This window comes from Canis lupus, chromosome 13 (genome assembly GCF_011100685.1).
Source record: "Canis lupus familiaris isolate Mischka breed German Shepherd chromosome 13, alternate assembly UU_Cfam_GSD_1.0, whole genome shotgun sequence".
NCBI classification, from domain to species: Eukaryota; Metazoa; Chordata; class Mammalia; order Carnivora; family Canidae; genus Canis; species Canis lupus.
This window is the reverse complement of record NC_049234.1, coordinates 14168300-14240388: the sequence shown is the minus strand read 5'-3', so window position 1 is coordinate 14240388 and position 72089 is coordinate 14168300. Positions and strand designations below refer to the sequence as shown.

At 34.3% G+C, this 72089-nt stretch overlaps 1 non-coding gene and 2 pseudogenes across 1 annotated transcript; all 3 read right to left on the bottom strand.

Annotated features, from left to right (window-relative positions):
- Nucleotides 1-32615: 32615 nt before the first annotated feature.
- On the bottom strand, nt 32616-32722 carry LOC119865517. Its single transcript, XR_005369119.1, has one exon. It is a non-coding gene; the product is annotated as a U6 spliceosomal RNA (small nuclear RNA).
- Nucleotides 32723-36959: 4237 nt separating this feature from the next.
- LOC119876952 lies at nt 36960-39927 on the bottom strand (annotated as a pseudogene).
- Nucleotides 39928-40215: 288 nt separating this feature from the next.
- LOC119864702 lies at nt 40216-40791 on the bottom strand (annotated as a pseudogene).
- Nucleotides 40792-72089: the final 31298 nt, after the last annotated feature.

Sequence of the window (72089 nt, the reverse complement as noted above, 5' to 3'; positions counted from 1 at the left end):
TGTATTATCCTTCAGTGTTATGGAATCCTCACCATTCACTTCCACCTATTATAATTCATATGACTGAAAACAGAAAACTAAAGGATAATTTATCTGCAAAGAGGAGGTTTTTTTTTATTTTCTAAGAGTTTATTTCATAAATATAAAATTCTTAATTGGTCATTAAGCTAAAGGATTTTAAGTTAGCATTTATAAAGAAAAATGAAAGAAAAATAGGTATTTCTCAGCATTAAATAATTGATTTTCTGGGTAGGATTTAGTGGGGATAAGGGTTCCAAAATCCTTATTTCACAGTAGAAGCCTTCAAGTCCTAAAGAAGGAAGAGAATTTGCTTTGCTGTCACAATCAGTAAGATTCTCAAATCCACATCTGTTGATTTGCAATCCAACATTCCTGTTATCATACAACTGTGGTATATTCACCCATTTTGGCAGTCCTTTTTCCCTTTCTGCCTTTGATTATATATATATTTTAAAATTTTATTTATTTATTCATGAGAGACATGGAGAGAAGCAGAGACACAGGCAGAGGGAGAAGCAGGCTCTATGCAGGGAGCCTGACATGGGATTTGATCCCACGTCTCCAGGATCAGGCCCTGGGCTGAAGGCGGCACTAAACCGCTGAGCCACTGGTCTGCCCTGATTATCTGTTCTTCAACTGAAGGACAGGACATTGAACAGTATATTGATCGCTATTTTATTTTATTATTTTATTTTATTTTATTTTATTATTATTATTTTATTTTAATCTGCTTATTTTACACTGGTGTATCTACATTAGTTCACTTGAAAATTATGAATTGTAATGTTTTGTTCACATTATAAAATGGAACTTGATAAAGGTTTTCAATGTCTTCCCCCAAATCCTACATTTCCCAATACAAGAACACAATTGAGGACATGAAGCAGCAACTTTTCAGATTAAGTTATACCTCTATTCTCTGCACTCTGCTGAGATTTCTCAGTGTTCCCTAAATTTGTGTATCAGAACACTCTCTTTGGAGTAGAGTATACTTATGTGGGGTAGCTGGGATGGAGACCTTGGGAGGCAATGAATTGTCCTGAAATTAAATTAGCCAATCTCTTTGAAATATAGTCCATGATACATTAAAGAAAAATGCATTTGAAATATCACTGCTTTCCACTACATATTGACTATGCCAAATTCTAGCTAGGTGCTAATTTTTACAGCCAAGTCATAAACCTTTTGAAAATAGGGTTTGCATTTAAAATGCTAACATTTAATTATTAAAAAAAAAACTATCAGGTAACTGAATATTTAAGAGGATACATATTTTCATAAATTATTCTTATGGGTTTTTTTCAGGAATAAGGAACTTTAGCTATTGTTTTCATCATTTTCTTAAAAGATGTTATTATATACAAAACTAAATATATTAGCACAGTTATATTAGCACAGTTATGTGTATTACATTTTAACAAGGACAATTGTTGGAAATTGATATCTTCTGCTAGTTTTTGGGCTGCTTGTCACCCACATATGAAAATTCCAAGTGGCTTTTCATGCCTTTCTTCTTCTCATGCCTTTTTTTTTTTCCTTCTTATGCCTCTTAAAAAGAAATGAGACTCACTAGAATTTGTATACCTTCCAAAAAGCTTCCTGTATCTAATTGGTTTGCACATACAAAGTGGCAGAACTTTTAAACAGCAGAATTGCCACATAGATACCAACACAATACCATGGATTATTTTTAGCTCTCCTCCTCTATAATAGCATATTCTCTCCACAATAGTCTCACAAAGTGAAATGTCCATTACTGTGAATTTCAAATTGCACACTGCTGGAGTCTCTGTATCATCACAAACTGTGTAACCTATCCCAGGCAATCATTTTTATTTTCCCTAGTCCTTTTGCTTTTCAATCCTGCCTGTTACCAAGCAAGCGAGCAAAACACAAGTGAGGGATGAATACCTATTTTACTGATCAAGAGAGTAGAAGTCGGAATTTCATTGCAGTGTCTTGCTATAAATTAGTGGCTTAATAAATCTGGCTTGTAAACAACAGACCACTCACTGTCCAATGGAATGGAGACTGTTACTGCAGAGGAGTAAAGAAGTCCAGAGGATGGGAAAAACCATTTGGTTTGGGAAAAGAATTAAACATGAAAAGAGCAAAGGGATTCTAGTGGCTTGCTGATTCTTTAATACTATAGGAAGTATACTGGAGGAACAAATGCAATGGGCAAGAAATATAATCTTTTCTTCTTTATCATTAATTGGTGGAAATTCGGTTTGAGTTGACAAGGCTAATAAAATAGACACAAGAAATCTAACAGTGTTGAGATATGACATCAAAAGCATAGGGACTTGTAAGAAATAGCTAATATATGAAAAATTTTAGCTATAAACACATTATTGGCCATTATACTTTTTATAATTTTTGTCATTTTGGAGAATTTAGGGTAATATTCATTAAAAGCTTGCAATCCTGGTATGATTTTTTCTCATGACTAGGAGAACTAGAATATAGTAGTTTGAATAGCTCAGAAGATCATATAGCACACGAGAAACAAAGGCTTAGAAATAAAAACTGAATTTCACTATTCCCATTTATGTTCCTACTTAATTTTAAAGAAATCTGACTTCTTCTTTAATTTCTTTTTGCTTGCCAATTTGCACAGAACTCCATGTGTATGTGTGTGTGTCATTTTTGCATGCATGCTTGCTGAAGCCCTGCAGATATGCACAAGGATGGAACAGGATTGACTGACAGGAGAATGAAGAACTAAACATAAGGAGATAAAAGACTGCAGAACTACAGGCTGAAGAGCTAATGCTAAAGGTAAGAAGATCAAAGATTGGGAGAATTATAGGATAATTTATAATTGGTGAGTTTTAGGCAGGAAAGGAAAACAAAAGAATTCATGGAAGACAAGTTTTATACTAACATTTAACAGTTTAACAAGCACTGATTTACAAATCTCAGAAGCATTAGTAGACTACATGTGTGTCATTGAGGATTAGGGTAAGATCCAAACTTGCTGAATGTTTTCCAATGCACTTAACAGTTTTGTTCAATAAAGTACTGCTTTATCAAAAATTATTGTATCCAATCCTGAAACAGTGATGGTTTAGAGATCACATAGCTCCTATTGCACACTCAAGACCTTTGCGAGTAATCAGCTTTAGTCCCTATCATTGTAGTAAAATGTTCCATTCTCAACCAAATCAGTCTAGTAGCTATCATTGTTTCTATGGCTTGGCACAAATTGTCTATAAATTCTAGTAGCAGGTGCTTCCCAACTGGTTCTTGTGCTTTTTTCTAATTGCCAAAAGGTATAATCTCCAAGGAATTCTGTGTTGGCATAAGGAGCACATGGTTCCCTTTTTCTCTTTCCAGTAAATACTGAAATTTGAAGAAAAAAAACCTATGTGTTTTAATTTAAGTATAAACTTCTGATTCTTTCCTCACCACTCAATTTTTGAAGAATTTCTTGGTTATAATCCCTAATAAACTGGTATTGCATATGTACACTTATTTTCTACAGAAAACATCCAATTTGGAAAGGTACATCATACCAGTATTGTAAGACTAAACTCAGAGTAGTTTTTGCAATATGCCCTAATGTTGAAGTTGTAGCCATGTCAGGCAAATCTCTACTCTTGTAATGTTAATTAACATTAATATTATAGGGACACCTGTGTGTCTCAGTGGTTGAGCATCTGCCTTTGGCTCAGGTTGTGATCCCGGGGTCCTGGGATCGAGTCCCACATCAGACTCCCTGTGGGGAGCCTGCTTCTTCCTCTGTTTATGTCTCTGCTTCTCTCTGTGTCTCTCAGGTATAAATAAATAAAATCTTTGAAAAAAATAATATTAACATTATAGACATGCTTTTGAGGAGATTTTCTACTATCACATTTGTCCTAATATAGCTATTCATCAAAATCATCATAGTACTCTTAAACACATACATTCTTAACCTAGGCACTACCTGAACATAACAGTAATATATGATATGCCTTATTGTGCTCTACATATTTAGAGTTAAGGAAAGTTTATTGCTTTGTTATTGATTTTTTTCTAATTATTTTACAATTTTGTTCACTAGATTTTTGCATCTTCTTTCTAATATTTTAAAAACTATAAAATATATGGAATATAAAATTTACCATTTTAGCCTTTTTTAAACACATAGTTCAGTAGCATTGAGTGCGTTCACATTATTATACAACCATCACCCTAGCATCCATCTTCAGAACATTTTCATTTTGCAAAACTGAAACTCTGTACCTGTTAAACAATTCTCCATTCCCTTTCTCCCCTCATACTTACCATTCTCTTTTCTGTCTAAATGCATTTGAGGGATCCCTGGGTGGCGCAGCGGTTTGGCGCCTGCCTTTGACCCAGGGCGCGATCCTGGAGACCCGGGATCGAGTCCCACGTCGGGCTCCCAGTGCATGGAGCCTGCTTCTCTCTCTGCCTGTGTCTCTGCCTCTCTCTCTCTGTGTCTATCATGAATAAATAAATAAAATCTTTAAAAAAAAATAAAATAAATGCATTTGATTATTCTAGGTACCTCATAGATGTAAGTGAAATTATTCAGTATTTGTCCTTTATGATCGGCTTATTTCACTTAGTATAATGTCTTCAACATTCATTCGTGTTGTAGCATGTGTCAGGCATTTCCTTCCTTTTGAGGTTAAATAACCTTTCATAGTATGTACATACCACATTTTGTTTGTTTATTCTATTTGTTCTCTTTGAATGACAAAAATATTGGAGTTATTCCTCTAAATCAATCATGCAAATGTTTCTTTTTTAAACAAAATTTTTTCATCTAGGCATTTATTTGCATTATCCCATTAATGACTGGTAACTGTCCTTTTTGCAAGTTATATTATATCCCTTTGGAAAGAAAACCAGTTGTAAAAATAAGATTTTAAATAAACTAATAGGTATGTGTGTTAGAATATTTTTCTACAGATCTAAAAATAGGAATACATAACAGTTTGATTAAAAAAAAAGAGGAGGCAAAAGTCATACTTATTGGATGTATGTGCGAAGCCCTTTGGCATAGGCTATTCTACCTAATGATGATCTTAACTTTGAGAAACCATTATTTTCGCTTTATTTTTACACAGGAGGATATTGAGACTCAAAAAGTTCAGAGCTAAGAACTGCCTAATAAACTGAGCTTCGTATTATTCAAGATTCCATAAAGTTTTCATTATGTTACACCAAATAAACAAACACAAATTATTTAATAGAAAATGCCTCATTTTTGACAGAATTAACAGCTAAGGTTTATAAAACTTTGAGTGCACACTAACAATTAATAGAATTATAGCTAGTTTGAATAACAAAGGGTCTTAATGACCTGTTTATATTTACCTCCAAAAGTACAAAAGAAGCATCATAAGAACATGGTGAAAAAAAGTTGGTCCTAAAAAGGATATTTTAATATAATAATCCAAACCACCCATTTCATGTTTGACTTGTAAAGACTTTATAATGTCTGTGGAATGACAATCTTTTAATTGAACTCCTTTCTCAAAGCAATCCCTCCTTAAAATTGACTTGAAATCATTCTCCTTGGAATTCAAAATTATTAGTTAGTGTAAGTCTAACATTTAATCATATTCTTTCATTCATTAGGTAGCCAGCAGGCAGTACACAGTTGTAAACAGAAAGAATGCACAGCAGTGAATGAGACAGATATGGTGCCTTGTCTCATGGCACTTTAGATAAATTAGAAAAGGAAATATTTTGGGTAAAAAAATGAACCAAAGAAGTAAAGGGCTACAACAAAGACTAGTATGAGATGGAGCATCATCATAGGAAAATGATAGAGAGATCTTTGAAACTGGGGAGGAGAGACTCTGAAAAGATGGCTTTTAAATGGAGAATCCAAATATAAGAGAAAGGAAGAGCAAGAGGAAAACATTTCAGCACATCTCTCTAGGGTTTGGAGAAGGAGAAAAGCTTGGGATGTGCAAGATATTGAAAAAAAGATGAATAAAGGAAGATGATGATAGAAATGAGGTTCTTGTGTAGCTCTTATGATGTTTGTTTAAAAATTTGATGTTATATGTAATCCAGTACTTCCAGTTCTGAGTATATATTCTAAAGAATTGAAAGTAAGGCCTTGGAGAGATATTCGCACACCCGTATTCACAGCAGCATTATTCACAATACACGAGAGGTAAAAGCAATCTGTCAACTATCCAGATGAATGGATAAACAAAATGTGGCATATATATGGGGGAATAGTATTCAGTCTTAAAAAGGAAGAGTATCCTGATGCTAAAACCTGGATTAACTATAAGGACATTATGCTAGGTGAAGTAACCCTATCACAAAAAGATGATGATTCCACTGCTATTAGGTATCTGGTGTAGTCAAATTCATAGAAACAGAAAGTAAAATGAGGGTTATTAGAGATGGTGGTAGGTGGAAAGAGAAAACCATTGTTTAATGGATAGAGTTTTAGTTTTGCAATATGAAAAATTTTTAGAAATTGTGCAACATTGTAGATATACATAACTTTGCTGAACTATATACTCAGAAGTGGTCAAGATGGCAAGTTGTATGTTATGTGTCTTTATCTCAATTAAAGCATTTTAAAAATACATGTTAGACACAGTACAATGCTTGAGATAAATGCCAAATTCATGAATCATGTTGAAGCATTTGATTCTTCCATAGAAGCTAGTGGTCAAGTTCAATATTGAGCTAAGAAACTTGCTCCAACACACCATTCTTGCAGTATTTGAGCAAGAACAAATTTTTAAATTTTAACATGCAAAATAATAAATTTAACAAATTCTGTGTTTATACTTGAAATGCTATTTGTTACTATAATCACTACTAGAGTGATTAAACATTATTTTTATATCAATTTCTACTCAGTTAATATTTTTCAAAAGAATACAGAGATGATTCCACGCTACACTGTTAATATAATGCTATATGTATTGACTAAATGTATTGTATGCTTTAAAAGGACCAAAGAGGTCTCTACCTTAGGCAGTTAGTCTATAAGGATAGTGTGGATAGAAACTCTTTTATTCTGATCATCTTTGCATCCATTTTTCTTTAGATTTTTTGATAATAGTTAAGAGTTCATAAATGTATTTTGAACAAGCCAATTTCAACTCCTATGCAGACCAGTGGGAAACTGTTCATGTAATTTTATCTTATTATGTAGTCAGCTACTTATTACAGCTAGAAATAGTAATTATGTATGTTTCATGTTGTCAAGAAGAAACTCTGGATTCAATGCTCTGGACAAACTACTTATTTTACATTGAGTCATTTTTTTAATTAGTAAAAGTGTTAAAAAATACAACATGGTTTATTTTGTATATGTTCATTCTTTTAATTTGTAGGACATTTACAACAAGTAGCTTCTTAAAAGTTTTTATTAAAAAATCCATGAATGACAAGTATTTAATATCAAATTACATGGTAATAGCCAAACTACTGAGTTTTATATAAATATGAGAATAATATAATCCATTATTATATAATAATTTATTTAAGCAAATAAGCTATTCAATATTTACAACAAAGTTGTACTTAATGTACATGAAGCTATAGAGAAACAAAAAGGGAAATTCTGTTAGATAATCTATTAATTGTCTATAATCTACAACTTTAAAGTTATTGATCTTTCACATTTCCCTCAAAACTATGACTGGGTTATTGCCAATAAAACTTTTTATTTAGGGACACCTGGGTGGCTCAGCAGTTGAGCTTTAAGCATCTGTTTTCAGCTCAGGGTGTGATCCCAGAGTTCCAGGATTGAGTCCCACACTGGTATCCTTGCATGGAGTCTGCTTCTCCCTCTGCCTATGTTTCTGCCTCTCTCTGTGTGTCTTCCATATGAATTTAAAAAAAAATCTTTTAAAAAAAGCCTTTTATTTATTTTTAAAATTTTATTTATTTAACAGAGAAGGCGAGAGAAAAAGCACAAGCAGGGGGCAGGGGCACAGAAGAAGGAGAAGCAGGCTCACTGCTGAGCAGGGAGCCAGACATGGGGCTCAATTCTGGGACCCTGGGATGATGACCTGAGCTGAAGGCAAACACTTAACCTACTGAGCTACCCAGGTGCCCCAATAAAATCTTTTAGAACCAGAATTGTAAACCATATTATTTAAAGACTGATTTTTCTATATAAGCATCATTTTCACGTTTGAGATTTTAGTAATAAAAGTTTTTCATCATTTATACAGGGCTTACCTTCATCCCTCTATTTTTCTCTTAGCACAGAAATCTTTGTATATAAATTTGTCATGAAACTAGACAAGTATTTGGTACTTTTAAAAGCTTCATTTTAAATTCCTTGCTATTTGACAGTTATACCACTTAGGTGAATATATAAGCAGAAACATCTTTGATATTCAATTAAAAATTAAAAAGAAAAAAAAAAAAACATATTGTATCCTGGAAAGTTTCCAGACAACAGAACTGAAATTTCTGCCCAGATATCCTTGGAAACACTGCCAAACTGTGGAAAATAAATGGAAGGAGTTATTCAAACCAACAGAAGAAATATTTTCAGGAATAACAGAGAAAAGAAGAGTATTCATGGGAAAAAAGACACCATTTAAATAACTTCAGTAATCACATTACAAAATACTAAGTGTTTTCGGACAACATTTAGGAATTCAAAACCTCTTTTAAAACCTTCACTAGACAAGCAACTATGGAGCTATGAAATTTTATTTTACATTTTAGGCATATTTTAAAATCGAATATACCATTAAAATTCTTTAAGTACTCATACTTTGTGTTTATCCATAATCATAAGTATTTCAACTATCTCCACTTCTTTGCTATGATTTTTTTTTTAATTTATATATCTTCAATGACCAGAATGGAATCCTAGAAGTATGGTCAGTATTAGTCTCTATATGAGAAAGTGAGAAATGTTGATATAATAATATATAAATGGTAATTCCACAATCAGAATTTTCTAAGTTGGGTTATTCTGAATAATTTCAGCATTTACAGCTATCTCTATTTAGAAACTATAGTTTTATCACATTAAAGAATGAGGTTCACAAGGAATATACTTAAAAAAAACACTTTTAAATACACAATGAGGGCAATTATTATTTTGGTAGATAAAATTTTTTCTCACAAAGCAATGTACAGTAAGTTTTAGGTCACAGTTCATCTTATATATCCTGTCATTAAGCAATTAATACTTATTTTATCCTAGAATGAAGATAAAATATGAAAAATATTTCAATAATAGAAAAATCTTGAACTCTGAACATTTGCCATTTTCAAAGTTCTCTTTTAAGTTTGTAAGCTGGGTTTCACATTTCCTTCTGTCATAAAATGAGCTTTTCCTTTTGAAATAAAGCATATTCTTGTCCTTTTCAGTATTAATATAATTATATTAAAAACTATTTTTGATTGTATCTGTCCAGTGGTTCATAAATTAGGTGTTTTTCCTGGAAAATGTGCTCTGATTTTTCTGTTTTGGACTTTTTAGAATAAAAATGACATTTTGGAAGGTCAAGACTGATCGTTTTGATTGTAATAAATGTTGTATATGATTCCATTGCTATAAAACAGGAAAAAATGAAGATTTAAGCCAAGTAATATCCAAATACAGCCTTTACTATTTCTTTGAACATCTCATTTCCAAGCATGTTGAGTATGATTTTGTAGAATATTTTTAAAGTTCTTCCTCAGTGGAAATTTTTTTGAAATATGTTTTAAACACAAGCAAAGAGTTTTTTAAATTAGATTTTATGTTTTCTAATAAAATAATCACCTAAAGATTTTAAAATGAATAAAAGATAATATAAAATAAATATTAATTCGTCATTTTAAAACTGCATATGTCAAGTAAATCAAATTATTTTCTTCCATAAAACCAACATTATTTATATTAAAAAACAGAATCAAACAAAATAGATTTGTGTGTATTCATTGTACACCATTTTTGAAAACCCCAATGTATACACCTTCAGGAACAATACTATAATTTAGGTTGTTATCCCTATTCTCATCATATCTTCATACACTATTTCTAAAGTAACTGTGGCAATTGTCATCTTTCCTGTCACCATTTATTTCAGAATCATGTTTATTCCAGTAAACAGTGACTTTATTAGATAACACAGATTCTCTAGACCAAAGGCATTGAAAATATTTTCTTTAGTTATAAAATTTCTGTTTCAATTTTTTCAAGAGTACCACATGGTGGAAAAACTTGTTTCCAGTATTCCAAAATATCAGCCTAAATATACAACTAGATTTCCTGTATTTGAAAATGTGGCTTTATTTATTTATTTATTTATTTATTTATTTATTTATTATCTATCTATCTATCTATCTATCTATTTATCAGTATTTATAGTATATAAATATATTTATCAATTAGTATCAATATATACACAAACACACATACACACACATACACCCAAAGCATTTATCCAAAATCTAACACTATAAGAAATCACTACTGTTTTTTAAAACAAGCAGAATAATATTCAATAATATTTCTTCACTGTATTAAAATGATAAACTGTAGCCTTCATTGATGAATCTTATAACATTTAAATATCACTCTTTGTATAGAGACATGCATATTGAAGTGACACATGCCTAATATTGGCTCCCAAATGCTTTTCTCTCTTCCTTTCTCCTAAGAAAAAGACTTGAAAGCGAAATATACATTCAAGTAGGAGCCCTTCTGCAGATCGATTTGTCCTTGTCACATGTTTCTCTTATATGAGATATAATCACAAGTCTGGTATGCTTTCCATACAGACCACATACAAGTATGCTTTTCATTGGGAGTTTTCAGAGCTTCTAATTTCTTAATACACTTACCTACCCAGCCTAATGAAAAACTACCAAAAGTTAGAAATATTTAGTACTTCTTTCATTTTAGGCAGTAATATACTGGTGACTTTGTTGAGAAGAAATAGCAAGTGTTATCTCAACTGTCTAGGCTTTGAAAAGTTTATCTTCACCATATCTTGTTCTTTCCATTATATTGCCTTTCAAAAGGAGTTGGTTTATCTCTATGGCAAGAATACCTATAAATATATATTCTTCATTCCCTACTCTGCTGCCATTGGAGTTCCTAATTGGTTATTTATCAGATTTTTCTATTTCATGTTTCTCTTCATAGAGGTGCATTATCCCTCTTTCTCCTAATGTTCTCTTATTCATTAACTTTATTAAACATTTTGTTGTTTATATGCCTATTCTATCTGTAGTTTGTTATTTACTACTAATTTTCTTTAGAAAATGGATATTTCCAGTGGCTCTCACACTTTAATTTATAGGACTCACCTACCGTTCCACAAACTTACTCACTATTAATTACAATTTAGCCTCCCTGGAGAGAAGCCAGGAATCTCTAGTTACTAATCCAAGTGGACTCTAACTGAACTTCAGAAGACACTTTCTCTCCCTAGAATATATCATCCTTTCTTTGATCTCCATGTTGACATTACTTAGTGAATACCAATGGTTCTCTAGTCAGTAAATCAATTTTTGTCCTTGATTTTCTCAAGAATTTGACAGTTTTTTCCTTTACCTCATCTATATATTTTCACAATCATTGTAGGATTCTGTATCAGCTCTTGTTCTCCCAACTTTTTGGTCTCCTTTTTGATTTCTCTTAATACCTCTTCCTCTTGCTTCATCTTTACCTTTACTATTTTTCCATGCTTGTCTCTAATCTTTGTGTGACTTGTTCTTTCTATACTGAGTATCTTACTTAACCTCACATAGTTTCAGCTATAATCTTGAAGTAAGTTCATACCAAATATTCCTTTTCTCTTTATTTTTTTCTTTAAAAAGTTTATCCCCATTCTCTTATGAATACCAGTTATACATTTTAATACTCTACTGTAATTCTGATTAATAAATCCCTCTGGAATATCAAAATTAGAAACTTCTCTAATTATGCCATTTGCCTAAATCAGATTTCCTCATTACTGCACTGGATTCCTAGTCTCTTGCTAGCCAATCCTCCTACCCTTACCCTCTCCTCTCACAAGGATTGTGGACCAAAAGCTTTCTCAGACTGCTCCTATCTTCTCCCACTTGTCAATATCTTATTGTCAAAAGTCATGAGGAACACATCAATAGTTGAAAATATGGGTTATTATGCATTCCAGTAAAAGAAAAACCGTATCACAGGAAACTGGAATATCTTAATTATATGGTATTAGAGAGAATTTATTATAGGATCTATATTTTTGTTAGGTCATATAAGGGAAGACGTAAGTGTGGCTTAACTTTTTAATGGATGTTGTCAAGAAGTAGGGACAAGGGCACCTGGGTGGCTCAGCAGTTGAGCATCTGCCTTCAGCTCCGAGTGTGATCCCTGGGTTCTGGGATTGAGTCTCGCATCAAGCTCCCTGCACAGAGCCTGCTTCTCCGTCTTCCTTTGTCTCTGCCTCTCTCTCTCTCTGTGTCTCTCATGAATAAATAAATAAAATCTTTAAAAAAAAAAGAAGTAGGGGTAATTTTATTATTGTATATTTTAGTAAATATAAATAAAATAAATAATAAATATTATTTTAGTAATAAATATATAAATTTATAATAAATAGTAAACAAAAGATATAAATAAAAATAAATGACATAAATGCAATAAATAGGGAAGGCAAATTAGTGAAAGGATAAACCTATAATTGGTAAAGAAGCAACAGTCACTCAAATTAGCTGAAAGACAGATTAAAAGGAGAAAAACTGTGGAAATAGAAAATCTAAAAAGACTGATTACATTATTGGATTTCTAAAATTGAAGCAGTAATTTAAAAACTCTCAAAACACAAAATCTCAAGACTAGCCAGCTTTACATGTAAATTATACCAAACATTTAAATAAGAGTTAGCACCTTTCTGAAATTATTTTTCAGAAATTTGAAGTGGAAGGAAGGCTTCCAAGCTCATTTTATGAGGACAGTATTACCCTGATACTAAAACCAAACACAACACACACACACACACAATTGTAAGCCGATATCCCTGATGAACATAGATACCGAAGTCTCAACAAAATATTAGCAAACATAATCCAACAATGCATTAAAAGGATCAATCATCAGGATGATGGCATTCATTTCAGCATTAATCCACAAGTCAATCAACATGGTACACAAAATTAAAAAAAAAACAATAAAAATGATTATCTCAATAGATTCAGAAAAACCATTTGACAAAATTCAACATTCACTCATGATTAAAACTCTCAAAAAAATAGGTATAGAGGAATATATCTCAACATAATAAAGTCCATATATCACAAAACCCCAGCTAATATCACACTCAATGGTGAAGACCTGAAAACTCTCTAATATCTGGAACAAGATAGGAATGCCCATTCTTACCACTTTTATTCAACATATTATTGGAATTCCTAGTGATAGCAGTTAAGAAAGGAAAACAAAAGATAAAATTTATCCAAATTGGAAAGAAGTAAAATTGTCACTATTTGCTGATGACATGATACTATATATAGAAAACCCTAAAAACTACATCAAAACACTATAAGAATAAATGAATTCAGTAAACTAACGGAATAAAAAACTAACATACAGAAATTAGTTGTGCTTTGGGGTGTCTGGGTGGCTTAGTCATTGATTAAGTGTCTTTCTGCAGCTCAGGTTATAATCCCAGAGATCCCATGAGATCTTGCTCAGCGAGGAGTCTCCTTTTTCCCCTCTCTCTGTCCCTCCCCATGCTCATGCTCTTTCTCTCTCAAATAAATTAATAAAATATTAATAATATAAATAATAAATATTATTAATATAAATAATAAAATATTAATTAATTAATAAAATATTTTTTTAAAAAGGAAATCAGTTGTGCTTCTATATGTTAGTAAAAAGTTATCAGAAAGAGACATTAAGAAAGCAACCCCATTTACAATAGCATCAAAAAGAATAAATACCTAGGAATAACTTAACCAAGAAGGTGAAAGACCTATACTTTGAAAACTATAAGAAACTGATGAAAAAAATTGAAAATGACATAAACAAATAGAAAGATATTTCATGCACATGGGTTGGAAGAATTAGTGTTAAAATGTCCATACTACCCAAAACAATCTACAGATTAAATGGAATCCATATCAAAATACCAATGGCAGTTTTCAAAGAACTAGAACAAAAAATCTTAAAATACATATGGAGCCACAGAAGACCCTGAATAGCCAAAGCAATTTTGAGAAAGAACAAAGCAGGAGGTACCATACTCTGGTTACAAACTATACTGAAAAGCTATAACAATCAAAACAGTATGATACTGGGATGAAAATAGATACAGAGATCAATGAAATAGCTCAGAAGTAAATTCATGACTATATGGTCAATTAATTTATGGAAAATGAAAGAATATTAATTGTGGAAAAGATAATCTCTTTAAATTGATGGTGTTGGGAAAACTGGACCACTACATGCACAAGAATTAAATTCAAGCACTACATTATATCATATACAATAAATTAAAATAGATTAAATTTTTAAATTCTTGGAAGAAAACATAGAGGAAAGCCCTTTGTCATCAGTCTTAGCAATATTATTTTGGACCAGTCTCCTCAGGCCAGGAAAATAAACAAATGGGATTGCATCAAACTAAAAAGCTTTTGCAAAGCAAAGAAAACCATCAATAAAACAAAAAGCAAGCCATGGAACAGGAGAAGATATTTGCAAATGATACAACCAATAAAGGGTTAATGCAAAATACATAATTTACACAACTTAATGTCAAAAAATCAAATAGCCTGACTTAAAAATGAGCAGAAGACTTGAATAGGCATTTTTCCAAAGACATACAGATAGTCAACAAGCATATAAAAAAATGCTCAACATGACTAATCACGAGGAAAATGCAAATCAAAACCATTTCACCTCACATTTGTCAAATTGGATATTATAAAATGAAGAAGAAGAAGGAGGAGGAAGAGGAGGAGGAGGAGGAGGAGGAGGAGGAGGAGGAGGAGGAGGAGGAGGAGAAGGAGAAGTGTCTCCCCCATGCAGGAAGACACTCAAGGCCTTTTTTCTACAAAGTATCAGGTGACTCTCTCAGGAGCTAATTTCCTAATTACAAGGCCTAAAACAAGGTTTATATAATCTAAGCTGGCTGGGGACATGTTGAACCTGATAAGAGTATAAAGTAATTATATCCCAAAGGAACTGCAAAATCTAGCCAGCATACCCCATTATAAGCCATGGATATCACTGAGATTCTAATTGAGGGTTCAATGGGACTGGAACATAAAATTGAATAAGAATTAGTTGGCATGAGGTGTTTTGTTGGAATAGAAAATGATAGTTTGGCACGGACCTCAAGGAATGGGGCAAACTTTACGCTAGGGTGGCTCTTAGAAACCTGAAGAAAGTAATAGCCAAAGTTAAGCAAAGTATAAATAAGTGTCTGGGGTGTCCTGACAGATAGTAAAGATGCTATCAAAAAGCTCAGGTGGGGTTGGCCTGCTGACTGGATATGTTATGTGAGGCTATAAGATCCTCATAGGATGATATTCCTTGAGGAGATAAAATGAACACATCATTTATCAAGACCATCAGGAATAAACTGGTGAAAGTGACAGAGACATCAACAAAATATTTGATAGCAGCTCTCCATTTACAGCTTCCAAAAAAAATGTAGGACTGCAGTTAAGTTTGAATTTCAGATAATGAAATTTTCTAGTATATACAATTTCTTTTTTTTTAAAGATTTATTTATTTATTCATGATAGAGAGACAGAGAGACGCAGAGACACAGGCAGAGGGAGAAGCAGGCTCCATGCAGGGAGCCCAATGTGGGACTCGATCCCAGAACCCGGGGATCACACCCTGGGTCAAAGGCAGACGCTCAAACGCTGAGCCACCCAGGAGTCCCTGAATTTCACTAGTATAAATATGTCCTTAATATTACATGGCAAATAGTCCATAGAATTTCTGATAACAGGTTTGATGATGGCAGAGGTGATTATAAAGCTGGGCTCATTATTAGTCATGTACTGATGTATCCCAAAGCAATTCATGCATTAACCAACAGTGGCACTTCATTGTCGGAAAGCAGTTCCCAAAAAATACCAAAATATCAAGGCCGATTAGAAGAGCAAACAAGAGGGCCTGACCTGCAGGAAGTTGTAAAGAAGGTTAATAGAATATGGCATCCTAATAGACAAGTTATCAGCAAGAGATCCACTATATAAGAATGTAAATCAGAAGAAGATAAGAGTGGAGAAGAATGGGTTCTTCCTTTCCTTCTGCCCCTCCCCCTACTTATGCATGCACGCTCTCTCTTTCTGTCTCTCTTGCTCACTCTCTTTCAAATAAATAAATAATATATATATATATATATTTTTTTTTTTTTAATGGAAAAGGAGGAAACTAAGAGCAGTCATCCAAAGAAAAAGTCATAATGCCTCACTCAGTACCCAGACTTGAGCCTGTTTTTTTATCTGGAATCCATTAATAGAAGAGGTGACCAGGCATTTAGTGTAAGAAGTATGCAACTATCGAAAGTATATGGCCATAATGTTTTTACCAATCCTCTACAAACAAAACCTACTACCATTCACTCAGGTGACAGTACTCTGAGGAAAGGAGAATATCAAGTCATTTTGAAGGCTATTGGACAACAGAGTTTGGCTTGACATTGATATTTGCTGAATCCTTTGTTAGAATAAAGCCTTACAATGGCCAGGTAATATATGCATACCTAGCCAAAATGTAGCACATAGTGGGCCCATTGAGCCATGGATCTCCACCCAGCAGTCATTTCCCCAGTCCCTGAGGGTGTAATTGAGATTGACACATTTGACAGAGTAATTTCCACATTTGGATCTTAACATATGGAATAAGTGCTGTAATACTGTAGAAAGCCATACTGAAGTTTGCAAAACTCTCCTTCTGCCCTGGTCAAAATAGTAAATCAAAAATAATATTGCCTATGAGTGGGGGAAAGGCTGAAATAGGTGAAGGGGTGTAAGAGTGTACTTACCATGTTGAACACTGAGTAATGTAAATAAATGTTGAATTGTTATATTGTACACCTGAAACTAATATAATTACATATTATGTTAATTATACTTGAATCAAAAAAATGAAAGAAAAAAAAAAAGGACGCCTGGTGGCTCAGCAGTTAAGCATCTGCCTTTGGCTTAGGGCATCATCCCAGAGTCCCGGGATCAAGTCCCACATTGGGCTCCCTGCATGGAACCTGCTTCTCCCTGTGCCTCTGTCTCTGCCTCTCTCTATCTCTCATGAATAAATAAGTAAAATCTTTAAACAAAATGAAAAAATAATATTGTCTAACAGAGAAATATGAGGTATGATCCCCTAAAAAAACCTAAAGGATCAAACGGTGGTAATCCTAATTGTAAATCTTGAAGATTTACTGTGGAATGAGACTATGTCAACTAAACATTACTCATTGTAACTTCTGTGGAAGATACGGTATCAATGTTAAGTGAATAAATTCCAGAAAATAACAAATCCTTCCTAGTAGAGAAGAGACTAACTTGCTCTCAAGTCAATTGACACAAGGAAGGGATGCCTGGGTGGCTCAGTCTGTTAAGTGTCTGCCTTCAACTCGGTCATTATCCCAGTGTCCTGAGATAAGAGCCCTGAGTTGGACTCCCTGCACTTCAGAGGAATCTGCTTCTCTTTCTTCCTTGCCCTCTGTCCCTTCTTGCTCAACGTTCTCTCTCATTCTCACACTTTTTCTCTCTCAAATAAATCTCCTTTTAAAAATTTACACAAGAAGGCATATGGCAAAAAGAATGGGAAGGAATTACCTACCAAATTTCTGAATATTATTTGTTTCAGCTGGCATGGTTTATTAAAGCTCTAAATTTTGAGAATCCTAAGACATATGGAAAATCTTCACCAGTCAAACTGTTTATAAGTCTGTATCAAATTCATGGAGGTAACAATACACAGAAAGATGAAGAGAGACCAAGAGAGCTGAGGAAGATCACTGACAAGGCACACTGAGTTTCCAAGAATGCCTGCATAACAAACCACCTCAAACATAGAGGTTTAAAACAACACATATTTATTATCTCATGGTTCCTGTGGATTCATTTCTAGAATCCAGGAATGGCTTATGTCAGCCCTTTACAGATGGCCACACAAAGCTGCAGTTTAAAGTAAAGCTTCCCCCAGTTCTGGGATCAGACCAGAGGCTTGACTAAGAATCTACTTCCAAGGTCCCTCGACTCATTGGCATATTTCACTACCATATGCCTGGAGGATTAACATCAGATTATTTATTAAAAGCCTTCTTGTGGTGAGTGGAAAGGACAAAGGAAGGAATGGCAAGGAGGGAGAAAGAAAAACTGAGTCCAGAGATAGGTGACATATTTGTATGCAATCATGTGCACATAATCATACCTATCTTGTCACCTTTGCCACATCCATTGGCTAGAAGAAATTACCGGTCCTGTCCATACTGAATCAGAGAAAATTGCACAAAGGCATTAATAGCAGGAAGTGGAGAGCATGGGGACCACCTTAAAACCTGTATACAAAGTAAAGGGTAGAGGCCTATTAAAGTATAGGAGAGCTAAGAAAAAAATAATTCAAGTCATGATAGGTCAAAAGTTTGATGTTGAACAGATTGTCAAGAGAGATAGCCTGACAGCAAAAAAACTAGGATGGGATGTTGGCCTTATGTGCAAAGAAAATTTCCAAAGGCACCAAGAAGTAGGCATCCTACTCTAAAGTAGGAGGAACCATAAGAGCTTTAGTAAGGTGAGTAGTTTTATTATTATATAAAATGCACAAAGATCACCAAAGTTTTCTGGTGCTCAGAACCCAAGCCCTGCAGAGGAGCAAGCCCAGATCCTGACACTAAAACAGTTGAAGCCAATGTTGAAATGCTTCTAAATAAATCTGCAATGAAGCCTAGGCTTTACTTCAGTATCTACTTAGTTTTTAAGACTATTTTGGGAATTTTTTTTTCAATTTTTTTTCAATGTAATTCTAGTATAGTTAAGAATAAAATTTTTAAAACCTGTGAGACACACAAAAAAGAAAGAAAATATAACCCAAGGTCAATAGAAAGGGACCAAGATATGGTCCTTGGAATATAATGATCACATAAGAACATTAAAATAAAATACAATAAATGCATTAAATGACTTAGTAGGAAAGACTGAGAATACACATGAACAAATGGAAAATGTCTATAGGGAGAAATTATTTTAAAAATAGAATAAAGTGGGGCAGCTCTGGTGGCTCAGCGGTTTAGCGCCGCCTTCAGCCCAGGGCATGATCTGGAGACCCTGGATCGAGTCCCGCGTCGGGCTCCTTGCATGGAGCCTGTTTCTCCCTCTGCCTGTGTCTCTGCCTCTCTCTCTCTCTGTGTGTCTCTCATGAATAAATAAAAATCTTAAAAAAAAAACAATAAAGTGGAAATGATAGAAATTTAAAGAAATTATCAGAAATAAAAAAAATTGATGTACCTAGCAACATGTTGGAAACAGCACAGAAAACATAGCTACACTGAAGATAAGTTTGGATAGTTTCTACTGACCTCATTATAGAATTAAAGTGAAAAAATGTGAAAACAAATTAGAAAAGGTCAGAGATATGTGGCACAAAATCAAGTTGATATATATATTTATATATTATATATATATATATATATATATATATATATATATATATATATAGTCTTTAGCCACATCCATCCAGGGATGGAGATCTGTGGTGGTGGGGACCTCCAAGTTGATGCTGTCCTTCCCTACCCCACCCTGGATACATGCTACTTTTGAACCATGAGCCGTGACCATATGGCCTTAGTAAAGCTAAAGGATCAGCCTGGGAATTTGTCTCTTCATTTAGTCCCTAATAAGACAATAAATGTTGTTTTTAGAGGCCTTCAATATATATATATATATTGCCAAATATATATATATATATATATATATATATATATATTTGGCATCTCCAAAGAAGAGAAATAATGGACAAGACGTAATGTTTGAAGATGTGTGAGAATTTTCCAAAAAACGAGTGAAAGACTAATAGATTAAAGAAACCCTAAGGAAGATAAAAAATGTACAGATAGGCATATTGCAGATTAATGTTAAAAACATCACAGTTATGGGAAAATTCTTAAAAGCAGCAGAAGGAAATGTCATATTCCACAAAGGGAAAAAAAGGATACAAATGACAGCTGACTTCTCACGACAAATTAACCCAGGAGAAAGATATCTTTAAAATGCTGTATGAAAATAAAATCAACCTAGAATTATATACTCAGTGAATATCTCCTTCAAAACTAAAGGTGAAATAAAACCATTTTCTGACAAACAGTATCTAAGAGATTGCATTTTTAACAAATATACACTTCAATAAATATTAAATTCTTCAAGCTAATGAAAAGTGATAAAAGCCAGAAACCTACATCTACAAGGAGTATGTCTTAGATTGTTCATATAACTGCTATAACAATATGCCATTGTCTGGATGGCCCATAAACAACAGAAATTCCTTACAGTTCTAGAGATCAGGAAGTCCATGATCAAGGTGCCAGCATGGTCACCCGCTAGTAAGGGCCCCCTTCCTTGTTCATAGTGACTTCTTGCTGTATTTTCACTTGGTAGAAAGTGTTGGGGGCTCTCTTATAAAAGCACTCTTTTATAAAAGCACTAATCCCATTCATGAGGGCTCCACCCTCATGACCTAAACACCGTTCAAAGGCCCCAATCCCCTAATACCAGCACCTTTGGGTTTAGGTTTCAACATTTGAATTTTGAGAAAACACATTAAGTCATAGAGTAAAAGGAGTAAAAACCAATAGAAAAGGATATGTTATTTACCTACCAAATATACATGCACATATATTTAATTATATACAATGTATATAATATATAATTAGTAATATTCATAAGTAATAGACGTATTTATGTGTTTTATACTTAATTAGCTTTCTATCAATATATAATACATTATCAGCCCCTTAATATAAACTTATTATATTAACAGCTGTGAAGGTCAAAAACCTGATATGTAATATATAGATCTTAGTCACACTTAGCTAAAATAAAGTTATCAGCCTGGTTACAGTTATTTTCTATGCTTAGGATCCACTTTTAAGTGCACTGATTGATGCCAGAATTTTTTTTTCCTTCTCACGCTTTCCACAATGCCCCTCTATCTTCAAGCCAGCAATGAAGGTCAAATTTTTCTTGTGGTCTTAATCTCTCTAACTTCCCTTTCTTTAGTCATTTTCTAGTTTTATGGAATCATATTACTACATTGAACCCACTTGGATAATCCAGAATAACCTTATTTTAAAGTCAAGTGATCAATAACCTTAGTAATATCTACAATGTCATTTCTCCCCTTTAATGGAACTTATTCTTGGGCAAAACAGGAGGCAAAGGCCATCATTTCGCTATACATTCAGTGGATATATTATTAAATAATAGACTATTTTATGGTAATTTTATACATTCGGTGAGATTTATAGTACATGCAGAAGTAAAATATATGACATAAAGAGAACAAACTATGAGAGAAGAGTAAATGGAATTACACAATTGTAAGTTCCTTATATTGTTCATGAAATAGTATAATGTTATTTGAAGACAAAATCTAATAAGACATTTTTATTTCTGGAATCACTATAAAGTAAGAGAAATAAATCTAAAAAGTCCTCATGGTGGAGAGTCAGATGAAATAATTTGTTTTTACTTTGGAGAGGATTTCCCAGAATGCTAAAAGCGTTAGTCTTTAGACATTTTACCAATGTAGGAAGTCTCTGAATCTTTAGTTTCTACCTCATGGACCGCATGTTTCACCAAGGCCTCTGTTCTTGCTCATCCAATCTTATTTGTATGATATTATCAATTCATCATACCAGTAATATTCCATGGAATGTCCAAAGAATCTAGATCTCTTTGGATGATATGAAAGGGAGCAAAGGGATTAACATAGTCCTGGGCAAACTGTAACTATATGCCATTACTTCTTCCAAGTGATTGTGAACTCATTCTGATTCTCTCTCCTAACATACATCTAAATAAATTAATGTTATAAATCATACTTTGCCTCATGCCACGTTTCTGAGATCATGTTAATTTTCTGTAGTGCAGATACTGCATCTGGTCAAGTATCTGAAGTTACTACTTTCTTGAAGTAATAGCATATAATTTTCATTCTCCATATTCTGTCTGATTTTTGCAAGGTCTGGCCTTGTGAATTAATCCCCACCACACAGGTGACGGACCAAATGTAGTGTTTACGCCTTATGCCACGTAAGTTAATTCTGATTATACATCTAGTGGTTAGTGGTTAGAGAAATGATCCCTGAGTGGGTCCGTGGACTCACAGTCCACTTAGTCTGAATTCAATTTAATACTTGCTCCCTTTATGTCCTGAATATGTAAGGGGGTAGGGGATAATTGACAAGAACTACAAAGTATCTGAGGTTTTCTATTTGCAAGCTAACAAGTCAACCTGTCACAAGTGCATGGATGCTAGCAAAAGTCATAAAACTCAGGTCAAAGACAAAGTGTTTCATTACTCATAGCACAGAAAGAATCTTGTGCTTCATATTTACATCAGTTGTCCCTACTCTCAAATACTCGTCAGGGTTCATATGGAGTGACCCAGTACACATATTGCACAAAGAGTGAATTTGCATCACAACTGAGGGACTTCAGCTTTCAAAATACAAATCTACAATGAGCAGACTGTTAGAAAACTTGCTCAAATACCTTCCCAGAGGAGGACAATAGTTTCATCATTACAGTAAGAAAAAAAAATATATATATATATATATAACATATATTTGGTCTGTGCCCTGGAAAGGGACAATATCTTTATTTTTATTTATTTATTTTTTTTTTACGATAGTCACAGAGAGAGAAGAGAGAGAGGCAGAGACATAGGCAGAGGGAGAAGCAGGCTCCATGTACCGGGAGCCCTGATGTGGGATTCGATCCCGGGTCTCCAGGATCGCGCCCTGGACCAAAGGCAGGCACCAAACCACTGCGCCACCCAGGGATCCCCTATTTTCTAAGGCCATTTGCTATACAAACATAATTTGGAAACATACTACAGAATAAAAGTTGACTCAAGACAAGCAAAAATTGAGAGGACCATCGAGAATTGTTTGCCAACATCATAATATCACTTCAGATTTCCAGAAATACATGTCAGATTGAACCGTGTGACCAGCAGCCCTTAAAGTATTTAGATAGTCCCCTAATTCTCCTTTCAGCACAGAGTTATTAGAATAATTGTTTTCAGTTCCCTTGGGGAAGCCACCAATTAACTGTCATGATGCTGGTCTCTGTCTTACCCACTCCAACCCTTATTACTGTGGTAAATGGAGTGGCCTCCAAACACTTCCTATGGAACGTGAGCTTTGGAGAATGGATAGTGCATTCACTTTAACATGCTCATTACAGGCATTGTCCATCTCATTATAGATCACTGCTTTCAGTCATCATTAATAGAGCAGGTTTGCACTATCTCAAGGGATAGGAAGTAAATATAGTTAACTTTTTTTTTTTTTAAGATTAGTATAACTAACCAAATTCCCTGCAAGACAAATCAAGAAGAGAGAAAACACTAATAATTTCAACAATGAAAGAATAGACACCAGTACAGATAACACAGTAATTAAAAAGATGCTAAGGACATAAGCAAACATATGTCAATAAATTTGAAAATATCAAAAACAAAATTTTTGTAGAAAAAAAAACAAAAATAAAACAAAACTCAAATTATCTGAACTAGCCCAAACAAAATAAGTGCAAATAGCTCTATATCAATCAACAAGGTTGAAAACAATGAAGAGGGGGGCCTGTGTGGTGGCTTAGTCAGTTAGGCATCTGCCTTCAGCTCAGGTCATGATCCCAAGGTCCTAGGATGGAGCGTCATGTCAAGCCCCTTGCTCAATGGGAAGCTTGCTTCTCCCTCTCCCTCTGCCTGTAGCTCCCCCTGCTTGTGCTGTCTCTTTCTCTGTCAAATAAGTAAATGAAATCTTAAAAACAACAACAACAACAACAAAACTATGAAGAGAACTCTTGGACTAGATTACTTCACTAGTAAATTTTATTAATACTTTAAAGAAAAAAACAGATGTCTTAAACAAACTCTTCCAGAAAATCCATCAGATTGGAACAATTCCCAATTCATATTATGAGGCCAATATAATCTGACATGAAAATATGGCAAAAAAAAATCAAAGAATAATTTCTTATCATCATACATGCAAAACTCTTTAACAAAATATTAGCAAATTGTCCTATTATACAGAAAGCATGATCAAATGAGAGTTATCTCAACAATGAAAAACTCATTTTACATTTAAAAATCAATTTTGTTGTATTAACATTATAAATAAAAGTATATGATCATCTCAATAAATGCACAGATAATGTTTGGTAATATTCTACATGCGTCTATAATAAAAACTCTCCGCACCCTAGGAATTAGTGCATACTTCCTCAGTCTGCCAAAAGGAAATCAAAAGAGAGAAAGAAATTTATAGTATACAGGAGCAGGTCTATGGATTGAAGAAATCCACTGGGTTCCATATGGCAGGCCTTCTTTTAATTATTATAAGTGTGATGTGATAATAAGGCTTTTAAGAAAGATTTTTAACAGAAAATTTGGAATAATTTTGATACAAACTCCAAATCTATTTGCAGCAAATGGTTAGTGAGCTAACCTAGTTTGTAGAAAGCTTGGTTAATTTCTTACATTCTCACCCACATTTGTCAATCACAGAAAGTACTCTTGAACACCAGGCACTAAAAAGTGAGGAAAATTCTATTTATTGGGTGTAGTGGGATGATTATGAGAGAGCAGTGGCACTATTGATTCATTAATTTAATAAGTACTTATTGATCATCTATGATGTGCAGGATGCTGTGACAGGCAAGTGTTATGCACTGAAAGTGAAGTAAGCTTACTTTTTAGAGACAGAGGCATGCAATCAACAAGTACACAGGGAAATAAATTTATAAATAATGCATGCAGTGTTGTTAAGGAAATAAACACAAGACTATGATATTTTAAAAAGTTAATAATGCGCACGGTAAGGGGAAGTCTCTTGATCAGGTAGTCAAAAAATTTCTCTCTGAAGACATGACATTTGAGTTTAGAAGGCTAATTTAAAAAATGAAAGAAATCAAGGAAGAGCATCCTCAGAAGACAAAACATGTGCAAAAACCGGGATAGGAGAGCTCGACGCATTCCACAACTGAGTGAAAACCAGAACAAGGGAATGCTATTTTAAGCCTAATGTGGGTTATAAATTATGTTATTTTATATAAAAATCCTTAAGAAACTGCTGTCCCAGTTATTTTCTTGACTCATTTGCGTAGTAAAGGAAGAGATTATTGAGTGCTGAGTCTCAAATCATTCTCTGCAAAGTGACCTGTGCCAACTGTTGGTCTACCTTGCAAATAATTCTCCCAGGGATGCCAACCCTGCTGTTGTCCAAATACCAACCATCGAAATAAGGCTAGTCTATTGGATTCTCTCATATAAAGCTCTGTATCAAAATTGTACATACAGAGGTATTTTTTTTCACATGCTTCACTTTTGTGTGGCTTCATGCTTATAAAAACAGATGATAGAGTAAGATAGAAGTGGGATCATGTTCAAGGTATACCTATTACACTGTGTTACCACATTCCAGTTTCTTTACTGCTCAGTGTCTTCCATTTCTAATCTAGAAAATGAATGATCATGAAATCAGCTTCACAAGACCTGTGTGAAGATTTAATAACTCACACAAAGCCCTTAGCACAATGCCTGTGTGTAGTAGGTTTTAGCAAATATTAATTATTATTACCTAGATTTAAAAAAAATTGCTCTGCTTACAGCAAAACACTTCTATAGCCATATTATGTTGACAGAATTATCTCTATTCCTTTTCATCACTAAAACAAAATGTTAGTTACTTTTGTTTTTTGAACATTAAACTGTGTTTCATTTTTATAAAGATGAGAATAGAAAATATAAATATTATGCTTTTGAGAAAAATCCCCAAATTCCAGGTTAATACTTGCTTTCCATTTTTGTTTCAACAATAACTTATGTATAAATACAAACATAATTTGAAGTCCTACTTTATTATATATCTACTTAATTGATCTTTAATAGAATTTAAAAGCTTGTAAGAAATTATCTATTTATGAACAAAATGAAATTGTAGCTAATAACATTTTAATATATGTGAGAATGCATGTGGGGGGGTTGTTGGGTATGTATGTGTGTGTGTTGGGGTAGGGGTATGCCGGCGGTGCAAGTTTGGAGTGGTGTTTTTGTGGGGTGTGTATGTTAGGATATATGTGTGCTGGGCTGGGAAAGGGTAAGAGAATAATGAGGGACAGATGTTTCATTCTTTTTATTGGTAGATTATTTAGAAGCAGAAACAAAAGGTAGACATTAATACAGACTTATTTGGGTACACAATTTTAAAGGATGATTATCTCAGATCCAGGCTTGATACCATGTATTTTCTGGTTGTATACATTGCCATTAACAGCTATTGCATTCAAATATTCAAGGTTGTGGAGGACACTAAACTCCAGTGGTAACTAATAAACATAATATGGGCAAGCCGGAGGGAATTCTCACAGTCATGTCCACTTCAATGTCTAACAGGTATCTCAATATGCACAAAGTAAATATTTTGGTTAAATCTACCTTCAATGTGCTTCTGCTGCGATCTGATATTTCTCAGTAAATAGAAATCTATTCTTTCAGTTTCAGGCCCAAATTTTTCAGTCATTTCCACTCATCTCTTTCCTATTTCTCATCCATATTCTGTCCAATCTATCTTGAAAATAAACCCAGAATCCAGCTATTATTTCTCAAAGTCACTAAGACAACTCCCCTGTTTAAGTCACTGTCAGCCCTTATATAGGTCATTGGGATAGCTTCCAAACTGGTGTCCCTGCCTCCACCCTTGCCCCAGGGGCCTGTTCTCCATCCAGGAACCAGAAAGATCAGATAGGTCACATTTATGTTAACGACAATCAAGTAGCTTCCTAGCTCTACACATTAAGCCAAAGTCTTTACTTTTTTACTTTTATTTTAAGATTCTATTTATTTATTCATGAGCAACCAAAGAGAGAGACAGAGGCACAGACAGAGGGAGAAGCAGGCTCCTCACAGGGAGCCTGATGTGGGACTCCATCCCGGATCTGGGGTCATGCCCTGAGCCAAAGGCAGATGCTCAATCACTGAGCCACCCCGGCGTCACATAAGCCAAAGTTTTTAAATGATCTATAAGGTAACCAGATATGTCACTGACTTATTCATTTATTTTTTTAAAATCACTTTCTCCTCCTTAACTCTGCTACTTTCACAATGTTCTCTCATTATCTTGATCATTAAGCTCCTTTCTACTTTAGGGGCTATCAGTTGCTACTCCTTTGACTTGAATATTTTCTTCAGATGTCTATAGTGGTTGTCCTCACTTTATTCTGGTATCTGTTAAAATGTCACTTCCACAGAGTCCTCTACAGATAACTCTATAAAATAGCTACCCTTTACACCACTTGTGATCCAACCAATTTTTACTCTTTAAAATTCCTATTACAACCTGATATGTAGTAATTTATGTCTACAGCCTTTCTTCTGTCCCTACTAGATAGTACTCAAACAGGTAGTTTAATCCAGGAGAAGAATTCATTTATCTGTAATCCTAGCAACTCAAGAACCATATATGGTATTTTGTAAGTACTCAGTATTTTTTAATTAAAAAAAATCAATGTGAATGATTTACACAAAAATGGCGGCTCTATGGACAAACGCAAGTAAACTTAAGAAAAAAGAAGTTATAAATGAAGCATTCTAAGTATAATTTGACATCTAAAAAGGATATGGGAGGTATTTAAGTCATTCTTTAAGAATTCATGTGCTTAATATTTTGTTTACAAAATAAAATTTAACATCAGAAAAGAATAGAAACAATATAAACCTTTTTCTGACCATTGATAAAATTATGTTATTTCCTTACCAAAAAAAAACAGTTCACAATACTGAACTATGTGCTTCATTTCTCACAAGAGATACAAGTGAATTATAGCAACTCCAGAGAAAGGACCAGTCACAGTGGTTTTCAAGTAGGATGGGTGGAAAATCTTCATTTAAAGATTCTAGTTCAAACTTCAGCCAAAAGTTCAAATTTCAGCCCTAATGCAGACCTACTGAAATGAATCTGAAAATGAAATTCATGAACATTCACTTTTAAAAATAATCTCCCAGATGATACTTATGCATATAAAACTTGAGACCTCTGTATTATATAAACAACTAGATGTCAGTGGACTTGTGTTGACAAAAGCCTACTTGATTAAATGAACCATGTGTCTGAGCCAAATCTTATATTGAAGTGCCAGATGTAAATTAAGAGAAATGGTTACATTACTTTTAAACCCTTTTTTTTTTAAGATTTTATTTATTTATTCATGAGAGACACAGAGAAGGGGCGGGGCAGAGACATAGGCAGAGAGAGAAGCAGGCTCCATGCAGGGAGCCTGATGTGGGACTCCATCCTGGGTTTCCAAGATCCCGCCCTGAGCCAAAGGCAGGCGCTAAACCGCTGAACCACCCAGAAGTCCCAGCCACCCAGGCGACCCTAGTTTTAGACCTTTTGGTAACACTTATTAAATTTGGTATTGTGAACAATATTAAATTTCTTTTTAATTTAGTAAAAGTGCATTTTTTACATTTAGGTTTGCATTATTCTCTTCCCACTGAGACCATTAACTAAAGCCACCAAAAGAAATTTTGGTTGCCTATCTAATTCAATAAGGAAGAAATGTAGATTTAGGAGAACCTTATCAATTGTTCTTAGAATGAATTTTATTTATTTATAATAAATATATCATCTCTAAAACTAGATTAGAAATCAGTTTACCTTGCTGCATTTAGCAGCATATAGCCAAAAAAAAGTCAAGCTATAAAATGCTTTCTTGGGTAGAAATTCTCTGTAAATAAGCATAGCAAATGTTAATTTTAAATAAAATTTCTAAATTACATGCATACATGACCTTCCCTTAATGAAACCAACAAATAAAAAAAAAGAACATTTTTAAAGCAAAAATGGAAAAAATAAACACTATTTTCTCTATCTATGCTTATACATATAACAACACAGGTATGATTGGTGAAATAATGAGTAAAATAAGCAAAATTGAAATGTACATTATGGCATAACTTTTTTAAGTTACAAATGACTAGCACAAATTATATAATTTGATGAAAATATAAAAAGAAGCAATATAATAAAAATAATGGGGGCAGCCTGGGTGGCTCGCGGTTTAGCGCCTGCCTTCAGCCCAGTGCATGATTCTGGAGTCCCAGGACTGATCCCACATCAGGCTCCCTGCATGGAGCCTGCTTCTTCCTCTGCCTGTGTTTCTGCCTGTCTCTCTCTCTCTCTCTGTCTGTCTCTCATGAATAAATAAATACAACTTAAAAAAAAAAAAAAGAAAATATTTGGGGATTATTTGCTTTTTATCAAGAGGTATTTATTTGCCTTATGCTTGTTCTGGAAGATTCCAAACTATAAATTTCTTTACAATGAATCTTCATTAATAGATTAAAGATATATGGCAATATTTTCTAATAAAAAGTTCATGTTTTCCTTTTTTCTTTTTTTTAAGATTTTATTTATTTATTCATGAGAAACACAAAGAGAGAGAAGCAGAGACAAAGGCAGAGGGAGAAGCAGGCTCCATGCAGGGAGCCCTGTCTCCAGGATCACGCCCTGGGCCAAAGGTGGTGCTAAACCACTGAGCCACCTAGGCTGCTCATCCCTTTTTATTTTTTTATTTATTTATTTATTTTTTTTTTAAAGGATAGCTTTTTTTTTTTTTTAATTTTTATTTATTTATGATAGTCACAGAGAGAGAGAGAGAGAAAGGCAGAGACACAGGCAGAGGGAGAAGCAGGCTCCATGCACCGGGAGCCTGACGTGGGATTCGATCCCGGGTCTCCAGGATCGCGCCCTGGGCCAAAGGCAGGCGCTAAACCACTGCGCCACCCAGGGATCCCTGCTCATCCCTTTTTAATTCTATTTTGATACCTTATTATTTCTATCCACTTTTGTGACCACTATATTCTAAGTATAGTGATCATGATACAAGATAATTTAGAGTTTTATATATAACCTTCTCATTAACATGCTTCCACAACCAAGGAGATGGCAACATTCAACCAAAGGGAATTTATTCACATCAAAAGAAGACAGATCAGTCTTCTAACTTAAAATATTTGAAGGTAAAAGAAACTCAATATAAACAAAAGCATGCTTATGGATGGATATGAGTATGTCTTTTTAAAAGGATTTGGAATAAAATTCCACAGTGCCTTTAACTGCTTTCTGCTGGTAGGAATTTACCTTCAGATCTCATTTTCAATGTAGGTTACTTGTATGATGTAAAAATATTCCTAATGCATCAAATAATTTGCCTGAAATCTTCTCTAATGGCTCCTAATTATTTTCCCCCATATTATACTTGCTGGGTGGGATGAAATAGATAACTAAAATAAGCATGTTTATGACTATATTTTATCAACTTATTTAAATATATGCAAAAAGTTCACATGTATTGTCCTTAAAATTTACCAGAAACAGTTGTGAACAACTTATACATATTAACTCTTCTAAATGTTAATGTTCTCTGAGCTAACAATTGTTGCCTCTATGCAAAGAAGAGGAATCCAAGTCACATATAAGTAAATTGTACAAGATCCTATGGCAAAAAAAAAAAAAAAAAAAAAACGATAAAAAAACAATCCTATGGCTAGTAAGAGGTAGATCTGAGATCTATAATTTTGCTTAATTGCAGACCTGGTGCTCTTAACCATTATGCTTTAATATATCAAGGTCTGTTAAAGTATTATCACCTGTATAATTAAATATATAGAAATGTTAGCACAACTAAACACATAATTCAGGGAAACAAATGTTTCAATGTTTAGTACACTATTTAAGCAGCCAAAATAAAATCAATACAATTATCTGTATTTTTTATATATGTTTTTATTAAGTAATGACAGATATAAGCTAATTGTGCTTTATAGCCATAAAAAAAAACAAAACAAAACAAAAAAAAACAACTCTCCGGTCTTTAAACACCTAAGCTTTGTAAGCACAGAACAAATAAGGTGCTTTATTTATTTTGACCCTGTGATAAACTTTGTGAACAATTAAAATGCATATGAAATTTTAAACTGATTATGCATCCACACTGTGGGTTAAGTCAATATCAGTAAAGAAACTGGGCTTCTTATAATATTGCTACATTAAAGATGTTCGGAGAAAAGAAATCTGAATCATTTGATTTTGGATAATGTCTAGTACCCAGCCAGAACAAAAATGTCATCGATATTTTTATTTAGTCATGTATGTACACAGTCATTTCGAAAACTACGTTTTTGAGCCTATGAAGCACAATAAGAAAAAAAACAAAATCATTTATTTCACGTCAAATAAGAGGAATAGGATGATGCCGGGTGGGGGGTGGGGTGGGGAGAAGCAAACTGTTCCAACCTCGGAGTGTTCAGAATCCAGAAAACTCAATCCTAGCCTGTGTATATGCTACTTGCATATATTCAGTTTGAAGAAAAAAAGAAAAGAAAAACGGAGATTTTAGGTGCTAGATCAGAAGTCAACAAGCTATATTCCAAATACCCAATGTGACCTTCTGCTTGTTTTGCATGGTGAATTGAGGGTATTTTATACCCTCGATATTGAAAAAAATCAAAAGTATCCTACTGTGTGACACATGAAAATTACAGGAAACCAAAATTTAGTGGCTATATATAAGGCTTATTTTTTAAGACACTAGACACACTCATCTTTACAATCTTTATTTAAGTACAAGTAACATATTTCTGTTTCAAATATATAGTATTTTGTGGCATACATTGCAATATTACAAGATGTAATCATGATGCTAGTTTAAAAAAATCTAAAGTGTAGTTCTTGTCCACAAAAACCTGAACGTTTAAATAGAAAGAAATTTATTATTTATTAGTCAAAGCTTGGGCTATGTCTTTCGATGTAATTTTTTAATCTGTAATGTTAGGATCCATTAAAATTGGGAATAAGGCTAATCCTGGGAGATTTAACCCTACCTCACATTTTCCAAGAGCCGTTTTCCTCTCAATTATATTTCGGGACTCTCTTGGCTTATTTTCTTAGAAGAGTTTAATTTTCTTGCAGCTCACAATATTAAAAATTAAATTCATACTGATGACCTAGATTTAAAAAAAAAAAAAAGAACAAAACAATGGTTGTCCCAGGTAAACTGTTCTATCATATAAATGAGAACTATAGTTCTATAATATTGGAACAAAACTCCCTTCAGACTTAATCTCCCATCAGAAAATTTTCTAGATTGCTTATATGAAAACTTTACTAGTTCTAAAGTTTAGAAAGAATGGTGTAATCACTTCATACATTAGTGTTAATAATTTATTCATTGACCTTATTTTATTGTATGATGCAATTTGGCTAGGAATAGTAATAATAAATTATCTATTCAATTGTTAGAGTTCTAGGGTAGCCTTAATCATCTTCTCTCACTATATTCTTATTCCCTTTTTTCTTTGTAAGGTTTTCTCTTATTTAAAAGATCACAAAATATCATATCCACGGATTAAAAATATGGCCCGTTTCATGAATTTGTGTGTCATCCTTGTAGAGGGACTATGCTAATCTTCTCTGTATCATTTTAGTTTTAGTATATGTGTTGCCAAAGTGAGCACTATATTTTTATCTCTAATGATTTTATTTTATCCACAATTTCTCTTATCACATATATATGTTAGTCTCCAAAATCAACTTTGGCAGCTTCAAATTCCCTCTTGAACATCAAACCTGTGTCTTCTAGGGTCCATTGGATATGCCTCTGCATGTTTCACGAACAACTTAATCTCATAATGTTCAAATCTGAATTCAGATAGCTTTCCTTTTCTTCTCCAAATTTACTTCATGCTGAATTTTCTTAATTTCAGTGAACAATATCAATGCCCTCTCACTTTTCTGAAGCCAAAATATCAGCATCATTCTAGACATTTTCCTTACACTTATTCCTCATTGCCATGCCTTCTCTCTCTCCATACACTGAAACAACTGGATGTTACTATCTCTCACTCTATGTACTAGGTTTCTAAGTACTCTCTCCACTCCATTTTCTGTCACACCCTCAGTTTCATTCATCATCTCTTATGCTTATAATGTCTGTATTAGTCTCTTTACTAAATCCCTTGCCTATACTCAATCTCAAACTATCATTTTCCATAATGCTTACGGAAATGACTTAACAAGTCTGCTTTATTAACACGTTTGCCTTAAATAATTCAGTACGCATTGCCCAAATTAAGTCGAAGTATTGTATTATGGTATAAGGAACTGTGAAACTTCATCCTATCTCCTCTAAAATGCATATATTTTTACTTAATCATATTCTATAATTCAACTTTTTGAACTAGGGTCATTTCCCAGAATATGTTAGTCTTCTCATTGTACTTCTGGGCCTTTTGATAAAATGCTCTATCTGGTTTATTCTCTCAACTTTCTACCTGACTAATTCCTGCTGGATTTTTAAAACCCAGCTTAATTGTAACATCATCTTAAAAGTTTTTCTAGTGTTGTCAGTGAAAATGGCAGAGTAAAGAAATCCAAAAGTTCAACCTTCCATAAAGGCAATGGAATCTTATAAAAACTGTCAGAATCAACCTTTTCTGAATTCTGGAAACAGACCAACAGCTTGCAACAATGAGAGTAAGATTTAAGTAAGAAAAATCATCTGAATCTTGGTGAAAACAGAGCTTTGTGATGTTTTAACTTACGCTGTTCTTTTTTTTTTGGGGGGGGGGGTCATGGAGGGGAGGAAAAGTGAGGGAGAGAGAATCCCAAGCTGGCTCCATGCCCAGTGTGAGCCCGACACAGGGCTCAAATTCACAACCCTGAAATCATGACATGAACTGAAATCAAGAGTCAGGTGCTTAACTGACTAAGCCACCCAGGCACCCCAAACTTAAGCTGTTTTCATTTCACATTCCCCAGTTAATCCACAATTCTTGGATTGGTACCAGTACCAGAGGGAACAGAAAAGACCTCATTCACAAAGAATTGTGGCCATTTGCTTTGACCTTTCGAATGGCTCCCTGGAAGACCAGCTGATGGCTTTGCCTTTATCTTACCTTAGAACTGTACCAGTGCTGTGGCAGCCTTCTGGGGCATTTGTCAAAAACACTTAATAGGGAGGTGTATTAGCTGTCTGAAACAATTGATAACACTTGGAGAAAATCACTTTTTAATTAAAAAGCTTGGGAGACAAGACCAGGGAATGAGATGCTTTGAGGAAATACATGTTTTATTTTAAGATTTATTTATTTATTTGAGAGAGAGAGCGCGCACACACAAGTGAGGGGAGGGAAACAGGGAAAAGGAGAGAGAGAGAGAAGCAGATTCTCCACTGAATGTGGAGCCCAAGTGGGGATCTCAGGACCCTGAGATCATGACCTGAGCCTAAATCAAGTCGGTTGCTTAACCAACTGAGCTGCCGTCGTGCTCCAGGAAACACCTATTTTTAAAAGCTCCAATATATTCACAGAAATCTAGAAAGTCATGTGAATTCCCAGAGGGCACATGCTCAAGAAAGAATTAAGAAGTCCCCAAGTTCTCATTCTGACTGATGTTAAGGATCTACACAGGTAGGAAGTAAAGGCTAAGGCAGAGTTGTAAACTACTTAGCTGAGTGTTGAAGGTATGCCCAACACACACCCAGGCCACTGGCAAAGACTTTTGGAGTTTATTGTTTGCAGGTGTTTAAGCAAATCTCAGTCCAGCCTCTGACTCCCACTTAAACTTACAGAAACATTAGTGGCCACCCCTGACAGATAATATAGGCTTCACAGATTATTTGAGAAAAGCCACCAGATTTCCATACAATAGCGGCAATAAGGAACAACATAAAACCTTGGGGGGGGGGGGAGGCTTGGGGGCAGTGGCTTCCAGACATCCTGATTTCCAGAGTTGCCACATTATCATATTAAAATTTTTCAATTTTCAACAAAAAATATGATGCATACTAATAAATAGTAGAGTACTGTCCACAAACAGGAGGCGGGGGGGGGGGGGGGAGCAATAAATAGAAATTGTCCCTAAGGAAGCCAAACATTGAACTTACTAGATAAAGACTACTCATATGTTTCTATTTATAGGAAATGTCCAGAATAAGCAAATGCATTGAGACAGAAAATAGATTAGTGGTTTCCAAGGAAACGGGACAGGGGGAAAATGAGAAATGACTCCTTAAAACGGGTATGGGATTTCTTTTTGGGGTGATGAAAACTTTCTGGACTTAAGTACTGGTGATGGTTGTACTACATTGTGAATATGCTACATAGCACTACATAGTACAATTTAAAATGCTTAAGGTGGTGAATTTTAGGTTATGTGAATATATATCAATAAAAATATGAGTGCCCTGCCTCCCAAAAGAAGCTTTCAAGACTTTTGAACATTCTCTTTGGTACTCCTTATAGGTATCATAGGTTCCCATTACACATCTCCACCAGATTCTCCTGAAATTGGTGTTTCTTGGCATGTCTTTTCACCTTGACTGTGGATTCAAGGGGATTAGTGATAATTCTCCTTAGCCTAATAGTTAGAATTGCTCTTGAGGTACAAATCCAGCACAGCAGAAAAATGTGTAATAGAATCTTGTAGATGCTTGCTAGAGATTTACCTGTGATCATTAGGCAGATTCAAAATGATAATGGTAATTGCCCTGAAAGGAACTGTCCAGAAGGAATATAGTAAATAGGATATGCTGTAGCTATTCACCTTTCAGAGGTGGAAAAAAGAGCCACCTTAGGGGGTGGCCCCACAGAAGCCATAGGCTGAGACATCAAAGGGTTTACTGTAGCTCAAAACATGTTAAGCACAAGTGACACAATTCAACTAAAACACAGATCCATAAAGTTAAAATATAGGATATTAAATGCATTGTTTATGTCAAGAAAAACGTAAAATAGAGTAAATGCTATAGAAAGAGCTAATGGGGAAATTGTGAAAGGATCTGGCCCTGAATAATGGTTATTTAAACCTTCTTGGGAGTGACTCACCATCTCCCCATCTGTATATGGATTTCTGCCATGTCCAATTGGGTTGTTATCAAAATAAATGTGGTTAACAGATGTCCTCAATGTCTAAGACAATTAATTGGAGATGATGAAATAAGAAGACATTTTAAAATTGTCATAAGTTTGCAGGATTTGGTGGTTAGAAAAACTGTAGTGCCTGTAATAAAATGAGGAAGACAAGAAGGTCAATTCATTTTGAGTGAAAGATGATATCAAAGAGGATTGGACATGTTATGTTGAAGACTAAGTGGAACATATATATAAAAATGCCAGAACTCAGGGTGAAGATTGAACGTTTCTTAATATAAACTGAGAGTTTTTATAAACAAATAAAAGTAGATGCTCTTTTTTTAAAAAGATTTTATTTATTTATTTATTCATGAGAGACAGAGACAGACAGACAGAGAGAGAGGCAGGGACACAGGCAGAGGGAGAAGCAGGCTCCATGCAGGGAGCCCAACATGGGACTCGATCCCGGGTCTCCAGGATCAGGCCCTGGGCTGAAGGCAGCACTAAACCGCTGAGCCATCCGGGCTGCCCATAAAGTATATGCTCTTTAAATTTACTGGGTTTTCTTGCTATAATGACAGCCAGAGGTTGATGAAACAAATCAGGAACACATTTTTAGCAAATGATCTTCATTTTGTTTTTCATTTTTATTTCACCATCATAAACTTAACTCTACAATCCAGTTAGACTTGGAGGTGAGTAAGGAAAATATGGAACTCATAGAACTGCAGTCAGAGCACAAAGATTATAGGCTATTTCCAGGAGATTGGGGTGGAAGGGTGCTCTCTGAGCTATAGAAGGAATGGTCTGGTAGTTAAGGATAAAACAGGAGTCAAATTTATTAGATTTGTCCACAGTCAGCAACTGTGATTTTCTTGCTAGTCTTGCCATTCCTGGAACCAAAGCACTCCAGGCTTCCACAATATTCATGCCCTCTTCTACCTTGCCAAAGACCACATGCTTGCCACCCAACCACTCAGGCTTGGCGGTGCAGATGAAAAACTGGGAACCATTTGTGTTGGGTTCAGCATTTGTCATGGACAAGATGCCAGGAGCCTTGTGCTTCAGGATGAAATTCTCATCATCAAATTTCTCCCCATCAATGGACTTGCCACTACCACCCTGGCACATAAATTCTGGAATAATCCTATGAAAGCAGGAAACTTTATAATCAAATCTTTTCTCCCCAGTGTTCAGGCACCAAAGTTCTCTGTTGTATTTGGAACTTTGTCTGGAAACAGTTAGAAGGAGACTCAGTGCAAGGACTAGCTGTCCAGGGCTATGTCAAAAAACATGATGGGGCTGACCACGGCTGGGCAGTGCAGATGGCTCCAGGGCACCACTGTCTGCAAGGCCAGATAACTATCTTCTTTTTTTTTTGTTTTGTTTTGTTTTGTTTTAAATATTTTTAATTTTTATTTATTTATGATAGTCACAGAGAGAGAGAGAGAGGCAGAGACACAGGCAGAGGGAGAAGCAGGCTCCATGCACCGGGAGCCTGATGTGGGATTCGATCCCAGGTCTCCAGGGATCGCGCCCTGGGCCAAAGGCAGGCGCCAAACCGCTGCGCCACCCAGGGATCCCCAGATAACTATCTTCTAATTCATATTTCTAATAATTGTTGTAATTATTAATCAATCTATGTAACCAATATTTATCAAGGGCCAAATATATGCAAAGAATAGATGCTGAGGATAGACAGAAAAACACTAACCACAAAGTCCCCACCCTTATGGAACATACATGTGATCAGGTTAAATATGTCAGTTAAGGAAGGTCCTAAAGTCTGATTTAAAAAATCAGTAAGTATGTACACAGCAAACTTATCATCATAGTACACATTTTCCCTCCTGTTCTTCAGCAGATTAATTCACTATTATTAAATTCATGGCAAGTCCCATAGGCTGCCACCAAGTAGAAGCATTTTCACTATATTATTCAGTTCTGAGCTGTTAATACTGCTACTTTTGTTATTATTTTATGTACCAATAATGTGCTCAGTAAAAACTAAGTGCCTATTGCTAGGGCATGACTAAGAAAATATATAATAAAGGTATACCAGATAATATTCCTGTCATGCAAAAAATTTTACAGTCTAGAGAATGAGGCATAAATTTATACAAGTGTGAAATTATTAATTAGAGTATGGAAAGAGATGCATAGATTGTTAGCTATATATAAAAACCGTCAGACTCAATGTTTTAAGCAGAGTTAAACACCAGTGTCCCAGGATCATGAGTCAGTAGAATATTCTGTGTCAAGAGTGAAATGACTAGCCAAAGCAAGAGGACATAGTTTACATCTCATTTCAGTAGCACAGTATATGGTAGACTTCATTCTTAGAAGTCAAGATGCTGGCATTTTCCCTGACTAAAAGCTATATTTATAATCATACATTTCCCCAAATTTTAAATTTAATCATTTTAAAAATATCAACATTAATTAGAAATAACATTTTTAAAATTTAAATTAGAATAGATTTGTTATACCAGGACTAAAAATCTAGAAGTAGGACTTTAAGTAGGTAAGTGATTTTTTTAAAAAAGAGAAAGCCTATAAACGGAATACACATTCATTTTAAGTAAGCTTGATGAATTATTACAGAATGATCATGTACAAGCCACAGAGACATTTTTAATAAATTCCAAATGTGGAATTTAGTTTGCATGACCAAGATAAGATTATTCTAGAAATTTATTTTCACTTTTTGAACAAAGACATTCTAGGACAAGCAACTTCAACCTACATCATTGATGAATGGATAGGAATTGGATATAAAAAGCCAAGGAAAGTGTATGCAGGGAAATGCATTGTAGTAAAAGAAATATTGTGAGCAAAGGCACAGAAGTTAAGTATAAGTAATGAGTTACAGAAATGGCATATAGTTAAACTTGGTCAGAATTTAGTGATTATGAAGGATTTGGTAGGGAAGAATAATAGACCCAATCTTTAGTCTTTGTATTAGCCATCATTCATCATTAGCAACTCCTATCTATTATGGACCTATGGAATTCTAAGAAGTGCAGCTTATTAGAGACTGTTTATATATAGCTAGGTTGAGGAAATATAACATTAGTTTTGCTTTTTGCTTCTCTTTTCAGGTAGCATGATGATTAGAAAAAAAAAAATCTCTAGCAGAAAATGTTCTATCTGCTGTAGCAGAAAATGCCTTAAAAAGAATTTTGATCAACTCAGCTTGATTCACATGTTCATTTCTAAATCAATTTTTTTTCTGGCTAAGGGAATGGAGTTCCATTTGGTTTGACTTAGGTTACATAACCAACACTACACCACCCTGCTGTTGAAATTGTTCCAATGGTTTGTATTTGATTCTCCTTGCTGAATAACAAATTGCCACAAACTTAGAAACATAATATAACACACAATTGTTGTGTGATAGTTTCCATGGTTGGGAGTACAGGCAATTTAGGTAGGTCCTTTTTTCAGGGGCTAAATGGCCATCTCTACTGAGAGTTTAGCTAAAGTAGTCCACATTATTCTACCTTGGCATCCATTTTTGTGGCCAAGTGGACTGGAGGCCTTGAATTGACACTAGCCTCTCTGGTGAGTGCAAGTATGTGCTCTAAACAACAGCCCTTAGAGTCACAAGTTCCTGATGGAGTCCCTCCAACATCCCTTTTTATAGGCACTCTCTCCTGACTCCCAGGCCTTTACCCCTGTGAGCCCCTTGGTAAGACTCCCCACCCCTAGAATCTTACCAAAACCCTGCTTCTCTTGGTTTGAACTGACCAATCCACCTCAGCCGGGGAACCCCAAAGCATGCAACCCTTAGACCCTAATGATGGCATGTGCCACAGCTCCTGCCTTGAATTCCCTGCATGGGGGTGTAACCTATATCTTCTCTAGGACCTGTGGATAATAAACATCTCTATTTCACTTTCTCTTGTGGTCTTCTGTTAAATCACTGATCACCATCTGACACTCTCAGACTCTACTTTATAAACATTAATTTAACAAAGTCACAGTAATGTGGAAACTAGACTAGGGAATAATCTACTTCAACACTTCAGGTTGTTGGCAGAATTCATTTCTTTCTTTTTTTTTTTTTTTTAAATACAGTATTTGTCTTCCCTCTGTCAAACCCTGAGCCAATCACTTTCCTCAGGCTGCTTGAGGAGGTATAGGAAAATGAACATACAAGGCAGATAAGACACAGGAGAAGGACCTATGGGGGGGTGGAGATAGCTTCTTCCCATGGCAAAAAGGATGAGAAAGGCCACCATCAGGCAAAAGAGCCTCATGACGTCTGAGAAGGGAAAACCCAGAATGGTGTAAGAGAAGAACTGTTGCTTCAGAGAGTCTCCTGGTATATGCAAGTGATGAGGCTCCCAGATGCAGTCCCAATTCCAGCCCCAGAGCCAGCCACCCCTACCATTGGCAGCCCCAGTCCCAATGCACTTGGCTGCTGTGTCAATATCCCTTGAAATGGTGCTGGCTCAGAAGCTGTGGTTAGGAATAAGTGAGGTCAGGGTATGTAAGGCTGCCAAGCTACTAAGGCTCTCATCTGTCAGTGTCTCCAGTGGGTTTAGCACTACTGCAGACAGTGATCGACTCCACAGCTGAGAGGTGTTCCTGATAAAGAAGAGGGTAGAGATGAACTTTACACAGGTGTACATTTTCAGAGGACAAGGGGCTGTGGCAGCAGAGCTGCTCCCAGTCCGTGGAGGACAGAGAGCTCATTTCTTGTGAACATAAGGGTGAGGTGTCCCTCTTCTTCCTGGCTACTAGTCAGGGACCAGTCTTGGCACCTGTAGACTGTTTGCAGTTTCTTACCATGTGGTCCCCTCATGCAGGAGAACTAACTTCAACATTTATGAGGAGAGTTTCTCTTTTTTTTCCGGTTTGCTACTTATTGCTTGACCGTATACCATTCCTCAAAGTCTGTAATAAATGCATGCATTTATTTGAAATCTTTGCTTTCAAAAGTAAATACAGTCTCCAAAGGTGTTCTTATAATTTTTCACTCAGATTTATTGATTTTTTTGAGTTATCACCTCAAATCCTCACTTAATGATCTTCTTTTTTTTTTCTCATATTCACATCTTATTCCCAAAACAATGCCTCATTTATGGAAATAAATGTTTATAACCCTTTACCCACTGGGCTTGTCCAGCAAGCCTCAAATTACTGATTAGAAGCAATGTGTGTAGGTGAATGACATAAATATCTCTCCTGACCAACTAAAAAGACTTTGGAGGAAATGAATATTTAATATACTATTAACTGTATTAAGTATATCTGGGAGACTACATTCAAAGTTTTAAATACTCTTCTAGAGTTACTGTTCCTTCCTAGATTAATATCAATATTTTAGTGACCCCTTTTAATATCATTTTTAAGATTGAACATATTTTCTGACATAATAAACACCATAAAAAGTAATGTCTGAATAATTTTTCTCATTATAGTACAGCCTAATTTAATATAACTATTTCTTACTCTGACAAAATTCAAAAGTATATTAAGTTTGTGGTCATCTAAAATTTTCAAGTATTTTAAATAAAGTTTTTGTTTAGTCAGGCCTCAATAATCCTATACTTACAAAGTTGATTTTTCTCAAACACAAGATCTAATATTTATATCTGCCAAGTTTATTATTGTTAGTATAAATCCAATTATTTTAAGAAGTATAATTTCCCCAGACACTCCCTGGTTACTTTAACTCAGATGTTCTCTGGTTCCTTCTTTACCTTTTTTCATTTTTTTCATTCTACATTTGTTTGTCAATTAGTCCCCTTCCTTAGAATGTAAGTTCCATGAGAGCAAAGGTTTCATTTGCTGATTTGTTGTTGTTCTTGTTTGTTTATTTTAATTGTGCTCACAGGATCTAAGGGAGGGCTTGGAAATAATAAACACAGATGACTATTTGCAAATGAATGTATATATGACTTTTATTAGTCATAGCATTTTATTTTTTTAAGATTTTATATATTTATTTGAGAGAGAGACAGAGTGATAAAGAGAGATCATGAGCAGGGGGAAGAGCAGAAGGAGAAGCAGACTTCCCACCAAGCAGAGAGCCCTAAGCAGGACTCCATCCCAGGACCCTGGGATCATGATCCAAGCTAAAGGCAGCCACTTAACCAACTGAGCCACCCAGGTACCCTTAGTCATAAGATTTTAGAGAAAAACATTGTGTCATATTACTAGCATAATGTGTTTTTAATAAAATCTTATTTATGTTTACTGATCATCCTCTTTTCCAAGATGACATTACTTTAATCATTCCTTCTAGAACTTTCCTCAATCTTAGAATCATTTAAATTTTTTTGTCATTTTTATTCTCCATCTTCCTTTCATTCTTCCCAAATATTTTATCTTTCAATAAGTTTTGAATTCCTATGGAACAATTATAGAAAATCTAAATCAAAATATCTTTTTCAGTTTTTACTTACAAAGTAACTGATTATAAATAATGTAAATCTCAAAATGAAAGTTTATATTATTCCTCAAACTGGATTTTTCAAAATTACACATTTTATATTACCTTGTCTAATAAGTTATCAAGCTTCTAATGTTATTGCAGGCATAGAATCTGAATGCTTTACCTAAATATTAAACTTCTGTTAAAAAGACATTAATAGGCAAAGAAATTTTAATATATTCCTTTCCACAACCAAGAGAAATATTAACATTCAGCTAGTGAAATTCTGCAGAAAAGGAAAGACCTGTTAAGAGATTTTAAATGCTAGAAGAGAGCCGACATTTACTAGAAATGCATACTAAGAACTTTGCTGTATCACACTTTAGAATTAAAGTTCAAGAACCATTGATAATGAAAGTAAAAAATAATTACTATTCAAAAGTCATTTTAGTTTGGTGCCAAAAATTAATTTAAAATAATTTCACATTTGACCTAAAGACCCCTGTTTTAGCCTACATCTGTATACTGCAAGTTCCCTTGTGAAATTTAATGAACTGTCTTGTTTTAATATCAACTGCTTTTTTTTTTTTTAAGTCTACTTAGAATAGAGCTTGCTCATGGGTTTTCTTATACATGACAGTTAAGAACTCCATCATTTCCTAATTATGAATTAATTCTGCTTTTAAAGAGCTATTTAGACAGCCTTTGCTTACTTATGGATTAATATGAAGCAATTACTCCCTAAGGGTATCTATCATTATATACTAGCTGTGTGCAATAGTATGCTCTCTCTTATCCCTTGAACTACCATTATATCCCAGCATACTGTTTGTTTTCATTCACTAGTAAAGTAGTAATCAAGAGATGAATAGAGTCATAAAATGTATAGCTATTGGCTTGCCTAGACCTTGAGATGACTCTGCTGAATATACTTGATTGACAGATCACATTGCTACTTTCATTACTACTACTAAAAACTGAAGCATCCACAGAGGAATAATAAAATAATTCTAAGCAGGAAATCTCACTATTCATCCTTCCTAATTTGAATCTAGCTGGAGATAAACTCTTAGTTATACTTGATCTTCAAATTGTCAGTCTCTCCTTCTCTAATCGTCTTGTTTATTTGCTAAAAAATCTCTAGGACAGATTTTTCCCAAACTGCTTTTTTGTAAGATAGTAGCTTGTGTTAAGATTGCTTGAAATAAAACTCAATTTCTGAAAATTGCTAAACTTTGAAAAGGAATAAATATTTAACTTGAATATAGATATTTTGAATCATCACAAGAGGATATGGGATGGGATGATCCTAAATTATTCTAACTTTTTTTTTCTCCTTTCAAAAATCTCAGTATCTTTTGGTGGTCAGTTTTGGAAACAAGAGAAAAATAATAGTCATGGTTTTTACATCTCATTTTACTTTAGATGTGATTCCTAAACAGATGAAGATGAAATTCAGCCTATGGAATGCCACTAACAACTACATAGCAGGTGAAACACAGTTACTTGACAATTTTCATCACTGAAGCTTTGGTAGACTTCCTAAGAATTCAGTTAGGACAGTCCATGGCACCTAATTATACAAAACAACGAGACTGGTAGCCCAACCTCACTATACTTAGCTAATCTTTCTTGGTTCACTTTCTCTCCTTAAAGTAATAATAGGAGTATTATATATAATGATTTGCACTCTGCAAGTGTTTTCATATGCATTATTCCATTTTCATTTGATTCTCCAAAATACCCATGTGATTTAAAAAAGAATTGTAGGGGCAGCCCTGGTGGCTCAGTGGTTTAGTGCTGCCTTCAGCCCAGGGCATGATCCTGGAGACCTGGGATCGAGTCCCACATTGGGCTCCCTGCATGGAACCTGCTTTTCCCTCTGCCTGTGTCTCTGCCTCTCTCTCTCTTTCTCTGTGTCTCTCATGAATAAATAAATAAAATCTTTAAAAAAGATTAAAAATAATAAAAAATAATTGTATAAGTCACTTTTTATGGGTGAAATAATTATAGCTTAGAGAGAAATAAAATACCCAAGTTACCAGTGCTTACATATGAAGAAGTAATTATTTATTAGGACTTCTGATTTCAAGTTTAGTATCCTAGGAAATAGTCAAACTTTAAAATTTTGAATCATAATTCCAATCATCTAAAGTCAAAAACAGTGATATTCCCCTCTTACTTACATTTGGCCTCTTTCCCTCATCAAAGGATTATAAAAACAAAACAAACAACCAACTTCAAAGGCCTTTACTTTAGTTCAATACTTATCCAGCACCTATTATATATCAGACAATGTTCTAGGCACTGTGGATCCAAATATGAGTATAATATACATAATCTCTGAAGAAGCTAACACATTATCAGAAAACTTAGATATACATGTGAAGTTTTAAAAATAGGATGCACACATACATACAAGGTACAGAAAACAAAAAAGGCACAGAGGTTAATTAGAAAGCAAATGCCCCTTTGGAGAAAAATGGGGTAGTCAAGAAGGGATTTATTATGAATTTTTAATATGAAGATACTCTTGCAGGAAAATAGAAGTTTGTCATGTATTTAAAAGTAGAAAGAACCTAAGGAAGGAAGTTCCTTAGATGTTCCTAAGGAACATAAACTAAAAAAAGAAAAAAAATTAAAAAGAGAGTAAGGCATGAAAGATCATGAGATTTTCAAAAAAGTAGTATATTTTTACATTGCTTTAGTAGAAAATGAGTTGGGAAAGAAAAAAATAAGATATGATCCTAAACAGGCAGTTTAGTAGAGAGAAAATGGCCTTAAGTTTGAGGCCAAAAATTCCTGCATTTAAATTCCAACTCTGCCATTTATTAAACATTTTACTTTGGGAAAGATATCCAATTTTTCTGAGCCCTTTTTTTCCCTAAGTAATTGGGATAATCATGCCTACCTATTATGTATTATGTGTATAATGAGCCCAGCACAGTATATGACAATATATAAGAGTTAAATGAATGAAGCTATTGGTTTAAACAGAGATAAGCCAAACTTGTAATTTTGCTATGGGTCATGGATTCTGTCATGAATCATCCACAAATGATCTTAAGTTATAAATTAAATTGTAAGATAAATATATTCTGAACCATCTAAACTCAGTTTCATTTTCTTTGAAAAATTAAAATGTCTGCTTTTAGCACTTGATCGAAGGTTCATTTTCCAAATGTGTTATATTTATTTGGTATTATATTTCTAGCAAGGTGCTTTATTTTTATTATATAACTTTAGCTAACCGAGTTGAGTGATTTTCCACATTTAATGTATATATCTTGTCATAAATAATTATGATGATGTCATGTTCTTCTCCTATTTGGAAAAGAGACCTAAAATATAATTCAAGTATTAATTTTATAACTATATAGCATATGATTTTTAAGAACAAAGCCATTTTCTCAATGTTTAGTGTCACTTCAGAGAAAAAAAAGGCCTATTAGCCAAAACATGTTGCATTCAAAATGTTTCAAATTGCACAAAAAGTGACAATTTATAAACTTGAATTATATAAGAATAAATATCACAATAAATATGAACCTTTGACTTCTTCCATGATTGAACTATATTTGTATACAAATATATATGCATTTTTTTTTTTTTTTTAAAACGTTTCATTTTATGAGACTCTAGTTAAGTTCTTTTTTTTTTTTTTTTTTTTAATTTTTATTTTTATTTATGATAGTCACAGAGAGAGAGAGAGAAAGGCAGAGACACAGGCAGAGGGAGAAGCAGGCTCCATGCACCGGGAGCCTGACGTGGGATTCGATCCCGGGTCTCCAGGATCGCGCCCTGGGCCAAAGGCAGGCGCTAAACCACTGCGCCACCCAGGGATCCCTATATGCATTTATAAAAGTAATTTTCCAGTGAAATTTTAGGATAACAGTAGTGTGCCTTGGTAGCTTTCTTTGGCATAACAGATTATAAGTAGCATGTAAACAATGATTTCACTTGATTTAGAGAAACCCTTAAACATTTATCCTAATTCTAGGACAGAGATCACCAGCTTGAACTTTTTCAATGCTACGTTGATACTAATTGAAAAGTACACTATTGAATTTCTTAAAAAGTAAACATAGGTCCACTACTGTGAGTTCATAATAAGTATATATACATGAGTATATTTTTAAATGTATTAAATAAAAAAAAAATAAGTTCTATTACAGGTATTGTAATTACTCTAATAAAACCAAAGTCACTTTCAGATGCTTGGGCTGTTTGCAACATAATTTTCTCTGAGAAAACTGAGTCTGAAATTGATCTTAATCCTAAGGAAATAATTTTAATATTTTCACAAATCTTCCTAAATTTACCTATCTCTATGCCTGACTTCCAGCTTTCTCTAGTTAGTTTTGAGGTCCTTTTATTCTTTAAGGGTTGTCAAACCAGTTCCTTCAGTGAATTCCAAAGATTTTCACTCCAACTCTATTCTATCTTTATGACCATATCTAAATCATTTGAAATGATTCAAAACTAGATATTTTTCCTCAAGAATAACTATACTTAAAAAAAAATCATTCATCCAAGGGGCACTTGATAGCTCAGTTGGTTAAGCATCCAATTCTTGATTTCAGCTCAAGTCATGATCTCAGTGTCCTGGGATCAAGCCCCACCTCTGAACTCTGTGCTCACTGGGGAGCCTACTTGAGATTCTCTCTTTTCCTCTCTAGCTGCCCCTTCCCCAAGGTCATGTTCATGCACACTGGCATGCTCTTTCTCTTTCTCAAATAAATCACTTTTAAAAATAAAAATAAATAAAAAATTTTAAAAAATATTCATTCAAGTTCTTTTTTTAAAAGTAAGAATTTCTAAGCATTCTATGCCACATGGATTTCCTTAGCTACTCCTCCCATTTGTTTCTGATTTAAAACACCTATAATTGTAATATAAAGGTTATATTTTTGAGTGTCTACAGAAGCTTCTGTGTTATTTTCTCATTTAGAATCTGATGCCATTGAATCAAATCTTAATTCTTAACCAGTTGATACCAGTATTTTCCTAAATACGGACTCAGTAAAGTGACTCATTCTCACTTAACTAATTTGTGTTTTCTTCCATTAATTCATTTATTAACTTACTCATTCTTTCAAGGAACATGTATTGAATACCTATCTTAGGCTAAAATATTAATTATATTATAGATCTCAGTTGCTACTCTCAAGGAAATAAATTATAAATGCCAATATAATGTAAAAAAAAAAAAAAAAAGACATTCTAGACAGAAACAGTTTACCAGTGTATCTCTGTAGGTCTGGAAAGATTGCCTGAAAAAGTGATATCTAACCTTATGCCAAAAGAGAGCAGACCAATGAAAGTAGTTTAGCGAGGAGGAGTATAAGGTGCAAGGGGACCTAATAATAAAGGCGGGACCTAACAATAAAGATTTAGAGTTGTTTATATAATCCTTTATCATCTCAAAGTTTCACATATATTACCCATCAGATTCTGGGTGATTTTGAGATCATGGGTTCTGGGACAAGTACTTTGGAGACATTCTCTTTATATCAATATTATATTTTCGTATTGGTTTGGTACAATGTATTAGCAATTATAACCAGCATGCTAGATTCTCGGCTCAGTCATCTGGCAAAATGCTTTCTAGATCAGAGAGTATATCCCTACGAATGACACTAAAAAACTTAAACTTTTTTGTCTTTCCTCTTGTAAGATCGAATTTGATCTAATTGCCTTTTACTCATACATGGACTCCCAAATCAAATTAGGCATTGGGACAATATTACTATTGTATGTACCAGTTGTGATGTATTTTAAACAAACAAAATCTAATTGAGTTAGTTTCTTAAAACTCTTTCAAAATTAAATAGAAATACATGAGAGATAAGAAGAAAATTAATATGGGTCTTATCCAGTCTTTTCGTGTCTTTCAGTAAATCATTATATAAAATCTAAGAAAATCACTTGAATAAAACATTGATTTCTAGCCTGCCTATCAGTGAAATGGTGATGATGATATACCATACATAAATGTAATAGTTTCAGAAACTGCTATAAAAAGCATTGTAAAGCAAATTTAGAGGAGACAGGATTATTAAAAACAACATAATTCAAAATTTTATGTAGATTTTTAATGGCAAATAAATCAGTTCTGATTGGTTTATCTGAGCAGTCTCTGATTCTAAAATTGTCAGGGACTTAATTGATAGATATTGTACTTATTGAATGATGGCCTTGAAACTGAATTTGATTCCTCTTTATTAATACTTAGGATCATGCTATGCAAAAGTATATCACATTATCCAAATCCTAAAAAACAGACTTCCTTTACACTTAAAATATTAATGCATAACAGTGTGTTAAAAGCTGAAGACAAAAAATATAGAAATTATCAGACTGACTAAAGTGACTAATTCAAACAGAAAAAATACACACAATTTTAATTATGTACACACATGTGGGAACCCTACAAAGATAGAAGACTCCTACATTGACTAAATTTTACCATCAAAACTGTTACTTTTTTAAAATAAGGTTTCTAAGAAAACATATTTAGTTTTAGAAAGCACTCATTTATATGAACCAGATTATTTCCATATAACATTCATATTTTAAATACTACATACTGAGTCATTCCTTCATTTAATTTTCTGAAAATAAAAATAAACACTCAAGAAAGGGTGGTTGTTAAATTTAGCATAATAAAAGATAGACATGTTCATTAAAGATAGTAAGGATGCTAATTTCATTTAGCCAATGCTGTAAGTGAAACCCTATCCATCCTTTCTAATGGAGTCACCTATAGGCACTTGGCATTTAATGTACCAAAAATAGCTGCAACATTACAGTTGATTTTAGTTTCAATAATTCATTTTTAAGCTAATACTTGGCAGAGTGGAAAACTGAAATAGTAATACCAAATAGTATATGAGTAATATTAAATATCTACAGTTTTTAAGTCTTTAGTCAGGTACCTGCTGGGGATAGAGCTAAGGAAGTTTTGTTATTGTTGTGTCCAAGATTGCGAATCCGAGAAACCACCAAGGAGCCGACACCTAAGCAAACACACGAGGGTTTATTTACAAGCTCCAGCTTGGGTCCAAGTGTACCCGACACAGCGGGTCAGGGACTTGGACCCTAAGGTGGGTTTTAGCTTAGTTTTAAGGGCTGGTCTAGGGGACCTCTTGAAGGGGTGGAGGAATTTCTCAAGTTCTGTTTACATTTTGATATGGGGCTTTCAAGGGCATTGAGCTCTCTTCTTATTCTAATATGGGGCTTCCTGCCACTGGCTTGGGCTCTGTTCTCATTCTAATAGAGGCTTCCTGGGACATTAAGCTGTAAGCCGGTTTTTTCCTGTGACTGAAGTAATGTAAATTTCAGCTCTTATTCACAGGGGCCTGGGATGCCTGTACTTGTGCTAGCACTGAACTTAAAGTGGAATGGCCTTAATTTTCTCAGCCTCCACAGTTATTATGTTTATTTCTTTATTAGTTTATACAAAGATAGGAAACCAAGCTTATCCATTTAAAAAAATTTATTTTGACTATAAATCCTGCAGCAGTATAATTCCCTGCAACAAGAGGGTAGAAAATATACAAGTGATATGCAGAGAATAAATAATAAATAGCTTAATTTATTCACACAAATAGTATTGGAATAGCTAAAAAATGTAAAACACTATGTTAGGTATTCACACTACAAACATAATCCCTTGTCCTTAAAAACTGTATAGCTGCAATTTTTTTAACAAGCCAAAACACATAGATAGATATAAAAGTAAACAAATGAATAGCAGAGAAAATAGGGTCTATGAGCTAATTGTAACTTGCTGATGAAATGGAACTAAAATTTTGAGGAATTCTAGATTAAGGCAATAACAAACTTGAAATTAAAAAAATAAAAAAAAAATTAATGTTACTTAACATTGTCAGATCTTAATTTGTCTGAAATTGTATTCACTATTATTTGAGTTCACTGTGTTTCAATATTTGCTTAATGGAAGGTATCTGGTAGAGCTGTTGTCTCTTTTCACTTATGTTTATAATTTACAAGTGTAAGATTCATATTTCCTATGACATAATCCAATCAAACCATCTGTTGAATAGCAAGAATCATGTTTTCCATATTTCATTGTGAAATATGGAAAATTATATTATAATTTTCCTCCAATTATAGATTGTTGACTAATTTCACTACATATATTGAAAGTAGTCCAAGCATATGGTCTTAATGAAATTTATTCTTCATTTCCACCATTTACTTTTACCTGGCTTGTTATAAATTTTTAAAAAAGGTTGTTATAAATATGAACAAAATTTGTTATAAAGAAAGGGTTCTAACAACAAGAATACATATGAAAGAATAACTCTCACTAGAAAGGTAAATATATACTAAAAACAGTGGATTAATCATTTATAAATCAAAAACAAAGGTTAAGGCTACTAGAAAGTGTGCTCTGGAGAGGATAGACAAGATGGCAGAAGAGGAGGGGTCCCTATTTCATCTGGCCCCCTAAATTTAGCTAGATAACTATCAAACCATACTGAACACCTATGAATTTCTACCTGAGATATAAAGAAAGAATGGCTGGAACCCTACAAATAGAAGAGTGACCACTTTTTGCAAGGTAGGAGTGTACAGAAGAAAAACTGAGGGAATACATCAGAAGATAAACAGTTGGGGTGGGGGTGGGGAAAGAGCCTTTGGAAGTGAGCTGCAGGAAAGTGATACAGCCCTGAGGCACAAAATTGGGACCTTTAGAAATCTGCTGTGAGAGACTTCCCTGCCTGAAAGGAGCTCAGCAGTGAAGTGGTGCAGAACCAAATGAGGGACAGTGAGGTCTCTATTGCCAAAGGAACAGAAAGAACAGGGGTGCCTGAGCCGGCAGAGTTCCCAAACATTGGAGCAGGAAAAGGGTTTAGGTCAGCAAGCCTGGGAGAAGGCTCAGCTTCATGTGCCATGAATCGAAAACCGTGGCCAGACGGGGTGACTGCTCTCCATGTTGGGTCCCCACAAAGAACTGAAACCCTTTCCTCTAGAAGAGGCAGAGCAGGTGCCCACTTGACGGGGTGAACACTCTCTGTGCCAGGGCCCTGCAAGGACAGAAATGGGGCAAGAATACATATGAAATGGGGCAAGGACAGAAATGGGGACAGAAATGGGGACAGAAATGGGGCAACCCTCTGCTCCCTCCAGGAGAGGTGGAACAGGTGCATGCACAAGCAGGTGAAATCTCTCCCTGCCACCCCCACAAATTGCACAAATCAGCGTCCCCCCATCTGCTCCCAGAGAGGGTCTGAGTGGGCAGGCACCATAGGACTCTTCAGAGTTTTGCACATACTGCCATCACTTAGTTCCAGGCTGGACATCTGGGCGTGGCCATTTTTTTTTTTTTCTCCTTTCACCCTCAAAATAGGTGAGGAAAGCCTTCAGGGAACAAAGACTCCACACAGCAAACAGCTTGTACTGAGCCCTGCCACCTGGCAAGGGGTGGTGCAACCTCTCCCACGCAAAGACACCTGAGAATGCAGCAGGCCTCTTCCCCAGAAGACCAGCTGGAAAAACAGGTGAACAGTACGTTTACTAACCAAACAGGAGTGGAAGTCTCCAAGACTGGGAGAAAATAGTATACAGAATTCGAGGTTTCTCTCATATGATTCATTTATCTTTCAGGTTAAAATTTTCCATTATTTTTTCAATTTTTCCCCATCTCAACTAGCTTCCTATTTTATCAACTCTTTATTTTTAAGTCTTTTATTTTTTAACTTTCATATTTTACAATTACATTTTATAGATAGATTCTTCACTTTTGGCTTCCTTTCACCTTATTCAATTTTATTTTATATATTATTATATAAATATATATATATATATATATATATATATATATTGCTTTTTTATCATTTTGGAATTTAGTATCTTCTAATAGGGACCAAAATACACTCAGAAATGAGTGGATCACTGTGTTTGTCCAATCTGTGAGATTATATTCTCTCTCCCCTGCCCATCCTCCTCTTTGTTTTTGTTTCTTTTCTTTTTTTATTTCTTTTTCTTTTTCTTTGACCTTCTTCTTTGAGTTTCTGTTTTCTGACCTTTTCAGAATTGTCTAGTGTGTATTTTGCTTGGTGCGTGGTTGATATTTTTACCTCTGCTCACTTGTACAGCCATTCTGCACTGGATAAAATGACTAGAAGGAGGAATTCACCACACACACACACACACACACACAAACACACACACAATCAGAATACTCTGCCACAGATCTAATGGCGATGGATTTATGTAAAATGTCTGAGATGGACATCTATGAAAAGCCCACAGTGAATATCATTCTCAATGGGGAAAAACTGAGAGCTTTTCCCTAAAGTTAGGAATACAACAGTGATGCCCACTCACCACTGTTCAATGTAGTTCTACGAATTCTAGCCTCAGCAATCAGAAAACAAAAATAAATAAAAGGCATTCAAATTGGCAAAGAAGTCAAACTTTCACTCTTCACATATGATACTGTATATGGAGAGTTCAAAAGACTCTACTCCAAAATTGCTAGAACTCATACGGAAATTCACCAATGTGGCAGGATACAAAACTAATGCTCAGAAATCAATTGAATTTCTATATGCTAACAAGGAGATTGAAGAAAGAGAAATTAAGGCATCAATCCCATTTATAATTGCACCCAAAACCATAAGATACCTAGGAATAAACCTAACCAAAGAGGTAAATGATCTGTACTCTAAAAACTACAGAACACTTACATAAGAAATTAAGGAAGATATAAAGAGATGGAGAAACATTCCATGCTTATGGATTAGAAGAATAAATATTGTGAAAATGTCAATGCTACCCAGGGCAATTTACACATTTGATGCAATCCCTATCAAAATACCATGGACTTTTTTTCACAGAGTTGGAACAAATAATCCTAAGATTTGTATAGAACCAGAAAAGACCCTGAATAGCCAGAGGAATGCTGAAAAAGAAAATCAAAGCTTGGAGCATCACAATGCCTGACTTTAAACTGTATTACAAAGCTGTGATCATCAAGATAGCATGGTACCAGCACAAAAACAGACACATAGATCAATGGAACAGAATAGAGAACCCAGAAAAGGACTCTCAACAATATGGTCAACTAATCTTCAACAAAGCAGGAAAGAATATCCAATTGAAAAAAAGACAGTCTCTTCAAAAAATGGTATTGGAAAAATTGGACAGCCACATGCAGAAAAATAAAATTAGACAATTATCTTACACCATACACAAAGATAAACTCAATAGAAACTCAAAATGGATGAAAGATCTAAATGTGAGACAAGAATCCATCAAAATCCTATGGAAGAACACAGGCAGCAACTTTTTTGACCTCAGCCACAGCAACTCCCTACATGTCTTTAGGGCAGCCTGGGTGGCTCAGCAGTTTAGCGCTGCCTTCAGTCCAGGGTGTGATCCTGGAGACCCAGGATCGAGTTCCATGTTGGGCTCCCTGCATGGAGCCTGCTTCTCCCTCTGCTTGTGTCTCTACCTTTCTCTCTCTCTGTTTCTCATGAATAAAAAAAAAAAAAAAAAAAAAAAAAAAAAAAAATGACATGTCTCTAAAGGCAAGAGAAACAAAAGCAAAAATGAACTATTGGGACTTCATTAAGATAAAAAGCTCCTGCACAGCAAATGAAAGAGTCAACAAAGCTAAAAGGTAACCTACTGAATAGGAGAAGATATTTGCAAATGACATATCAGATAAACGTCTAGTATCTAAGATCTATAAAGAACTTATCAAACTCACCACCCAAAAAACAGTCCAGTCTAGAAATGGGCAGAAGAGATGAACACACATATTTCTTCACAGAAGATCTACACATGGCCAACAAGTACATGAAAAAATGTTCCACATCATTCATCATGAAGGAAATGCAAATCAAAACCACAATGAAATACCATTTTACACCAGTGACAATGGCTAAAATTAACAACACAGGAATCAACAAATGTTGGGAGGATGTGGAGAAAGGAACCCCCTTACCCTGTTGGTGGGAATGCAAGCTGGTGAAACCACTTTGGAAAACATTATGGAGGTTTCTCAAGAAGTTAAAAATAGAGCTACCCTACAACCCACCACTTGAAATACTGGGTATATATCCCAAAGATAGAGATGTAGTGAAACAACAGGACAACTACACCATAATACTCATAGCAGCAATGTCAACAATAGCCAAATTGTGGAAGGAGCCAAGATGTTCTTCAACAGATGAATGGCTAAAGCAGTTGTGGTCTATATCAACAGTGGGATATTACTCAGCCGCCAGAAAGGATGAATACCTACCATTTGGATGGAACTGGAGAGGATTATGCTGAGTGATTTAAGTCAATCAGAGAAAGACAATTAACATATGGTTTTACTCATATGTGGAATATACGAAATAGTGAAAGGGACCATAAGGTAAGGAGAGAAAACTGGGGAAAAATCAAGAGAGGAAAACAAATCATGAGACAGTCTTAAAAAAAAAAAAAAAAAAAAAAAAAAAACCTTAAAAAGAGACAGTCTTTCTTAACTCTGGGAAACAGAGTTGTTGAAGGGGAGGTGGGTGGGAAGATGGAGTAACTGAGTGACAGGCATTAAGAAGGGCACATGATGTGATGAGCACGGGGTGTTATACTATATGTTGGCAAATTAAATTTAAATTAAAAAATTAAAAATAAATAAAAATAGGGACACCTGGGTGCCTCAGCGGTTGGGCGTCTGACTTTGGGTCAGGGTGTGATCCCAGAGTTCCAGGATCGAGTCCCACATTGGGCTCACTGCATGGAGACTGCTTCTCTCCCTGCTATGTCTCTGCCTCTCTCTCTCTCTCTCTGTCTCTTATGAATAAATAAATAAAAATCTTTAAAATAAATAGACAAACGAATAAATAAATATTTTTAAAAATGAAATTTTAAAAGATGAAAGTTAAAAGGTACAAGTAGTAAAATAACCATTATTTTGATAATTATTTAATGAACAAACAAGATAAAAAGTTATAAAATGTGACACAAAAAAACTTAAAACATGATGGGGAATAATGAAAATGTTGAGATTTGAATGGAATTTTAAAAATTGCTATTAACTTAAAAATTATATTTTATGTTATGTTTATATATGTTATATGTAAATCTCATGATAACCATAAAGAAAAAAACAATAGTGAATACACAGAAGATAAAGATAAAGGAATATATGTATACTACTAAAGAAAGTTATCAAATCACAAAAAGGAAGGAAAGAAAGAAGAAAGGAACAGAGAGGAACTACAGGAATAACCAAAACAATTAGCAAAATGGCTATAAGTACATACATATCAATAATTACTTTAAATATAAGTGGACCAAATTCTCCAAGACATAGAATGGGTGAATGAGTAATAATAATACAACCCATTCTACATGCTGCTTTCAAGCGACTTACTTTAGATGTAAGGAAACATGCAGACTGAAAAGAAAGGGATTACTCTATGCAAATGAAAATCAAAAGAATGCTGGAATACCTGTACTTACCAGAAAAAATAGATCTTAAAAGAAAGACTATAATAAGAGATGAAGATAAGTGTTACATAATGATAAAAGGGTCAATCAAACAAAAGGATATAACATTTTAAAATATTTTTGCATCTACCATAAGAGCACCTAAATGTATAAAGCAAATATTACAAATCAAAGGGAGAAATAGGCAGTAATACAATAATAGTAGGTGAATTTGATACTCCATTTATATCAATGAACAGATCACACAGACTAAAAAATCAATTAAAAAAAATCCATCTTCTTAACAGATACATACTAAACATTCCATCCAAAAGCAATAGAATACATAATCTTCTCAAGAACACATAGAACATTTTCCCAGATAGATCATATTAGGCCACAAAACAAGTCTCAATAAACTAAGAGGACTGAAATCATATTAAGCATACTTTCCAACCACAATACTATGAAATTAGAAATTAATTGCATTAAAAATTAATTAATTGCATAAATAACACTAGTAATTCACAAATATGTGGAGACTAAACAAATGCTGGTGAACAACCAATGGGTCATAGAAGAAATCAAAAGAAAAAATAAAAAATACTTTGAGACAAAAGAAAATGGACATATAATATCCCAAACTTTGTAAGATATAGGAAAAGTAGTTCTAAGAGATCTCATAGTGATAAATGCCTACCTCAAGAAATAAGAAAAATCTCAAAAAACCTGGGGTGTCTCGGTGGCTCAGTCAGTTAATTGTCTGACTCTTGATCTTGGCTCAGGTGACGATCTCAGGACTGTCAGATAAAGCCCCATGTCACTCTTGCTGAGCATGGAGTCTGCTTGTCCCTCTCCCTCTGCTCCTCACCCCCACTCATGCTCTCTTTCTCTTAAATAAATAAATGAACAAACTAATTTAAAAAAAAAATTCCAAATAAACAACCTACTTTTACATCTCAAGAAAATAGAAAAAGAAGAAACAAGCCCAATATCCAAGTGGGCTTTATAAAAACAAATAAATGCCTTTTTTCTAAGAAGGAAATAAAGATTAGAGCAGAAATAAATTCTAAAAAACGTATAGAGAAGATCAATGAAATTAAGAGCTTCTTCTTTGAAAAGATAAACTAAGTTGACAAATCTTTAAGTAAACTCACCAAGAAGAAAAGACTCTAATAAATAAAATCACAAATGGAAGACAAGATGTTACAAATGATACCATAGAAATAAAAAGATCATAAGAGACTACTGTGGGCAACTATGCTATGAAAAATTAACAAACTGGGCAACCTAGAAGAAATAGATAAATTCCTTGAAACATACAAACTTCTGAGACCAAAATAAAATGCAATAAAAAATCTGAACAAATCAATTACTAATAAGGGAATTGAATCAATAACAAACAAGAGTTCCAACAAACAAAAGTCCCAACAAAAGTCCAGGACCAGTCATCTTCACTGGTGAATTCCATCAAACATTAAAAGAAAAATAAATACAAATCCTTTTCAGACTCTTCCAAAAAATAGAAGAGAAAGGAATACTTCCAAACTAATTTTACAAGGCCAGTATCGTCCTGATACAAAAACCAGACAAAAAATCCTAAGCAAATAAAATTACAAATCCACATTCATAATGAACATAAATGCAAAAAATCTTAAATAAAATATCAAGAAACCAAATTGAACAACACATTAAAAGGATCATATACTGGAAAATGGCAGACTAGGAGGACCCTAAGTTTGTCATGCCTCACGGATACAACTAGATAAAACTCACATCAGCATAAATAACTTAGGGAAACCCAAAGACTGGTAGAACAAATTCTATCTAAAGGTAGAGAAGAGGCCACTTAGGAAGGGTGAAAATATGGCCTGGGAACAAACAGTATGCTGGTCACCTGTGGTGGAGAGGGAGCCAGTGGTGTGGAGAAGGGTAGAAAATGGATTTTTACACTGGGGTCCCATAAATGGGGAGGACAGTTCCCCATAATATTTGTTTTGAAAGCAAGAGGGGCCAAATTTTGTGAGATCTTACAAACAATGTGACTTAAAAGCCTGGAATTCTAAAAATCAGTGGCTCAATGCTTATATTCTTTACCTAATCTGCTTCGCCAAGCCCCAGTCCCCACATGCACTTTCAGCAGATCCATCCTTCCCAAACAGGAACTTGTCCTGGCACTGGGGGCTCCCTCCCCTAGAAGACCAGGACAAACTCTAGCAACATCACGTCTAGTGATCCATAACTTTTTGTAGGACCTCGGGTCCATTAGGAATGGGGAGAGATCTCATTCCACAAGCAGACCATTGCATGGCTTGTTAAAATGGTACTGAATTCATGTATCAGTCCTAGCAATTTTTTTGGTGGAGCCGTTTGGGTTTTCTATGTAGCCACTCATATCATCTGCAAACAGTGAAAATTTGACTTCTTCCTTGCCAATTTGGATGCCTTTTCTTTTTGTTGTCTGATTGCTGAGTCTGGGACTTCCAGTACTATATTAAATAACAATGGTGAGAGTGGACATCCTTGTCTTGTCCCTAACCAGAGAGGAAAAGCTCTCAGTTTTTTTCCACTGAGGATGAAAAGAAAAAAAAAAAAAAAAAAGAATAGAAAAAACAAAACAAAACAAAACCCTCTGTGTTAAAGAGCATCATCAGGTAGAAATTATATTTTTATAAAAGCCACTTAGCGTACAGAAACTATGAAATTAAAATTCATTGTTGCAAATAATTCTTTAGCATATATATGAGCTAATACATTTTATTTTCCAATTTTACAGGAGATAAAGTCTCCTTGTTGAGTCAATTTATTTTATTGATGTTTCAAAAGGTTAAAACAAAAAAAAAAAACACTTTAGCTGACTCATGTCATTGATAGGAATGGATTAATTTTTATTTTCTTCTTTTTACTTAAATTCCAGTTAATTAATATACAGTGTAATATTAGTTTTATGTGTAGGATTTAGTGGTTCATCACTGACATACAGCATCCATTGCTCATCAAAACAAGTACCCTCCTTAATACTGGTCACCCATTTAGCCCATCCCCCTGCTCACCATCTCTACAGCAACACTCAGTTTATTTTCTTCAAGAGTTTGTTTCTTTGTTTCTTGGTTTGCCTTTCTCTCTTTTCTCCTCTTATTTTTTTTAAAGATTTTATTTATTTATTCATGAGACACAGAAAGAGTCAGAGACATAGGCAGAGGGAGAAGCAGTTTCCTCGCAGGGAGCCCGATGTGGGACTCGATCCCATGACCCTGGAATCATGACCTGAGTCAAAGGCAGATGTTCAACCGCTGAGCCACCCAGATGCCCCTCATTTCTCCTCTTATGTTCATGTTTTGTTTCTTAAATTCCACACTGAGTGAAATCATATGGTATATGTATTTCTGGGACTGACATATTTGCTAGTATTTTGGTTAGCATAATACTTTCTAGCTTCATTCACATCATTGCAAATGGCACAATTTCATTCTTTTTTGATGGCTGAGTAATAATCCATATTTTTATATTTTTCTTTGCCCATTCATAGTCAATGGACATTTGGATTCTTTCCATCATTTGGCTATTGTTGACACTGCTGCTATAACATTGAGGTGCATGTATCCTTCAAATAAGTATTTTTGTTTCCTTTGGGTAAATAGACATAGTGCAGTTATTTTATAATAGGGTAGTTCTATTTTAACTTTCTGAGGAATCTCCATATTGTAATGGATTAAATTTATTTCAGGATTTCTGACAAACTCAGAAGATAAGAATTATAGTAAAATTACATGGCTTAGTATGCCTGAGTAAAAAATAAGATACTAAGCAAGGAATTCAAGAAAATGGATTTTCAAATCGATACTAAAACAATAAAAAATAAACAAAAATACAACATAATCAAAATATTAACATTTATATTTATTATTATAACTAAAATATTAGGTTTTTTAAGATTTTATTTATTCATTCATGAAAGACACTAAAAGAGAGGGACAGAGACACAGGAAGAGGGAAAGGCAAGCTCTCCACAGGGAGCCCAATGTGGGACTCAATCCCCGGACCCCGGGGATCATTCCCTGAGCTGAAGGCAAATGCTAAACCACTGAGCCACCTGATTTTATTTTTATTTTTTTATTTTGAGTATATTTGACAAATGTTACATCAGTTTCAGATTCAATTTTTCTATACATCATCATCCTATGCTCACAAATGCTATTACTATTTGTCACCATATATTGCTTTTATAATATCATTGACTATATTTCCTATGTTATATCTTTCTTCCCATGACACATTCATTCCTAACTCAAAGCCTGTACTGCCACTACCTTTCACCCATTTTGCCCATTCCCTTACCATTAGTTTGTTTTTTGTATTTATGTCTGATTATGCTTTTTGTTTATTATGTGTTTTGTTTTTTTTTTAAGATTCCCTATAAGAGTGAAATTATATGGTACTTGTATTTCTCAGTTTGATTTATTTTACTTAGCACAATATCCTCTAGATTCATCCATGTTGTTGCAAATGGCCAAATCTCTTCTTCTTTTTATATATTTGCATATATTTGCCCTTATTCCTTTTGAACTTGTAATATTATAAGTAGAAAAAATAGAAATCTAATACTTAGGGATAATATTAGAAAAAACATAATTTAAAAAGAAATTCTAAAAATAAAAAACCATCAAGACAAACTACATTTTCTATAACTAGTATTATTTAACAGAGAAAATCATAATAATAGGTCTCAAATTATCTGTTTTTTTAAGTTGGATATAACAGTAAGAAACTGTTAAATTGTCAATTGGCTTTATCCAATATTTATCCCGAATTTAAGCATCTTACTCCAGGGTTTTTGCTGCTCTAAGACTCCATAGTATTAGAAATTAGATGTAAAATGTTTTAGTATTTTCCCCTCTACTGACTGATAAAATCTTCTCTATTAATGTGGCCCTTTTTGGCATACAAAATTTTCTCTTCTTTAAATCTTTGAGATTTCCATTACATATGCAATTATAGTCAAAATCATATTTTGCAATTATTTTTGTGTCCCATTGTATGAGTCATGTGTCATTTTTATTACCCAAATAATTACATTGCATATTGCATGTAGTGGATGTTCAATGTATTCTTTTGAATCAATGGATAAAGTATTTGTCTTTTTATGCTGTTATAGCTAGTTTTTTTACTGTTTGTATTGTTGATGCCTTCTGGATTCTATAAGACTGATCTTCAAAAGTTATAATAATTATATTAGATTGAAAGGCTTCTAATCTTATAAAGACTATATTTAGATATTTAGTCTGTGTTTTAGTCTCTAATATTTTTTAAATAAATTAGAAGGAATCTACAGACTATATTGAGTTGTTACCTTCACAAAGAGAAAAGTGAAAATAAACAGAAATGAGAAAATCCACTTGGTATCAAAAGAAACTAAAAAGTAATTTGACAATATATCTTAATGATTAGGAGATGACATTCAAAAATAGTATTGCTATCTGGCACAAAATGTCAAGAACTAAACTCATGGTAAAGACCACACACAAAGAAAGAAAATCTGACAATAATCTTTTTAATTACACTGTGGTAGCAGCCTTTCTGGGTGCAATTTTCAGACTGACAACCTGACACTATTACTTTCCAGTTATTCAGAACAAAAGAAAAAGCTATGTTTTCTGTACTTTGTCATATTATAAACCAAAGGAGTCATGCATCAGGTGGATTACATTCATTGTTTTGAGTATTTTCAAAGTAATTTTAAGAATATTGATCAGTTTTTGTAATGTACACTTCATTAACTTTGCCAATATTTAGAAAGCTATGCTAGTTTTTTTTTTTTAAGTTTTCTTTTTAGGTGGAAGGTATATTTAAAGAGAAGGTCAAGGTGAAGATATGCCTGTTTCTAATCGATTTAAAATATGACAGTGTAAAATAATTTTATTCTTACTGATCCAAATAGAGTTATATACCCACGTTACATGAGTTATTCTAAACTCTTCTTACTAAAGCAAAATAAAAATCTATCCCTGTATTATAGAAATACTCCATTCCTGGGGCACCTGGGTGGCTCAGTGGTTGAGCATCTGCCTTGGCACAAGTTGTGATCCTGGGGTCCTGGGATTGAGTCCCATGTTGAGCTCCCTGCAGGGAGCCTGCTTCTCCCTCTGCCTGTGTCTCTGCCTCTCTCTCTCTCTCTCTCTCTGTGTCTCTATGAATAAATAAATAAAATCTTTAAAAAAGAATTTAAAAAAAAGATGTGGAAGTCATGTGAAAATGCCTTGCTGACACTCTTGTAGGTAATATAAATGACCAAGGGGTATTCCCACATTAGATTCCATCACCTCATATGCACAGAAACAATGTCATACTGTAATGCATCTGATACACCAGAGTAGATGAATTCTTGGGAGAGTCAGGATCCCTTTGTCATTTTCCTTTTGTTCAAGGACTCTAATGGATTTGTAGAATTTTCCCCAGACTGCTCAGTCTAGGATGCTTTCACCCAACATTCTCCCTCTTTCCTTCACTCAAAATTTGAAGTGAATATTATTGGACCGTTTCTCCACCCTTTTCCAGCTTTTTCTCTTTTTCCTATAACAAGGAATTTCCCTTAACATAATCCTTACACATTTAATTGTACTTTATGATACTTTTTGGAAGACCTAGACAAAAGGACACAGAATAAAGGATTCAGTACAATTCACCAGGACACCTGGGTGGCTCAGTAGTTGAGCATCTGCTTTTTGCTCAGGGTGTGATCTGGGGTCCTGGGATCAAGTCCTACACCGGGCACCCTGATTCTCCTTCTGTCTATGTCTCTGCCTCTCTCTCTGTCTCTCATGAATAAATAAAATCTTGAAAAAAATACAATTCACCAAGAATATAGAATAGCTATGAAACTGTATTAGCAAACAGCCTCAAATATATGTAAAGAAAATTTAGTAGCAAAACAAGGAGAGATCCAAAAATGTTTAACTGAGGTTGGGTTAAAATATTCGTCCAATTTATTAAAAAAATATAACATGATAAAATACAAAATAATAAAAAGATGATTTGAATAATACAAATAAGATATATGCATACTCATGCATCTATCAAGAGAGCACTTTATAGCTATAAAAGAAAATTATGTATTTGATGTAATTTCTAAAAATTAACCCCACGGGATCCCTGGGTGGCGCAGCGGTTTGGCGCCTGCCTTTGGCCCAGGGCGCGATCCTGGAGACCCGGGATCGAATCCCACGTCGGGCTTCCTGTGCATGGAGCCTGCTTCTCCCTCTGCCTGTGTCTCTGCCTCTCTCTCTCTCTCTGTGACTATCATAAATAAATAAAAATTAAAAAAAAAATAAATAAAAAAAAATAAAAATAAAAATTAACCCCACAAAAGCCTTAAAATTTCTTCATAACCTAAGAAAGAGATCACTTTTTTCTTTTTTCTTTTTTCTTTTTTTTAAGATTTTATTTATTTATTCATGAGAGACACAGAGAGAGGCAGAGACATAGGCAGAGAGAGAAGCAAACTCCCTCTGGGGCACTGATGCGGGACTTGATCCCAGGATCCCGGGATCACGACCTGAGCCGAAGGCAGATGCTCAACCTCTGAGCCATCCAGGCACCCAGGATCACGTTTTTCTACACCTACTAACCATATTAAATAAAAACAAACCACAATAGTTCAAACGAAACACAAAAATTCAAATTTTTATTTGCAATAAAGATAGTCTAAGTAACTTATGATTGAAAAAAATAAAATCAGAAATTAATTAGAAATCAGTAATAAAATACTGTTAGAAGGAACTATATATACTATAGCTTTAAATTAATATTTCTTTTATCTTTCTTTTATAAGATAAATATTAATTCATTTATATTACTTTAACCAAAACGTATTGCAGCAACAATGATAAAAAAATCTCAAAAACTTAGAAGTTAGACAGTTTAAAATTTTTTTTAATTTTTGATATTATATTAGCATTGTGGTATTAAATCTTATAAATATTTCTCAATTATCTCATGTCAAACATTTAGTTTGATTCAAGTTTTGGGCTATTATGAATAACACTACCTGAAGATACATCTGTGTATATCTTTTGAAGGAAACAGCACTTCCCTTTGGGTATAAATCAAAGTGTGCAATTTCTGAGACATAGTGAAATCATGAACTGAGCTTCAAAATATACTGCCCAATACTTTCTGAAAGGTTTGTACTTATTCACAGTCCCACCAACAATGTATGAACATTCTGATTGCTCCACCTTCTACCCCATTGCTACTGTCAGTCTTTAATTTTAGATTTTTTTGTGTGCATATTAGGATCTGATCCTGAATTTAACATGTTTTTTAATAATGATTCAACAATTCTATACATCAGTGCTCATCAAATACTCACAATCCCCTTTATCTATTTCATCCATCCCCTGATCCACCTCTCTTCTAGTAACTACCAGTTTGTTTTCCACAACAGCAATCTGTTTATTGTCTCCTTTTCTTTGTTCATTTGTTTTGTTTAACTTCCACATAGAAGTGAAATCACATTGAATTTGTCTTTCTCCAATTGGCTTATTTCACTTAGCATTTCTTCTAGTGTTGTTGCAAATGTCAAGATCTCATTTTTTTTTTAATGGATAAGTAATATTACATTGTGTGCATACTATATTTTCTTTATCCATTAATCTATGGATGGATACTTCAGTTGCTTCCATATTTTGGCTATTGTAAATAATGCTGAAATAAACATAGGAGTGCATATATCTTTTTAATTAATGTTTTCATTGTTTGGGTTAAATACCCTATAGTGGAATTACTAGATCATATAGTAATTCTATTTTTAAATATTTCAGGAACACACTGTTTTCTACAGTGGCTGCACCAATTTACATTCTCATCAACACAACATGAGATTTCCCTTTTCTCCAGACATACTTATAACACTTGCTGTTCCTTGTGTTTTTGATTTTAGCTATTTTGACAAGGATGAAGTGGTATCTCATTGTAGTTCTAATTTGCATTTCCCTGATGATGAGTGACATTGAGCACCTTCTCATATGTCTATTGGCCATGTGTGTATCTTCTTTGGAAAAATGTCTATTCAGGTCTTCTGTCCATGTTTTAATTAGATTTGGTTTTGGGGTGTTAAATTGTATAAGTTTTTTATATATTTTGGATATTAACCCCTTATTGATTATATCAGTCACAAATATCTTCTCCTATTCAGTAGGTTGCCTTTTGGTTTTGTTAATGGTTCAATATGTTTTTTTCCTGTTCTCTCAGATAATGTAGAATGGCTTTTCATATTAATTACATAGATACTGTCTTTCACAAAATACTTTTTCCATATATATTGACCACTTCTTTAAAAAATTGGGTTGTTTGAATGTATTAATGATGAAACATCTTTATGTATTCAGGACACAAGGCCTTTGCCAGACAATACTGTCAAAACTTCCCTTGGCTTGCCTTTTCATTTTCTTAATGGTACATTTGAGGTAACTAATTTCTAAATTTCAATACAGTCCAGTTTATTGCCCTTTTATTTGATAGTAGTGCTTTTAGTGTTCTGTTTCAGAAAATGTTGCCAACTTAATGGGCATAAAATATTCTATATTTTTTCCTAGATACATTACTCCTTTAGATTTCATTTTTATGTCCATAGTATATTTCAAATTAATTTGTGTTTATAGTATGCGATGGAAGTCAATGTTCTTTTTTTACTTTTCAATATCTAGCTGACACAGCATGATTTATAGATTTTTATTTTCTGTCTCATTTACCTATTTGTGTTTGTCCTGATATTACACCATCAGCAATTGCTATGATTTATTGATATCTCATCATGTAAGTTTTTCCAACAATCTTCTTTTAACCACTATTTTCTTAGCTATGGTGGGCATTTGGCATTTCGATAAAATTTTAGAATAATGTTAATTTATGAAAAATAGTGATACTGATTTGGATTGTCTTGTCTATGAATTGATTTGGGGAGAATTAACATTGTGTTAAAAAATTGTTTTCCATTATACAAACAAGGCTTAGCTTTCTATTTGAGCTTTATATATTAATTTGCCTCAGTGATATTGTACATTCACCAGTAGAGATGACTTGCATATTTCAAAAGGTGTGTTCTTAAGGACTTTATTTTCAATACCATAGTAAATTAAATCTTTTCTTAGACTTTTATTTTTTTAGATTTTATTTTATTTATTCATAAGAGACAGACAGAGAGAGAGGCAGAGACACAGGCAGAGGGAGAAGCAGACTCCATGCAGGGAGCCCGATGTGGGACTCGATCCCAGGACTCCAGGATCACTCCCTGGGCTCAAGGCACATGCTAAACTGCTGAGCCACCCAGGGATCCCCTTAAACTTTTAGTTTTAATTGTCAATTGTTAATACCTAAAATTAAAATTGATTTTGATTGCTCCTTTTTTTCTCCTCAGAAATCTACTTGATATATACTTAAATTCTAAGAGTCTCTTGGAAGATTATTTGATCTTTCAATGTCCACAACTATGTTGTCTATAGATTTAGAACGTTTTATGTTTTTCTTTTAAATCTACACAGATTGTATTTTATTTTATATTTTCCTGTTTACACTTCTCAGAGTTCCAGTGCAATGATGAATGTAAGTAGTGCCATGAGGCAAACTGAATATGTGATGTTTATTTTTAGTAAACACTAGGATAAGATAAAGTTCTTTATTTGTAGTTTTTGAAGATGATTAAGATAATCATGAAATTTTTTTCTTTAATTATCATATGCTCTTAATGTAGTTTAATTGATTTTTAAAACAATATTTAATCCCAAATTTCTGGATTTAATCTTCAGTTATTCAAAATATACTATCCTGTCATTTTTTGCATATTGATTCTTAACAACAGATATGCATATATACATATAATGGAATATATACATAACTTTTACATTTTTGAGAGACTTGGAACTTCCTTATAATTTATGATCAAAAATTAGTCAATGGGATTTCATCAAAATTTAAAATGCCTGCTCTTCACAAAACACAATTAGGGAGGCACCTGGGTACTCAGTCAGTTACATGTGCAACTCTTGATCTTAGCTCAGGTCATGTTCCCAGGGTCCTGGGATCAAACCCCATCTTAGGGCTCTGCACTCAGTGGGGAGCATACTTGAGATTCTCTCCCCCTCTCTCCCTCTGTCCCTCCTCCACTCTCTCTCTCTTTCAAATAAATAGATTTTTTAAAACCACACAATTAGGAATATCAAAAGGTAAAACAGACTCTAGAACATGTAAAAATGATTGCGAGGCACATACCTAATAAAGGAGTTACATCCAGAATATGTAAAGAACTCTCAAACTTCAGTTATAAGCAACCAAACAACTTAAATAAATGCACAAAAAAATAAACATATACTTCACCAAAAATTGTATTTATGGATGGAAAAATAAACTCATTAAAATGCTGAAATTTACTGGCCAATAGATAAAACCCAATTAAAATCACAATAAGATACCAGTGGGAGTATCTAAAATTAAAAAAAAATAATAATCAGCTCAGAATGGATTGAACACTTAAACATAAGACCTAAACCATTAACCTTGTAGAAAAAAAACATAGGGAAAAAGTGTCTTGATATAGGTCATGGCAATGATTTCTAAAATATGACACCAAGAGCACAGGCAAAAAAAAGCAAAAATAAACTAGTAGATCTACATGAAACCAAAAAGTTTCTGCACAGCAAAGAAAACAATCCAAATAGTAAAAATGCAACCTACAGAATGAGACAAAATGTTTGCAAACCATTTATATGATAAAGAGTTCAAAATATATAAGGAACTCCTACAATACAATAGCAATAAAATAAAACAATATGAATAAAAAATGGAAAATGACCCAATTAGACATTTTTCCCAACATCTATTTACTAATACAAATGGCCAATAGGCAAATGAAAAGGTGTTCAACATGACTAATTATCAGGAAATCAATCCCCAATGAGATAGATGTCACCTGATCTGTTAGGGTAGCTATCAAAGAATCCAAGGTAAGTGTTGGTGAGAATATGGAGAAAAAGGAACTGTTAGTGGAAATGTAAATCAGTACAGCCATTATGGAAAACAGGATGTTATATAATCCAGCAGTCTCACTTCTGGATAAATCTTCAAAGAAAATCAAATCTTGAAGAAAGGGTCACCTGGTGGCACAGTAGGTTAAGTGTCAGACTTGGTTTCCTTGAAGATCATGATCTTGAGATGGAACCCCATGTCTGGCTCTGCTCTCTGCATAGAGTCTGCTGGAGATTCTCTCTCCCTCTCCCTCTTCCCCTAACACTCATGCTCTCTCTTTCTCTGTAAAGTAAATAAAGAAATCTTTAAAAAAATCTTGATGAAATATCTCCACTCTTTATGTTTATTGCAGTGTTATTCACAATAGTTAAGATATGGAAACAACATAAGTGTTTATCATAATTATTTAATATTAATAATCTTAAAATATTTGTAGGAATTTGTATGCTATCATTTAGATTCCATGCGTAACTTCTGTTTGGGAATAAGTCAAGATAGAATATAGAAAAAAAGCACATTTTCATCAGGGAACATTATATCCTTGATCCATGTTGTAGACCAGCAAAGACAAAATAAAAACTGTCTTTTAGTGATTCCAGAAAGATATACGAAGAACCAGTGGTTGATATTAGCAGACTAGAAGTATACATATAGACATAGAATTACTGGTCTTTTCTAAGGAAAGCAGCAAGATTAGTTTATTGGAAGCTTAACCAATAAGCCCAATAAACTGCAATACTGACTGAACTTTAGAATTATTAGTAACCATTTACAACCTCCAGGTTGCTGAGCACCACTCTCAAAGATTCTGATTTAATTGGCCAGTGATGGACCTAGGTATCAGCATATTTTAAAATACACTAGAGAAGATTCTAATGTACTATGTTTAAGTCCACTGTTAATGCAAAAAACCAGATAGTGTAAAATGGAATACCATTCCCCATTCTTCCATTTTTTTCAGTCAACATCTATTTGCTAACACCATATTTCTCCATTTCCATGGGAAAGGTGTGACCTCTATGATTGGGGAGCTAGAATAAAAGATTAAGATATCTTAATGTAACCCTTACTACATTTTCTCATCTTTTAATAATCTGTCTTCAGAATTCACAAGATATGATATTCTACATGAAAAATGGCAAGACTTATTCTGCAAGATTCTGTATGTGGAAGAGGGGAAGAAAGAAATACAGAAGGGTACTGATCTGGGTATATGGGCATAATTGTGGTAGAACTATTTTACTATGGGTCCTGTTGAAAATACTGTGGCACACCACCCAGATATTCCCCCCAGGACTAAAAGTGTTGTTTGCTGATGAGTCATAGCTGAATCCCTGCAAGACTTATTATTAAGCAAAAAAGAATTGCCCTCCCAAAATTACTATTCCTCTCCATGGGTAACTTACCTCCAATGACTATTTGATGCAAGTGTACAGAGCCTCTCTGACCACCACCTACACCTCAGATCTGATGCAGGATATCCCTGAAGAAGTACTCCAGCTTCAGATCAACCCATGTGACTGGTTGAGAATCTTACTTCAACTGCATTGTAAGTTAACTTTTCCCTCTGCCCTGTCCTGCTTTCTTCAACTTCTTAAAAGTTTTTTTTTGTTGTTGTTGTTGTTTTTTTGTTTAGAATATTCTCCAGTATCCCTAGGATTTAGTTTTCCGCAGAACCAGGCTAATGATAAACGGTTACAGGAGGAAGAAGCAATCTCTAAAAATGGTAATTTGGAGATGAATTATTCATTGGCCAGTTGGCAATGAGGATTCCAAATACTGGAATAGGTGGAGTACTGATAACCTCTGCATGGTATAGCAGTGCTGTTGTTAATACTCTTACCAATGGTTAACTGGAATGGTATATAGGTGAAAGGAATGCATCAATATCTTAGGTGTTTGAAAGGTTCATGGTAGTAATAATTACAAGAAACATAATTGTTAGAGGTATTTCTAGGGGTGATTAATGAGTTAGAGAAAGAGATCAAAAGAATTAATTCATTATTTTAAGACAATGTATTTAAAAGTCATCATGCCTTCTTGGCAACATAAATGGAGAATTTTGTTTCCTGTCGCTAGAAAGCAGAAAGCTGAGGCTCAAAAGTCAGCACTTAGTTATAATGGTAACACAGCTTCTGAGAAGACAAGAAATCCCACTCTAACAATTCCATTACACCATGATCCAAGCCTTAATTAAGAAGGTATGGGATTCTTATAATTGGGATGGAGACATGTGCACCAATATGTATGAACATCTGGAATCTCCATATACTTTCTGAACTCTGAGACTACAGAATTTCTCAGATCTTGGAAATTCTCATTACTTACCATAGTCCTCTGGCATACCTCCATGTCCACATTTACAAGTACCTTGTTTGAAGAAAATCTACCAGTTGCTTCTGAAAAGATAACATGTGTCCTACAGAGCCTCCACTTCTGCACTTCTGTCCATGACAGCAATAACCAGTATTCAGTGTCAGCATAACTCAGAGAGGATGGCACTTGACCTACTAATGGAGTAAAAGCACTGTAACTAAAAGCTATACAGCCTTGTCAGATGTACTACCAGGAGTCAGGGCCTCCGAAAGAGAGTGGATGCAGAAAATATGTTGTCAAGACTATCATGACATGGAGACAAATAAAGGAGGATGGTAAAATTAGGAATAATCTCCTAAGAAACTTGTATTTTGTTTGTTTGTTTGTTTGTTTTGAAACTTGTATTTAAAACTCAGTCAAGGATACAGGAGATCTTGCTGTCCTAGTGGGATCCAGTTTAAAGCCTGAAAAAGTCAATGTTCCTCATTAAATGAAAAATAAAAGCCATAACTACAATGCAAGCAGTGTAAAAGGAATTGAGAGGCTCAGCAAAATGGAATGTTGGAATGGAGATTATGTAAGGCTGAAAACCACTAGTCAACTGTAAAGGAAGCCTAAATGACACTCCAATTACTCAGTCAATAAGGCATGTACTTTTGAGAAACTAAGCAGTGGTTTCTCCATAAGACTCTGGAGTTCAGGTCTGACAGCTGGAAAAGCTATTACAGAATTGGGTTCCTAGACAGCAATAGGAATGGTAATGAGAGTTCCCTGAAAGACGACCATGTGATGATTCTTAATAGTCAAAAACAAGATGGTTACAATTACTGAAAAAAGCAACAATGTCATAGTAAAACTAGGGTAGAGGCTAGCATCTGGCTTTAGAGTAAGATATGGCATCCTTGGGGAAAAGATACATAGGGCAGGAGAGATGGGTTAATCTGTACAATCAGGCTAAACTAAAGCAAGATGAATTAAGAGGGCACAATTGGGAGGCTTGGGATAGTCACTCGCAAAATTATGCTGTGATTGGGACGCCTGGGTGGCTCAGTGGTTGAGCATCTGCCTTTGGCCCAGGGCGAGATTCTGGGGTCCTGGGATTGAGTTCCGCATCGGGCTTCCTGCAGGGAGCCTGCTTCTCCCTCTGCCTATGTCTCTGTCTCTCTCGCTGTGTCTCTCATGGATAAATAAATAAAATATTAAAAAAATATATGTTGTGACCACTTTTTGGTCCTGGGCTGGTTTTCAGGCCAGAACTATTTGATTATAGGGGAGATACAGAAGGAAGGATACTGAAAAGCCACAGTTTGTGTAAATAGTAATAACTCACCTAGCCTGTTTCCAAAAATATCCAGGATCATACATGAAGGTAGGGGAATACATAAATATCTGAAGTACTGAGGGGAAGAGTCTTAGTTGATGCATATACATAGTACCTGAAGCATCACAATCCTTGCTAGAATGGGGACCAAGTAGTAAGTACAGAAATGGCCCAGGTCTGGCCTATAATGAGATCAACTAACTTCACAGACTCACTATCACAAATTCTTCATTTTTCCACCCAATCCTTGGGTGTAGAATTTAACTGGACATTCTAGTCAGTAAACCAGTCCCCAGGTTGGTTCCTTGAGCTATGTAGTTAAGAGCCTTTTGTAAGTAAAGCCATTCTCCCAGCCAACTTATTAATGTAAACTATATTTAAGAGGAATAGTGAGAGGATATAGGGAAGGCCAATGCCACCTTTAAGTATCTAAAGAATTCTAGGATTGTGGTCTCTATTATATCCTCATGCCA